Below are 71,613 nucleotides of genomic sequence, written 5' to 3' on the forward strand. Positions count from 1 at the left end.
GTCCCAGCTACACAGGCGGCTGAGGTGGGAGGATCACGTGGGTCTGGGAGGTGGAGGCTGCAGTGAGCCGTGATTGTACAACTGCACTGCAGCCTGGGCAACACTACTGGACCCTGTTAAAACAACAACCAACACACACACACACACACACAGACACACACACACACACATAGGCATCTTATTTTTTAGGGGGGAAAAGAGACTACTAAAAGAGCAATTTCATAAGCCTAAATATAAAAGCTAAAATACAAAGCTTTTAGAAGAAAATATAGGAGGCCGGGCACGGTGGCTCACACCTGTAATGTCAGCACTTTGGGATGCCAAGGTGGGCAGATTGCTTAAGCTCAGGAGTTGAAGACCAGCCTGAGCAATATGGTGAAACCCTGTGTCTATTTAAAACAAAAGAAAAAGAAAAGAAAAAAATAGGAGAATCTCTCGACTTCAAGAAAAGCAAAGGTTTCTTAGGACACAGAAAGCAATAATCATAAAAGAAAACTTAGATAAATTGTCATCAAAATTAAAAACTTCTCATCAAAAAGTAACAGCTGGGTGCAATGACACATTCCTCTAGTGCCAGCTACTCAGGAGGCTGAGGCAGGATTGCTTGAGTCCAGGAGTTTGAGACCAGCCTGGGCAACAGAGCAATCAAGACTCTATCTTTAAAAAAAAAAAAAAAAAAAGGCCGTGTGCGGTGGCTCACGCCTGTAATCCCAGCACTTTGGGAGGCCGAGGCAGGCAGATCACAAGGTCAGGAAATCGAGACCATCCTGGCTAACATGGTGAAACCCCCGTCTCTACTAAAAATACAAAAAAAAGTTAGCCGGGTGTGGTGGCGGGCGCCTGTAGTCCCAGCTACTCGGGAGGCTGAGGCAGGAGAATGGCGTGAACCTGGGAGACGGAGCTTGCAGTGAGCCGAGATCACGCCACTGCACTCCAGCCTGGGCAACAGAGCTAGACTCTGTCTCAAAAAAAAAAAAAAAAAAAAAGAAGCCAGGCATGGTGGCTCACACCTGTACTCCCAGCACTTTGGGAGGCTCACGTGGGTGGATCACCCGAGGTCAGGAGTTTGAAACCAGCCTGACCAACATGGTGAAACCCCATATCTACTAAAAATACAAAAAATTAGCCGGGTGTGGTGGCGGGCGCCTGTAATCCCAGCTACACGGGAGGCTGAGGCAGAAGAATCGCTTGAACCTGGGAGGCAGGGGTTACAGGGAGCTGAGATTGTGCCACTGTACTCCAGCCTGGGCAACAAGAGTGAAACTCCATCTCAAAAAAGGCTTTTTTGTTGTTGTTGCTGCTATATGATTCATGTATATAATATTCTTGAAATGACAAAATTAAAAAGATGGATTTTAACTGTCAATTATACCTCAATTAAGATGGAGGGGGAGAGGCCGGGCGTGGGGGCTCATGCCTGTAATCCCAGCACTTTGGAAGGCTGAGGCAGGCACATCATGAGGTCAAGAGATCGAGACCATCCTGGCTAACATGGTGAAACCCCGTCTCTACTGAAAATACAAAAATTAGCTGGGCATGGTGGTGCGCACCTGTAGTCCCAGCTACTCGGGAAGCTAAGGCAGGAGAATTGCTTGAACCTGGGAGGCAGAGGTTGCCGTGAGCCAAGATCACACCATTGCACTCCAGCCTGGTGACAGAGCAAGACTCCATCTCAAAAAAAAAAGATGGAGGGGGGAAAAAAGGAGATGGAGACCAGATGAGTGGTTTCATGGGGGTTGATAGTGGTGAGGGTAGAAAGTGAGGTGGTTTGGCTGTAGAAGAGTAGCATGAGGAATTCCTGTGATGGAACTACTCTATATCTTGACTGTAGTGCTCAGAGGAATTGACACAGGTAATAATATTGCATAGAACTAAATCACACATGGCCGGGCACAGTGGCTCACGCCTGTAATCCTAGCACTTTGGGAGGCCAAGGCGGGCGGATCATGAGGTCAGGAGATCAAGGACCATCCTGGCTAACACGGTGAAACCCCGTCTCTACTAAAAATACAAAAAGTTAGCTGGCGTGGTGGCAGGCGCCTGTAGTCCCAGCTACTCAGGAGGCTGAGGAAGGAGAATGGCGTGAACCCGGGAGGTGGAGTTTGCAGTGAGCCGAGATTGCGCCACTGCACGCCAGCCTGGGTGATAGAGCGAGACGCTGTCTCAAAAAATAAAAAATAAATAAATAAATAAAAAAAACTAAATCACACACACAAATGAGTATCTGTAACTGGTAAAATCTGAATGAAGTCACTGGATTGTGTCAATATATATTTCCTGTTTATGATATTATACTATCCTTATGCACAATTTTAACATCGGGGGAAATGGTAAAGGATTTATGCAATCTCCATGGACCTCTTATAACAACATGTGAATTTACAATTATCTCATAAAATGTTTAAAAAAGCATACAGTGTGAACAAAGCCTTATCCAAAGAGTACATTTTGTATAATTTACAGAAGTCCTAGAAGAGGCAAAATTAACCTGTGGTGGAAAAAAATTAGATAAATGCTTGCTCTCTGTGCAATGCTTTGTTTTTTGTTTTGAGACATGGTCCCTCTCTGTCGCCCAGGCTGGAGTGCAGTGTCACAAACACAGCTTACTGCAGCCTCCACCTCCTGGGCTCAAGTGATCCTCCTGCCTCAGCCTCTGGAGTAGCTGTGACCACAGGTGCATGCCACCACACCCAGCTAATTAAAAAATGTGTTTTTTTGTAGAGATGGGGTCTCACCATGTTGTCCAGGCTGGTCTCAAACTCCTGGGCACCTCACCCTCCCAAAGTGCTGGGATTACAGGCATGAGCCACCATGGTCAGTCAATGCTTTGTATCTTGCTTGGGATTTAGGTTGCACTGGGTATGCATACATTGGAATTCAAGGAATAGTATGCTCATGATGTGTCCATTTCATTGTGTTTAATGATATGCATGATGAAGTATGTATATCATATGAAGTATGTGAAGGAAACCAGAAGTTGCCACCCCAAAATATGCCTCTTTGAGATAAAAATTATTTTTTGGCCAAAGGCAATTAAGGAGCAGAAAACAGGCCGGGTGTGGCTGCTCACACCTGTAATCCCAGCACTTTGGGAGGCCGAGGTGGGCAGATCATGAGGTCAAGAGATTGAGACCATCCTGGCCAACATGGTGAAACCCTCTACTAAAAATACAAAAATTAGCTGGGTGTGGTGGCATGTGCCTGTAGTCCCAGCTACTCGGGAGGGTGAGGCAGGAGAATTGCTTAAACCCGAGAGGCAGAAGCTGCAGTGAGCCAAGATGGTGCCATTGTACTCCAGTCTGGCCACACAGCGAGACTCCATCTCAAAAAAAAAAAGCAGAAAACAGAGAAAAAGCTCTCCCTATCCTCTCACTTTTCTGCCTAAAGACAGGACATATGTTCTCCTTTACTCGAGGCTCAAGTAAAGGAGTAACAGCTCAAGACTGTTAACCAGCCCCAAGTGGCACCAGAGGAATCTACAAACAAAACTTATCCCATTAGTTTCCTTGCATATACGGTAGTTACCTTCCCACAGCCTCCCACCTTCTGAAGCCTAAAACCACCTTCCTTTGCCCTGTCATTTCCCCCCAAATTCATTGTTCTTTGTTAAACTCTGATAAGACAGAATTCTAAGCCATTGCTTTCAGTTACTTTTCAGTGAGACTTCTCCTGTCTAATGCACACAGTACGCGTTAATAAACTTGTTTTCTTCTTGTTAAACCGTCTTTTATTATACGAGTCCCAGCTAAGACCTAAGATGGGGAGAGGTGATCTTTAGCCTCTTCTACATATATACTTGTGACATAGTTAATGATATACATGTTGAAGTATTTCGGGGAAAGTCTGCTAATGTTTGCAACTTTGAAAGGCATCAAAAACTAGGATTGATGAAAGGATGCAGGGATTGATAGGTATGTTATCAAATAAGGAGAATAAAATGTGAGTAAAAATAGTTTCAACTGTTGGTCTGAAAATTTTTATAATAAAATATTGAAAAAAAAATTGATTTTTTTTGAGACAGAGTCTCGCTCTGTTGCCCAGGCTGGAGTGCAGTGGCGTGATCTCGGCTCACTGCAAGCTCTGCCTCCCGGGTTCACACCATTCTCCTGCCTCAGCCTCCCAAGTAGCTGGGACTACAGGCGCCCGCCACCACGCCCAGCTAATTTTTTTGTGTTTTTAGTAGAGCCAGGGTTTCACTGTGTTAGCCAGGATGGTCTCGATCTCCTGACCTCGTGATCTGCCCGCCTTGGCCTACCAAAGTGCTGGGATTACAGGAGTGAGCCACTGCACCCAGCCAATAATTGATTTTTTAAATGCAAAAATTATATAATAGTTGGGCGTGGTGGGAGGATTGCTTGAGCCCAGGAGTTTAAGGCCAGCCTGGAGAACATGGTAAGACCTTCATCTCTCTAAAAAAAAAATAAAAATTGTGATCTGAGAGACTAAAATAGACAACTATTTACCCCTTTATCAAATAAGATGGACCCTAAGGTTAAAGAAACAAAAAGTCAGCTACTTGTTGAGGGTTTAGGACACAGCTGGCATGGCAATTTTCTAAATTCCTACAAGAAAAAAACACATATGGTCAGGTGCCGTGGCTCATGCCTGTAATCCCAACACTTTGGGAGGCCAACGCTAGAGAATCACTTGAGACCAGGAGTTCAAGATCAGCCTGGACAATATAGTAAGACCCCATCTCCTGGAAAAAAAAAAAAAAGAAAGAAAAGAAAAAATAAAAATTAGCCTGTCATGGTGGCATGTGTTTGTAGTCCCAGATACTCAGGAGGATGAGGTGGGATGATCGCTTGAGCCCAGGGGTTCCAGGTTGCAGTGAGCTATGCTTGTGCCACTGCACTCCAGCCTGGGTGACAGAGTGAGACCCTGTCTCAAAAAAAAAAAAAAAAAAACCACCACCCATACACACAAGATTTTTTGGTGAGAATGGAGACACCTGTAACTTACAGCTTAACAATCACCACTAAGAACTAAGAGCTCTAAATCAACCTGATTTTACTGTTCCAGGAAATTCTTACTCACAAAGATAGGCTATAGATCAATCCATACCTTCTTTCTGAGCTTTAGGAACTTCCCATTTATCTGGTCTCTAAGTTGCTCATCTGGCTGCAAAGCTTCCTTCTCAGGCACTGAGAAGTTGAGTTGATCACTGAATTGGGCAAATCGCCTTCCTTGTCAAAAAAGAGGCAAAATCTAACTCCAATTTCTTCACCATGTTAGGTGTACCATCTCAAACTATTCTACCATGAACGATGCCCAATCCCAGTGAAATCCCCATATTGAAAAGACCACCTTAAACCACTCTAACTAGACTACAGAACCCTATGAAAACCACCCTCTGGAAGGCCGAGGCTGGCAGATTGCTCAAGAACAGGAGTTCAAGACCAGCCTGAGCAACACGGTGAAACCCTGTCTATAGAAAAAATAATTAGCCAGGCATGGTGACATGTGCCTGCAGTCCCAGCTACTCTGGAGGCTGAGGCAGGAGGATTGCTTGACTCTGAGTGGTCAAGGCTACAGTGGGCTGTGATTGTGCCACTGAACTCCAGCCTGTGTGACAGAGTGAGACCCTGTCTCATAAACAAATAAAAATCACCCTTGACGTCCCCTCTGAGACACGACTAAGATTATGTCAATGTTCTTTTTTTTGAAACCAAGTCTCACTCTATTGCCCAGGCTGGAGTACAGTGGCATGATCTCGCTGCAACCTCCACCTCCTGGGTTCATGTGATTCTGGTACCTCAGCCTCCCGAGGAGCTGTTACTACAGGTGTGAGCCACCATGCCCAGCTAATTTTTGTATATTTCGTACAGACAGGGTTTCACTATGTTGGCCAGGATGGTCACAAACTCGACCTCAGGTGATCCACCCGCATCGGCTTCCCAAAGTGCTGGGATTACAGGCGTGAGCCACTGTGCCCAGCCACAATGTTCTTTTCTAATGCAGTAAGAAACTCAAATTTACTTAGTGACAGGTTATTCTGGTGGTCTTTGGTGGGGAGAGCTAGCAGTTGCAGTGAAGAGAGTTCACAAACAACAAAGTTTGGGAAATGCTGGCTTCCCATATGTTAAGACAAGGTAAATCTGGAATGGTTAGGAACTGCCTTTTGTAGTCCAGACAGAGATTCAATGGCGCCATCAACAGATTAAATTAGGTAATATGGAAGGCCAGGGAGGAAGAAAAAATAAAGGAGATAGGTGGTTAAGAACTGTAGAACTTCCTTTCCTGTCTTCCTCCTTATGCATGATGAACACAAGATACAGACAACTATGGGAACATCTGAACTAGTCAAAATAATTAATTATTTTATGGTATGTCATGCTGTAATTTATATTACCTCACCCTACTGATCTTGAGATTGTGCCCTAATATTTTGCACCTTTGCTTGGAGGATAAAGTTCTTAGCCTATATACAAAGGAAAGCCTCTGCGGCCCTAGCAACAATCTACCTCTAAAAGCCTTCATTCAGCTTTATTTTATGTTTAGAGACAGGGTCTCGCTATATCGCCCAGGCTAGAGTACACTGGAATGATCTCAGCTCACTGCAGACTTGACCTCCTGGGCTCAAGCGATTCTCCCACCTCAGCCTCTTGAGTAGCTGGGACCACAGGTTACGCCACCACGCGCAGCTAATTTTTTTTTTTTTTTTTTAGACAGGTTTAGCTATGTTGCCCAGAGGGGTCTCGAACTCCTGAGCTGAAGCAATCTGCCTCCCTCGGCCTCCCAAAGTGCTGAGAATACAGGCGTGAGCCACCGCGCCCGGCCTCAAGCTCTAAACTGCAGCAATAATCACTGGTAGTTCCTTTGCACTCAGTTTCCTAAACTTGAAATCCCATCCTTCCCGGGCATCCTTGCCCAGATTCCTAACCTTTGAACACAACGTAGGAGTGACTTCCTTTTGCAAGCCTTCCACAAGCCTTCCGGGTCTGGTTCTGCAACACCCTGCATATATCTCTGTCATAGCACTCAGGCACTGCATTGTATTTATTTGCTTACAGGGCTATCTTTCCCAGTTTTTTTTTTTCTTCTCCATAGAACCACAAAGTTGGATAAGCTGAGTTTCTTGAGGACAAATTCAGTAACTTGTAAATATTTGAATCTCCAAGAGTTGTAGAGTACCAAACTGTGGAGCTCAGGAAATTTCAGATGAACTAAACTGAATAGTCAGGTGGGATGCTAGATGGATGGGTCAGGAAAAAGAATTTTCTTTTCTCTCACAAAGTGCTGGGATTACAGGCGTGAGCCACCGCGCCCGGCCAGGAAATATAATTTCTTTTTTTTTTTTTTTTTTTTTTGAGACGGAGTCTCATTCTGTCGTCCAGGCTGGAGTGCAGTGGTGCAAACTCGGCTCAAAGCAACCTCCGCATGCACGTTCAAGCAATTCTCCTGCCTCAGCCTCCTGAATAGCTGGAATTACAGGCGACCGCCACCACGCCTGGCTAATTTTTGTATTTTTAGTAGAGACGGGGTTTCACCATATTTGCCAGGCTGGTCTCGAACTCCTGACCTTGTGTTCCGCCCGCCTCGGCCTCCCAAAGTGCTGAGATTACAGGCGTGAGCCACCGCGCCTGGCCAGGAAAGATGATTTCCAAGTACGAAATGTTGTAGATTGGGAGGACCTCAGTAGCTTGGGAGAAGTGCACAGTGGTGAGTTACAGCATGGCAATTAAGTCATAAAACTATGAAGTCAAGGTTAACAATAACGCGTGCTGGCAAAACTGACAAGGGGCGGAACAAGGGGTAGCGGGTCTCCAGGACCTGGCATTAGGACGTGCGTGTTGGGGGGCAGGTATTTGGAGCCAGACCCCACTTTCGAGTTGTCTTTCCGCAGGAACCAGACCGCGGACGGGGCCAGGAACCAAGAACCGTTAGGGAGATAAGGGAGGTGCTATAGCCCACATTCATCCTCTACGGCCACAAGGCCAGAGGGGGCCAGGCTGCCTCCTAACAGCATCAGCTTTTTCTTCGGCTTCATTTCCCTCTGGAAAGCGCTTTCTCACAGACGCTACAAAGACCGAAGGGGCAGCCCCTGCCCTGCTACCCTCCAAGGAGCCACCACTCTAGAGCCCAGGCTCCTCTGGACGTCATGTGACTTGGAGGACGACTTGCCTTTCTTCTGAAACACGGCTACAGACTATAAATTAAAAACACGGGGCTTAGCTGCCCCTCAATAACGACGCAGCCGTCGTTATTGACGACGTTATTTACCCTCTCCCAGCCGGCCCGCCGCAAGAATTCCACTCCCTCCCCGGAAAACGCGGCCGAAAGGGGCGGGCTTTCCGCCTGGACCAGGCGCTTCCGCCACCATGGCTTCACGTGGGGTTGTTGGCATTTTCTTCCTCTCTGCTGTCCCCCTTGTGTGTCTGGAGCTGCGGCGTGGGATCCCGGATATAGGTAAGTGTTGTCTTTTTCCCTTCGACAGTCACAGCTGGGTAATTTTCACAGGAATGTTGCATAGAACGACCGCCTCTTCGGCTGCGTAGCTTCGGAGCAGCTTTGACTACAACTCCCAGACTGCATCGCCCCTGCCGCCCCACTTCCGGAGTCGACTTCACTTCGAGGAAGCTTTTCCCTCCAGGTGTGATGGTTTTACGTGTAAGAGGGTAGAGGCAAAGAGCACAGGGGCAGTCATAGACAGTGCTTTCGCATCCTGGTGAACACTCAAAAGGAAATAAACAGGTTGATAAGATGAAGGCCTTGTGAGAATTTAGGCTGAGAAGTTTTTTGTTTTGTTTTTAGAGACAGTGTCTCACTATGTTGCCCAGGCTCGAACTCCTGGGTTCAAGAGATCCTCCTGCCTCGGCCTCTCAAAGTGCTAGGATTACAGGCCTGCGCCACTGCGCCCGGCCCTGAGGTTTAAATAAGGGGCCACGCCCATGAAAAGCCAGTGGGGGGCAGGGAAGGGATGGGGGAGGGGAGAAGTATTCTAGGCAAAAAGATTATGACATGTTGAAGGAAAAGGTGAAGGCCATTGTGGCTGAATCAAGGAGAGTTGGGAGGAGGAGGAGGAATTGGCTCAGGATAATGACGTTTATTGAACACCTATTATAAGCCAAACACCAGGTGCTGGTTATTAGCTCATTTAATCTGCACTGCAATCAGGAGGGTAGGCACTATTATAATCCCCATTTTACAGTTGAGGGAACTGAAATTTAGGGAGGTTAAGTGACTTCCCTAAGGTTTTAAAAAGGTCACTCGATTCTGTATGGAGAATGCTTTGGACAGAAGCTATGGTGGAAGCAGTGAGGCACATCAGGCTTTGGAAGTTGACAAGTGGTGATGATGGCCTGGACTAGAACAGTAACAGAGGAGATGAAATGTAGACAGATTTGGGATATTGACGGAGTAGGATCAACCAACAGGCTTTGTTTATGGGTTGATGTTTGGGGCAAGGGAAAGGAAGGATTCAAGGACGACTGCCTCATGGGGGACTGAGCAGACCTAGGTATTTGGTAGTGCTACTAGTAAAGGGAAAATGGAAAGAAAAACAGTGGAGATGCTGAGAATCGTGACTTGATTTTTGGACGTTTCAGTGATGAGTTTACATGTCTGTTTCCCTTTTTAAGGTCAATTCTGAAGTTAGAGATCATAATGAAACTTGGCTTTGTGTACTCCCTTTCTCCACCTTTTCTCCCTGCTCACACGGAGTCACATGCCTAGAAATGTTGCGTGCAATAAGAAATGAAAATAAAATGCTTTAAAAAAACGTACAAAGACTCTTCTGAAGCTTTTCACTCACTCAAGCTGTATTGGAATATAACAAGACCTTTATCCAAAGGATCAGAAATGTTGAATTCACACTCACCATTTCCACAATTCACCTGTTCCCTTGTATTTTCAACATCCACCCCTACTCTGCTCATTTATTATTTTTTTGAGACAAGGTCTTGCTCAGTCACCCAGGCTGCAGTGCAGTGGCACAGTCATGGCTTACTGCAGCCTGGACTTCCTGGCTCAAGTGATCCTCCTACCTCAGCCTTCTGAGTAGCTAGGAATGCAGGCACCGCACCACCATGCCGAGCTAATTTTTTGTATTTTTTGCAGAGATGTGGTTTTGCCATGTTGCCCAGGCTGGTCTGGAACTCCTAGGCTCAAGCAATCTGCCCACTTTGGCCACCCAGAGTGCTGGGATTATAGGTGTGAGCCACCGTGCCCAGCCAGAAATATGCTTCTTGAAGGCAGAGACCAAATGGAATTTATTTTTGTATTCCCAGCACTTACCAGTATCTAGTTTAATAGAACTAGGGACAAGGGTTCTAGCAATTGCACCTGGGCTCCTGGCAGCATCTTTATCGAGTTCTTGAAATTTTCATGGAATTAGCTTCTTTCTCAGAATTCTGAACGAATGATTGTTTCCTTTGGATTGTTTCCCCTTTTTAGTTTTCTTTTTTTAATATATATTTTTTCCCTTTTTTTCTGCTACCTTTGGATTCTTGATAGTGAGCTTCCAATAATTATTTCTTAACAGCATTTAAGTCTGTTTTACACATCATACTTTATACCAGCAGCAGGGCTGGTTATGCCTATACTAATATTCAGACATATATTGCAAAACTAGCCTTGTCTTTTTCTACTGTGTAAAAACCTTTATTGTCAATACATTTTACTTGTACTTAAGCTAAATTTTTTTTTTTTTTTTTTGAGACGGAGTCTCGCTCTGTCACCCAGGCTGGAGTGCAGTGGTGCAGTCTCAGCTCACTGCAACTTCCGCCTTCTGGGTTCAAGCGATTCTCCTGCCTCAGCCTCCTGAGTAGCTGGGACTACAGGCATGCACCACCATGCCCAAGAAAGGAGGCCAAGAAAGGAGGATCATTTGGAAAAAAAATAATAATATTATCTGATGGCCCACATCTGTGGTCCCAGCTACTTGGGAGGCTGACATGGGATGACTGCTTGAGCCCTGGAGGTAGTGGCTGCAGTGACCTGTGATCAACTGCTGCACTCCAGCCTGGGCAAGAGAGTGAGATTCCATCTGAAAGAAAAAAAAAAAAAAAGGCAAGAATATACATCTGTTTTCAGTTTAAAATAAAACATTTAAGTCTATATATGTTTTTTTCACTCTGTCGCCCAGGCTGGAGTGCAATGGCATGATCTCTGCTCACTGCATCCTCCACCTCCCGGGTTCAAGCATTTCTCCTGCCTCAACCTCCCAAGTGTCTAGTATTACAGGCACCCACCATCATGCCTGCCTAATTTTTGTGTTTTGGTAGAGATGGAGGTTTCACCATGTTGGCCAGGTTGGTCTTGAAGTCCTGACCTCAGGTGATCCACCCACCTTGGCCTCCCAAAGTGCTGGGATTACAGGCATGAGCCATCTCGCCCAGCCTGTATATGTGTTTTTCTGATTCCTTCTTTAAGTTTTAGTTAATTGACTAATTACCAGCCTTGATCACATTGGATTCCTCTGTATCTCTGCCATTTATCTTTTGAAAATTAAAAACACAAGAGTAAAAATTCCGGGAGGATGGAAATCATTTTTAACCGAGCTTTGTTTCCTGACCCTCAGCATTTGCCAAATTGTATTATGCAAAGTAGGTAGTTAGATTTTTGCTCAAATAGTTTTCACTTTGGTTCTTAATATAAGACCAAATACTGGCTGGGTGCGGTGGTTCATGCCTGTAATCCCAGCACTTTGGGAGGCTGAGGCCGGCGGATCACCTGAGGTCAGGAGTTCGAGACCAGCCTGTCCAACGTGGTGAAACCCCGTCTCTACTGAAAATACAAAACTAGCCAGGCATGGTGGTGCATGCCTGTAGTCCCAGCTACCCAGGAGGCTGAGGCAGGAGAATAGCTGGCACCCAGGAGGCAGAGGTTGCAGTGAGCCAAGATTGCGCCACTGCACTCTAGCCTGGGCGACAGAATGAGGCTCCGTCTCAAAATAAATAAATAAACAAAAAGACCAAATACTATATTTTTACTTTTTCCTCCACAAGCATGTAAATCGTAATTTTACTTACAAGTGACTAAATGTCAAGAAATAAAGAAGCACACAATTGCACAATTTAATTTGAGAAATAAGAATTTGGTGTTTCAGTGAGATTGTTTATCATAGAACTAGAATTTGACAAGATATTTTCTTTTTTTCTTTTTTTTTTTTTTTTGAGGCAGAGTCTCTCTCTGTCGCCCAGGCTGTAGTGCTGTGGCACAATCTTGGCTCACTGCAAGCTCTGCCTCACGGGTTCGTGACATTTTCCTGCCTCAGCCTCCCGAGTAGCTGGGATTACAGGTACCCGCCACCACACCTGGCTAATTTTTTGTATTTTTAGTGGAGACGGGGTTTCACCGTGTTAGCCAGGATGGTCTCGATCTCCTGACCTCTGATCTGCCTGCCTCACACTCCCAAAGTGCTGGGATTACAGGCGTGAGCCACCGCGCCCGACCAACACAATGATATTTTCAGTTTTATTTTTAGTTATGTAATTTTCTCTATATGGGAAACTACAACTTATACATCACTGATATTCATAATATAGTGTAGCTGATCACTCTAATTATAACTGTATTCCTAAGATAGTGTTTATTCTAGAATTATGCTCTGTACATTTGTTCTGGAAATGACAACCGTCATGAGTTTTTCAATGCCCAAAGGAGAATACAGTAAGCCTGCTGTATCCCTGAGTTCCACATCCGAGGATTTAAGCGCCTGTGGATTGAGACTATTCAGAAAGGGCTGGGTGCGGTGGCTCACGCCTACCATCCCAGGACCTTGGGAGGTCGAGGCGAGCAGATTGCCTGAGTTCAGGAGTTCAAGACCAGCCTGGACCACATGGCGAGACCCCATCTCTACAAAAATACAGAAATTAGCTGAGTGTGGTGGTGCATGCCTGTAGTCCCAGCTACTGGGGGGTGCTAAGGCGGGAGGATCGCTTGAGCCCCAGGAAGTTGAGGCTGCAGTGAGCCGTGTTCTCACCACTGCACTCCAGCAGCCTGGGTGGCAGAGCAAGACCAAGAAGAGCAACACCCTGTCAGCTGGGCACGGTGGCTTATGCCTGTAATCCCAGCACTTTGGAAGGCCGAGGTGGGTGGATCACGAGGTCAGGAGATCGAGACCATCCTGGCTAACATGCCACTGCACTCCAGCGTGGGCGACAGAGTGAGACTCCGTCTCAAAAATAAATAAATAAATAAATAAAAAGAAGAGCAACACCCTGTCTCTTAAAAAAAAGAAGGAAAGAAAAGAAAATATTCAGAAAAAAAATGGATAAATGGATGTTTGTCTGTTTGTCCTGAACATCTACAGACTTTTTTCCCCGTCGTTAGTCCATAAACAAAGTATAGCAACTATTTATAGAGTCTTTACGTTGTATTGGGTAGTATATGGGTCATCTATAGATGATTTAAAGTATGTGGGAGCATAGACTATATGCAAACACTGTACCATTTTATATCAGGGACTTGAGCATCCGTGGATTTTGGTATACTCAGGAGTCCTGGAACCAATACCCCATGAATACTGAGGGATAACTATATATGAACAAAATCATGAAACAGTTGTATAACTTCTACTATACTTTTTCAGTACAAATAATCTTCTAATGTGTTATAATTAGGAGTATCAAGAAAAATGTTTTGGGTTGGGCATGTTGGCTCACGCCTATAATCCTAGCACTTTGGGAGGCCAAGGCAGGAAGATCACGTGAGCTCAGGTGTTCGAGACCAGCCTAGTTAACATAGTGAGACCTCGTCTCTTAAAACAAAAAAAAAGTTTTGAATTTTAATTTTAGTTTTTTTCCTTTATCAGGAATCAAGGATTTTCTTTTGCTTTGTGGCCGAATTTTCTTACTGCTTGCTCTTCTTACTTTAATTATTTCTGTGACTACCTCATGGCTTAACTCATTTAAATCTTCCCAAGTTTATCTGAAGGGTAAGTTTATTATTTATGCTACCCTTTTATACCATTCTACTCAAATTTATTTATTCTAGAACTTTGTACAGTAAGAGCCATTTTACTATTAATCTGTGATGTGTAGTTTCAGGGAGAGTAATCATTACAACTCTAGTCATGCTTTCTTGTGTTGCTTTTTAAAAATTAGTGATGATTGTTTTGCATGGACTATAGCCCAACATTTTTATGAGAAATCGCACATTTTTCTTATATATGTGTTTTTAAGCTATATCATTTCTAAGTTGTTATACGGTAAATTCCCCAATTTTAAATTGTGTGTTTGTGCTGCTTAACTGCCATTTGATACCTACAGTTTATGAGCTGTTCTACAGAGTGAATGTATCTACCATTAATCTTTTTTTTCTTTTTTTGAGACGGAGTCTCTATCACCAGCTGGAGTGCAGTGGCACGATCCTGGCTCACTGCAACCTCCGCCTCCTGGGTTCAGGCGATTCTCCTGCCTCAGCCTCCCGAGTAGCTGGGACTACAGGCGTGCACCACCATGCCAGCTAATTTTTGTATTTTTAGTAGAGACAGGGTTTCACCACGTTTACCAGGATGGTCTCGATCTCTTGACCTCGTGATCCGCCCACCTTGGCCTCCCGAAGCTTTGGGATCATAGGCGTGAGACACCACACCCGGCTAATCTACCATTAATCTTGAAAGGCTTTTCATCCTAATGTTTTATTCCATTCCAGCAGTTTTTACTTAGGCACCTTTGTCTTTTATATGTCAATGTTTTTAATTTTAGGAAATCATGTTTGTTTTTAGTTTTTTAATTTGAGACAGAGTCTCGCTCTGTCACCCAGGCTGGAATGCAGTGGCATGCTTGGCTCACTGCAACCTCCTCCTCCCAGGCTCAAGTGATCCTCTTGCCTCAGCTTCCCAAGTAGTCGGGACTACAGGTGTGTACTACTGCACCTGGCTAATTTTTGTAGTTTTTGTAGAGGTGGGATTTCACCATGTTGCGCAGGCTGGTCTCTAGCTCCTGAGCTCAAGTGATCCACCTGCCTCAGTCGCCCAAAATGCTGAGATTACAGGCTTGACCCACTTCACCCAGCCTGCTTCATTTTTGATAAGCAAAAGTTTGTGAGTCCTAGAAGCCTTTTAAAATAATATTGTACTTAGCCTCAGAATAGGCGAATCTTAAAACCAAAAACTACATATTTTCTATGCTACTAGGAAGAAGCTCGTCATTAGTGAATTTGGTACATTCTGTTTTGTTTCACTGTTTATTTAAATGTAAGTAAATAAAAGGAAAGTGGCCAGTATTTAATATATAGCCCTTTCAAATTAACTATGACTAAAACCATGATCCTAAAAGGTTATACTGTTCAACCCAAACATAAATGACAATGTGATGTGTTAGGGTCTCCCAACCATAGACTTTAGATTTTTTTCTTTCTTTTGATACATGATTTGATTGGTTATACTTCAAATGAGATACTTGGGAAGTAAAAAGCACTTTTATTTTTTGATGTCCTAGAAGAAGAAAAGAATGAGAAAAGACAAAAACTTGTGAGAAAAAAACAACAAGAAGCACAAGGAGAGAAGGTAAGGCAGAATTTTTAGAGACTTTATGCGTAGAGAAATACAAAAATCTCTGAGGCAATTAAAATTAAGGTCTGTTGCTTCTGTCTTTGTGCTAAGATTTAAAAAAATATATAATGAGGTCAAATTCACGTGACATAAAATTGACCATTTTATTTTACTTATTTATTTTCGAAATGGAGTCTTGCTCTGTCACCTAGGCTGGAGTGCAGTGGCAAAATCTCAGCTCACTGCAATCTCTGCCTCCCAGGTTCAAGTGATTCTCCTGCCTCTGCCTCCCAAGTAGCTGGGATTACAGGCGCACACCACCACACCCAGCTAATTTTTGTATTTTTAGTAGAGATATGGTTTTGCTGTGTTGGCCAGGCTGGTCTTAAACTCCTGACTTCAGGTGATCCGCCTGCCTCGGCCTCCCAAAATGCTGGGATTACAGGCATGAGCCACCATGCCCAGCCAAAATTGACCACGCTGTTCAGTGACATTTAGTACATTCACAGGGTTGTACAACTACCACCTCTGTTCCATCTCCCGTAAAGAAAACCGTATACTCTTTAAACAGTCACTCCCCACTCTGCCCTCATCCCATCCTCTGGAAACCACCAATCTGCTTTCTGTTGGTACGGATTTACCTATTGTGGATGAATAATATTCCACTGAATAGATATACCACTGTGTTTTTTTTTTTGAGACTGGGCCTCTCTCTGTTGCCAGGCTGGGGTGGAGTGGTACAACCATACCTTGCTGTCACCTCAAATTCCTGGGTTCATGGGATCTTCCTGCCTCAGCTTCCCGGGTAGCTGGAACTACAGGCACACACACACCACCACGCTCAGCTAATTTTAAAAAAATTTTGGGCCAGGCGCAGTGGCGCATGCCTGTAATCCCAGCACTTTGGGAGGCTGAGACGGGTGGATCACAAGGTCAAGAGATCGAGACAATCTTGGCCAACAAGGTGAAACCCCGTCTCTACTAAAAATACAAAAATTAGCTGGGCGTGTTGGCGGGCACCTGTAGTCCCAGCTACTTGGGAGATTGAGGCAGGAGAATCACTTGAACCCAGGAGCCAGAGGTTGCAGTGAGTGGAGACTGCACCACTGCACTCCATCCTGGGTGACAGAGTGAGACTCCATCTCAAAATAAAAACAAAAACAAAAGATGTTGGCTTCCCTTTCCAGATTTAAGACCTGAAATTCTGAAGATGGCACTTGGTTGCCCATTTGTGGCAAATCCTTGGAGTTGCCATACCGGCATTCAATTTGAATCAGGATAGGAGAAGTAGATCCTTTCATTCTGTCAGGAAATGGGATTGTTCCCAGCATGAAAACGACAACCTGGTTGATACTTTCATAATCAGGCAGGTCAAAAACAAATGCTTGTCCAGCTTGCTGTCCAGCTGTCGGCACGAGCCTCCCCGCAACCAAGCAGCCAAACAGGGTGGCAGTGGCTCTGTTCAGCCAGCAGGGCTCTTACTTGGTTCTTATTAACAACTTTATAGACAGCGTACATTTTTAGGAACATTAATGTATAGTAACAACACCTAATTTGTTGTTTTGAACAGGCCGGCAGATACATCAAGAACGTTTTAAAACCTCACCAGGAAATGAAATTGAGAAAACTGGAGGAGCGCTTTTATCAAATGACGGGTGAAGCCTGGAAATTAAGCAGTGGTCACAAACTTAGGGTTGGAAAATATTCTTATTTTATATTTTGAATCCTCTATGTTTCCTATTACATGATTGATTTTTAATTGAAAATGATATTGGTCTGCTTTTAGGAGTTTTTATTGATAATGATTGTGTATCAGTTTTTGTTCAGCATACTTGCTTATCACATGGTTAAGGGGTTGGTCTTTTTTTTTTTTTTTTTTTTTGAGATGGAGTCTTGCTCTGTTCCCCTAGGCTGGAGTTCAGTGGCACAATCTCGGCTCCACTGCAAGCTCCGCCTCCCGGGTTCATGCCATTCTCCTGCCTCAGCCTCCCGAGTAGCTGGGACTACAGGTGCCTGCCACCATGCCCAGCTAATTTTTTGTATTTTTAGTAGAGACGGGATTTCACTGTGTTAGCCAGGATGGTCTCAATCTCCTGACCTCATGATCCGCCCACCTCAGCCTCCCAAAGTGCTGGGATTACAGGTGTGAGCCACCGCACCCAGCTGGTCTTTGTTTTTAAAAGACAGTCTCTCTTTGTTGCCCTGGCTGGGGTGCAGTGGCACGATCAGAGCTCACTGCAGCCTCAAATTCCAGGGCTCAAGGGATCCTCCTGCCTCAGCTTCTTCAGTAGCTGGGACTACAGGTGCACCCTACCATGGACTGCACCTGGCTGGTTAAGTGGTTTTTGGTGCCTAAAGAGCATATAACTTGGTTACTTAAAAAGCTGTTGTGGTGGCTCATGCCTGTAATCCCAGCAATTTGGGAGGATGAGGCAGGCAGATTGCTTGAGACCAGGAGTTTGAGACCAGCCTGGGCAACATAGGAAGACCCTGTCTCTACCAAAAAAAAATTAAAATTAGCCAGATATGGTAGTGTGTGGCTGTAGTCTCAGCTACTTGGGAGGTTGAGGCAGGAGGATCAATTGAGCCCAGGAGGTCAAGAGGCTGCAGTGAGCCATGATTGCACCACTGCACTCTAGCCTGGGAGACAGAGCAAGACCCTTTCTCCAAAAAAAAAAAAACAAAAAAACAAAAAAACAAGAAAGACTGACTGTGACATAAGATAGTCTTTAAAACTGTCAAATAAATTGCTATTGTCTTATATGAGGACAAGAACATTCTGATCTTTCCTCAGGTCAAGATCTCCAAGGTATTAAGCTCATGTTATATATGTTATTATATATTATATATTCTGATTTTTAAGTCAAATTAAACTTTGGTTATGTTTTCCATCAGCATTGAATATGAATTTTGTCAGTTTCTATAGAAGTTTACGATTTTAAGTTTTCTTTTTTTTTTTTTTTTTTTTTTGAGGCTGAGTCTCACTCTGTTGCCCAAGCTGGAGTGCAGTGGCACCATCTCAGCTCACTGCAACCTCTGCCTCTCAGGTTCAAGCAATTCTTCTGCCTCAGCTAATTTTTGTTTTTGAGACAGTCTCTCTCCATCGCCCAGGCTGGAGTGCAGTGGTGCGATCTCAGCTTACTGCAACCTCTGCCTCAGTCTCCCGAGTAGCTGGGATTACAGGTACCTGCCACTGCGCCTGGCTAATTTTTGTATTTTTTTAAGTAGAGATGGGATTTCACCATGTTGGCCAGGCTGGTCTTAAACTCCTGACCTCCAGTGATCTGCCCATCTCGGCGTTCCAAAATGCTGGGATTACAGGCGTGAGCCACTGTACCTAGCCAATTTTTGCATTTTTTTAGTACAGATTGGGTTTCACTGTGTTAGCAGGCTGGTCTTGAACTCCTGACTTCAGGTGATCTGCCCTCCTCAGTTTCCCAACGTGCTGGGATTACAGGTGTGAGCCACAGCACCCGGCTCAAGCCTCATGTTTTCTTGTCCACGGAGATAATGCTTTAATTTTTTGGGTCTCATAATGGCTTGCTAATATTTTTCTATTGATATGCCATCAGGGTAAAAAAAGGAAAAAGGAAAAACAATTGTGAATAGAATAAAGTTGATAGAAAACATCTCTTTAGAAATTGTCTGTTGTGTTTGACCAGGGTGATGAAGGTACAAGTCAGACATCTTTGGAAATACCAAACAGAGAAGCAGCAAAGAGCCAGAACTTGCTTAAACCTTTAATTGAATTTCCATCTCCTGCTGAACAGCCCACGTGCAAGGAGGTAAAGTACTTCATGCCTCTCATTGAATTGTGTCTGTGTGCAGCAGGAGTATTGAACTCTGGGTGAGGTGGTGTATTGGGTGAAGATCAGGACTGGCCTTTCATCCAGATGGTGTTTTCCCACTGCCTTACAAAGCGATCACCCAAGAATAGGCCGGGCGCGGTGGCTGACACCTGTAATCCCAACACTTTGGGAGGCTGAGGCCGATGGAGGTTGAGACCAGGAGTTTGAGACCAGCCTGGCCAACATGGTGAAACCCCATCTCTATTTAAAAAAAAAAAAAAAAAAAAGAATAATTTTCCCTGTTCAATATTAATAATGTTCTGAATCCAACTTGGAAGCAATAAAGACAAATGACAATAGGTTTAGAAAATACTCAATTCTTAGCCAGGCATGGTGGCTCACTCCTGTCATCCCAGCACTTTGGGACACCAAGGCAGGCAGATCATCTGAGGTCAGGAGTTCAAGACCAGCCTGGCCAACATAGTGAAACCCCATCTCTACTAAAAATACAAAAAAATTAGCTGGGTGTGGTGGCAGGCACCTGTAATCCCAGCTACTGAGGAGGCTGAGACAGGAGAATCGTTTGAACCTGGGAGGTGGAGGTTGCAGTGAGCCAAGATTGCACCATTGCACTCCAGCCTGGACAACAATAGTGAAACTCCATCTCAAAAAAAAAAAACAAAAAACAAAAAGGGCTGGGCGTGGTGGCTCATGCCTGTAATCCCAGCAGTTTGGGAGGCCGAGGTGGGTGGATCATGAGGTCATGAGTTCAAGACCAGCCTGGCTAAGATGGTAAAACCCCATCTCTACTAAAAATACGAAAATTAGCTGGGTGCAGTGGCAGGCGCCTGTAATCCCAGCTACTGAGGAGGCTGAAGGAGGAGAATCTCTTGAACCCAGCAGGGTGGATGTTGCAGTGAGCCTAGATTGTGCCACTGCACTCCAGCCTGGGTGACAGAGTGAGACTCTGTCACCCAGACTGGAGTACAGTGGCGAAATCTCAGCTCACTACAGGCTCCGCCTCCTGGGTTCACACCATTCTCACCATTCTCCTGCCTCAGCCTCCTGCATAGCTGGGACTATAGGCGCCCGCCACCACGCCCGGCTAATTTTTTGTATATTTAGTAGAGACGAGGTTTCACCATGTTAGCCAGGATGGTCTCGATCTCCTGACCACGTGATCCGCCCACCTCGGCCTCCCAAAGTGCTGGGATTACAGGCGTGAGCCACTGTGCGTGGCTGAAAATACTCAATTCTTTTTAAGGAATTTGATTATGTAAAAATGAAAAATATAATGCTTACAAAGGGAAGCATTCCTATTAACTTAAAAACGTTATCAAGCCCTATCTTGTGAGTGGCTAATAGCTGTTATTAACATGAGTGTATAATTTTCCTTACTGGCCCTTCTAGGGAATATATTAGCAATCAGTCACTTTGGATTAGTGCCCAGGTTTATTATACATGTTGTTCATTCAAATCTTCAATCCCTAACTTAATTCCAATTGGAGCTGGAAAAGATTAGAAATAAGAAATCCATTTTTTTTTTTTTTTTTGGAGATGGAGTCTCACTCTGTTGCCCAGGCTGGAGTGCAGTGGTGCAATCTCGGCTCACTGCAAGCTGCGCCTCCCGGGTTCACTCCATTCTCCTGCCTCAGCCTCTCCGAGTAGCTGGGACTACAGGTGCCCGCCACCACGCCCTGCTAATTTTTTTGTATTTTTTAGTAGAGACGGGGTTTCACTGTGTTAGCCAGGATGGCCTCGATCTCCTAACCTCGTGATCCGCCCGCCTCGGCCTCCCAAAGTGCTGGGATTACAAGCGTGAGCCACCGCGCCCGGCCTAAGAAATCCATTTTTACCGGGCCCTTAGGGAAAGCTGGGAGGCTGTCTATTCCCTGAAAATAGTTTCTAAGATATTGCTTCTCAATCTGAGATTTCCTGGTCCCATAGTGGAGATTGAGCAGGGGAATCAGATTATTGAACTATCACTGACCTTTGAAAAAGATTGATATGAACTAAATGGACTGATTAAAAATTCACGTTTGTGTTTTGTTAATGACACTATCTTATGCTGATGGCAGATTTTACTTGACAGTCACATATGCTTTTGATACCAAAGGAAAACAAATGAGTTATTTAGTAAATACAAGTAAGGTTAGATTAAATGTTATAAAATATAGTCTATGGTATTAATAGAGTTCCTGGAGATGAAGTCGTTGGTAACAAATGTTTTAATGAAAGAAAATGGTCTAAATATCTGGATTATTTTATTTTTATTTTTTTGAGACAGAGCCTCACTCTGTCACCCAGGCTGGAGTGCAGTGGCACAGTCATGGCTCACTGCAATCTCTGCCTCCTGGGTTCAAGAGATTCTCATGCCTCAACCTCCTGAGTAGCAGGATTACAGGTGTGCGCCACCACGCCTGGCTCATTTTTGTATTTTTAGTAGAGATGGGGTATCACCATGTTGGCCAGGCTGGTCTCAAACTCCCGACCTCAGGTGATCTGCCTGCCTCAGCCCCCGAAAGTGCTGGGATTACCCACGTGAGCCACCGCACCCAGCCCAATATCTGGATTCTTAATAGATTAATGGAAATAGGGAAACATGAGTAAATGACAAAAGCAACCAAAGTGAATGGTTTCTGGCAGTCACCTGGGAGTGTGAGTGACAAAAAGTTCATATTCATGTTAAAATGTGTATATGAGCCGGCGTGGTGGCTCTCGCCTGTAACCTCAGCACTTTGGGAGGCTGAGGCGGGCAGATCACAAGGTCAGGAGGTCGAGACCATCCTGGCTGACACGGTGAAACCCCATCTCTACTAAAAAATACAAAAAATTAGCCGGGCATGGTGGCGGGCGCCTGTAGTCCCAGCTACTCGGGAGGCTGAGACAGGAGAATGGCGTGAACCCAGGAGGCAGAGCTTGCAGTGAGCCGAGATTGTGCCACTGCACTCCAGCCTGGGCGACAGAGTGAGACTCTGTCTCAGAAAAATAAATAAATTTAAAAAATAAAATAAAATGTGTATATGTTTGAAGCAAAATAATTCTGGGGTCTTATTGAGTTTTTTTGTTTTGTTTTTTTTTTTTAAGACAGAGGCTTGCTCTGTCACCCAGGCCAGAGTGCAGTGGCACAACCTCAGCTCACTGCAACCTCTGCTTCGTGGGTCCCAAGCGATTTTCCTGCCTCAGCCTCCCGAGTAGCTGGGATTATGGGCACCCACCATCATGCCTGTATAATTTTTGTGTTTTTGTAGGAACGAGGTTTCACCACGTTAGCCGCGCTGATCACGAACTCTTGACCTCCAGTGATCCACCTGCCTCGGCCTCCCAGTGTGTTGGGATTACAGGCATGAGCCACTGTGCCCAGCTGATTCATGTTAATATGTATCCTGTTTTTATGTATATGTCTGTGAATATGCATACACAATCATATATATGTTTTTTTTTTTTTTTTTAAGTGACAGGGTCTTGCTTTGTTGCAATGGTTGGCCTTGAACTTCTGAGCTCAAGTGATCCTCCTGCCTCAGCCTCCTGAGTTGCTGGGATTACGGACAGGAGCCACTGCATCTGGCTTGCCTTTTTACATAGTACATTTTTATATATTAGTAATATTTTGGAACATAATAGAAGCAAAATCCTTTAAGTATGTATAGATTGGGAGCTATTATCTCAAATCCTATTTTTATGATTTTTAGCACACTTGCCCAAAAATGTTTATTAATTGAGCTATTTTCTTTTTTTTTTTTTTTTTTTTTTTTTTGAGACAGAGTCTCGCTCTGTCGCCCAGGCTGGAGTACAGTGGCACAATCTCGGCCCACTGCAAGCTCCGCCTCCCGGGTTCACGCCATTCTCCTGCCTCAGCCTCCCGAGTAGCTGGGACTACAGGCGCCCGCCAACACGCCCGGCTAATTTTTTGTATTTTTAGTAGAGACGGGGTTTCACCGTGTTACCCAGGATGGTCTCGATCTCCTGACCTCGTGATCCGCCCGCCGCGGCCTCCCAAAGTGCTGGGATTACAGGCTTGAGCCACCGCGCCCGGCGCATTATAAACTCTTTATAGATGTATAAAGAAAAGATTTAAGCAAGCTTAGACGTGTGTCTAAACTCTGTATGGAGAGGAACTCTTCTCATTGACACTTTTGTTTGCTTCTTGAAAATGTTTACATTCCTCTTAGCAGTGCTTTTCTTTAGATTCCTGATTCACCTGAAGAACCTTCTCAAACAGCAGAAGAAGTAAGTCTATTTTTCTCTTCGAAAATTAAACTTATTTTCTATTTTCTTTGCTTGACATCCATTAAATATGTCTTATCTAAACTTGGGTTTAGAAAGAAATGATAGCATAAGTGTTGATGTGATTATACTGTAACTAGGTCTTTTTTAGAACATAGAGACAGGGTCTCACTATGTTGCCTAGGCTGGCCTTGAACTCCTGGGCTCAAGTGATCCACCCACCTCAGCCTCCTGGGTAGCTGGGTCTTATTTGGAATGTAGTGTAGTATCAAATTCCTCAACATGAGTCCTATTTTGCAAGGCTGCTGTCTGCTGAGTTGTCTTTTTTATTTTTTGGGATGAAGTCTCACTCTTGTCACCCAGGCTGGAGTGCAATGGCATGATCTCAGCTCACTGCAATCTCCATCTCCTGAGTTCAAGTGATTCTCCTGTCTCAGTCTCCCAAGTAGCCGGGATTACAGGCACCTGCCACCACATCGGGCTAGTTTTTGTATTTTTAGTAGAGACGGGGTTTCGCTGTGTTGGCCAGGCTGGCCTGGAACTCCTGACCTCAGGTGATCTGCCTGTCTTGACCTCCCAAAGTGCTGGGATTACACCCACCCACTGCCTCAGGCATAGGATATATGTGGGCTTTTCCAGAACTTTAGGTCAGCAAATGCGTTTCGTACTAAAACAGAATCCAAATAGGCATATGTCCCAGCACTTTGGGAGGCTGAGAGGGGAGGATTACTTCAGCTTAGGAATTCAAGACCAGCCTGGGCAACGTAGTGAGACCCTGTCACTACAAAAAGGAAAAAAAAAAAGGAAAAAAAACTAGGCAAATGACTTCAAATTGCAGTTCTCCTTTTCAAAGGAGAAAATGAAGAGGGCAACTACTTTGTAGATGTTTTAATTTAGGGGTTGTTTGCTGTTGGGGACTGGGCTGGGACTGATCCCCAGCTCTGTGTCAAGCTGCCTTCTTCCCGGTTGCTGGGTCATAGTCCATGGTGCCTTCCTGTCCCTGGCCACCCTACTTACAGACACTTCCTAATGTATGGGGAGCACACACGTGTCTTGAAAGCCATTAAGTCATTTGGGCAATAAATCCAGAAGGAGAACCTACTTCTTGGGGCTTGGCAACAGTTATACTCCTTAGAAACCTTTTTTTTTTTTTTTTTTTTTTTTTTTTTTTTTTTTAAAGAGACGGGCTTTTGCTCGGTCTCATAGGCTGGAGTGCCTTGGCACGATCATAGCTGTCTGCATCTTCAACCTCTCAGGCTCAAGTGATCCTCCTACCTTAGTGTCCCAAGTAACTAGGACTGCAGGCACATGCCACCAGCCCTAATTTTTAAATTAAAAAAAAAAATTATTTTTGGTAAAGAGTGGGTCTCACTGTGTTGCTCAGGCTGGTCCGACTCCTGGTCTCAAGTGATCCTCTCACCTTGGCCTCCCCAAGTGGTGGGATTATAGGTGTGAGTCACTGTGCCTGATGGGAAAGTGTTTTGTTTTTGTTTTTTTTTTTTTTGAGACCGAGTCTCACCGTGTTGCTCAAGCTGGAGTGCAATGGCAGGATCTCAGCTCTCTGAAACCTCTGCTTCCAGGTTCAAGCCATTTTCCTGCCTCAGCCTCCTGAGTAGCTAGGACCACAGGTGTGCACCACAACGCCTGGCTAATATTTGTATTTTTAGTAGAGATGGGGTTTCACCATGTTGGCCAGGCTGGTCTTGAATTCCTGACCTCGAGTGATCCGCCCACCTCCGCCTCCCAAAGTGCTGGGATTACAGGCCTGAGCCACTGTACCTGGCCTGATTGGAAATATTTTCTAACATAGCTTTCCTGAGAGGGAGGGGTGCTGCTCTAAAAGCACCACTTATGCGTAATATGATACCCACATAACTCCCAGCACAGTTAATGACCATGGTAGTCATAAAGGGTTTCTTGACAGGTGAAAAATAAACACTAATTTGTCATCTTCTCATTTTATAATGTCTTTTTTTTTTTTTTAAACAGAGTCTTGCTCTGTCATCCAGGCTGGGGTGCAGTGGCGTGATCACAGCTTACTGCTGCCTCAGATTCCCTGGGCTCAGGCTATTCTCCCACTTCAACCTCCCAAGTAGCTGGGACTAGAGGCGTGCACCACTACATCTAGCTAATTTTTCTATTTTTTGTGGCGGGGGGTGTCTCAAACTCCTGGCCTCAAGTGGTCTGCCTGTCTCAGCCTCCCAAAGTCCTGGGATTACAGGCATGAGCCACCACCATGCCCTACCTATGTCTTTTAATAATTAGCAAAGCAGCATCTAAGTCCTTTTTAGCTGCTTAGCTGTTTTATGGCATGAAAGGAATTGCAAAGAGCAATGGATCGGAGTTCTTACGTGAATCTTTCTTCCTTAGGTAGTTACTGTTGCTCTCCGATGTCCCAGTGGGAATGTCCTGAGGAGAAGGTTTTTGAAGTCCCACAGCTCACAGGTAAGTGAAGGAATTCACATTTTGAGAAATATCTTTGTTGAATTTGGCAGTAGTTTATTCACATGCCGTGGGGAAGGTGTGATCACACTGTCATCTGCACCTCCCATCAGGTATGGATAAAGGACATTTCCAGGTACTCCATATTGCAGAAATTTGGCTAACTAGGCATGCCTGCTGGATGTCTCTGAATTATGATCTCTGCATTCACATTTTACTCATTCTTTCCCTTTGGTGTATTTTTCCTTTGTTGTTTGCTTTCATTACATTTTCATAATTTGATGGGCAAGATGCTTTTAAATCCTTAGGAAGTAGCCACTATTAACTTTAGACTTTTTTTTCTTTTAAAAACAATACTGTGGGCTGGGTGCAGTGGCTCACGTCTGTAATCCCAACACTTTGGGAGGCCAAGGCGGGCAGATCACTTGAGGTCGGGAGTTCGAGACCAGCCTGGCCAACGTGGTTAAACCCCATCTCTACTAAAAATAAGAAAATTAGCCAGGCATGGTGGCGGATGCCTGTAATCCCACCTACTCGGGAGGCTGAGGTGGGAGAATCACTTGAACCTGGGAGGTGGAGGTTGCAATGAGCTGAGATCGTGCCACCGCACTCCAGCCTGCATGACAGAGCACGATTCTGTCTCAAAAATAATAAATAATAAAAACAATACTGTGGTTGTTAGTGATAATTTGGAAAATGTGGAAAAGTAGAGAGAGAAAAAAATTTGATCTGTAGTCTCATGCCAAAACCAGTTACTAACATTTCGGTATATTTCCATCTCTTAAGTACATTTAAACATATAATTACGTGTGCATTAAAAATATATGTAAATAATTTTCTGTCCTGTTTGTTGTATTTAACCTTCAATGACAAGAATGCTATAAACCATAATGGAAAATACTGGATTTGACTACATAAAAATTCCGACCAGGTGCAGTGGCTCATTCCTGTAATCCCAGCACTTTGGGAGGCCGAGGTGGGTGGATCATAAGGTCAGGAGATCGAGACCATCCTAACATGGTGAAACCTGTCTCTACTAAAAATACATAAAAATTAGCCAGGCATGGTGGCGGGTGCCTGTAGTCCCAGCTACTCGGGAGGCTGAGGCAGGAGAATGGTGTGAACCCAGGAGGCGGAGCTTGTAATGAGCTGAGATCATGCCACTGCACTCCAGCCTGGGGGACAGAGTGAGACTTCGTCTCAAAAAAAAAAAAAAAAAATTAAAAATTCCATAAAGAAACTGTTCATAAAGTTTAGAATTTTTTTTTTTTTTTTTGAGACAGAATCTTGTTCTGTCACCCAGGTTGGAATGGAGTGGTGTGATCTCTGCTCACTGCCACTTCCATCTCCTGGTCTCAAGCATTTCTTGTGCCTCAGCCTCCTGAGTAGCTGGGACCAGAGGCACGCACCACCGTTCCTGGCTAATTTTTTATTTTTAGTAGAGATGGGGTTTTGACATGTTGGCCAGGCTGGTCTCAAACTCCTGGGCTCAAGTGATCCGCCCATCTTGGCCTACCCGAGTGTTGGGATTACAGGCGTGACCCACCACGACCAGCCCATTTTAGTATTTATGTATGATAGTTATTTTTTATAAGGAACTTAAGGAAGAGATAAACACCTCAGTAGACTGGCAGGGAAAGAAACATATGAATATCACGATTTCCTAAAGAAGACTCAGTGAGAGATAAATATATGAAAAAAATGTTTTGCCTCACATAGAATCAATGAAGTACAAATAAAATGAAACAGTATTTTCTACTTAACTAGACTGTCAAAGATTAAAAAGAAATAGTACCCAGATTTGGCAAATGTGTTAGGAAAACAGGGATTCTTAAAACTTTAATAGTTTTTTGGCTGGGTACCATGGCTCACACCTGTAATCCCAGCACTTCGGGAGGCTGAGGAAAGCGGATCACGAGGTCAAGAGATCGAGACCATCCTGGCCAACATGGTGAAACCTCGTGTCTACTGAAAATACAAAAATTAGCTGGACGTGATGGTGCGTGCCTGTAGTCCCAGCTACTCGGGAGGCTGAGGCAGGAGAATTGCTTGAACCCAGGAGGCAGAGGTTGCAGTGAGCCAAGATCGTGCTACTGCTCTCCAGTCTGGGAGACAGCAAGACTCCATCACAAAAAAAACAAAACAAAACCTTTAACATTTTTTATTTTTTAAAAATAGAACAGGTCTCACTATGCTGACCAGGCCAATCTTGAACTCCTGGGCTCAAATGATTCTCCTGCCTCATCCTTCCAAAGTGCTGGGATTACAGGTGTGAGCCACTGTGCCCGGTCAACATCATAACTTGTTAATGGGAATGTAAATAGGATCAGTGTTCCTGACAGATAATTTACTATTATTTTTATTTATTTTTGTGAGATTGGTTCTCACTCTGTCACCAAGGCTGAAGCACAGTGGTACAATCACAGCTCACCGAAACCTTGACCTCCCCGGACTCAGGTGATCCTTGCACTTCAGCCTCCTGAGTAGCTGGGATTACAGGCATGCACCACCAGGCCTGGCTAATTTTTGTATTCTGTGTAGAGACTGGGTTTCCCAGTGTTACCCAGGCTGGTCTCAAACTTCTGTGCCATTATATGTTTGGGGAAAAAAATTATATATATATATACATATACATATATATGTATATATATATATATATACATATACATATATATGTATATATATATATACATATACATATATATGTGTGTGTGTGTGTGTATATGTGTGTGTATATATATAGTTTTGAGACCGAGTCTTGCTCTGTCACCCAGGCTGGAGTGCGGTGGTGGGATCTTGGTTCACTGCAGCCTCCACCTCATGGGTTCAAATTATTCCCCCTCCTCAGCCTCCTGAGGGCTTGGGATTACAGGTGCCTGCCACCATGCCTGGCTAATTTTTGGCTGGGCGCAGTGGCTCACGGCCATAATCCCAGCACTTCGGGAGGCCCAGGCAGGCAGATCACTTGAGGTCAGAAGTTGAAGACCAGCCTGGCCAACATGGTGGAACCCCGTCTCTACTAAAAATACAAAAATTAGCCGGGCGTGGTAGTGGGCACCTGTATAATCCAAGCTACTCTTGAGGCTGAGGCAGGAGAATCGCTTAAACCCAGGTGGTAGAGGTTCAGTGAGTTGAGATCATGCCATCGCACTCCAGCTTGGGTGACACAGCGAGACTCCCATCTCAAAAAAAAAAAAAAAAAAAAGAATATTCCTATCTCTAAACTCATGGCAAACTATTTTCGTTTAAGTTCTAGAAAGTTTCTTTGAAAGGTATGAAAATTCCGTCTCATTACTCCTAGGGATATGATTTTACATTGACAAAATTATAAAATGTTATGGTGGTCTAAAGGGACACGGTGTGTAAAGTATTTGATAATGACTAAGCCAAGCTTTTTATCTTCTAGGTCTTATTTGACTGGATGACAAGAATTGGGTACCACACATCTCTATACAGCCTTTCTACTTCCTTTCCCAGACGGCCTCTGGCAGTGGAGGGAGGCCAGTCGCTGGAGGACATAGGAATAACTGTGGACACTGTACTCATCCTGGAGGAGAAGGAGCAGACCAACTAGGAAGGAAGGGAGAGCTCCCTGTTTGCATGAAGTCACTTATGCCATGACCTTCTGGCACAATAAAGGCTTCACTTTCAGATCACACCATACCTTGATTGAGCTCGTGGCAGTAAACTTCGAACATTGATATCCATGGGACTAGGATTAGAAAAGGATTGCTTTCTGCACATAATAATCTGTGGACTGTGCCATTTTACAATGTAACAAATGAGAATGAGGTAGAAATGTATGCAGTAAGGCACTCAGTAATTGGTATTTTTTTCCCAGCTGACGTGATTTCTCAGTGTTAGAAAACAAACCCGTAGAACTTTGCTTTCTGCCTCTTCAGTCCATCTTACCACACAATATTTCGTGATTCAAATTCTTCAAAGTCTTATAAGCAGGAATCTTTATTCTGCTGTATTTCTGTGCAATTAAAAACTTGGAAGAAGCGTCAAAGCTCTTGGAGGCTTTAAAGTTCTTTCTGTTGGGTATGCATTACAGTTTACTTAACTGATGTTTGTGATTTATATAATTTTCCCTTGTATTAAATGTTACAAAGTTCCAAATGAATCAGTATTTTAAAAAATAAAACTATGAAAGCATTAAAATATAGGTGAATTTTTAAAGCTGTATCTGATCATTTCCCCCTCCTGCTTATAAGCCTATAATGATAAAGTCATGCACTGTAACACTAAGTTCAGACTCCAAGTGTGGTTATAAAAGGCTTTTAACTTTGTTCTACTCACTCCTTTTTTTTCTCATGCTCTGTTTTAAGTCTGCTCAGGCCAGGTGTGGTGGCTCATGCCTGTAATCCCAGCACTTTTGAGAGGCCGAGGCGGGTGGATCATGAGGTGAAAAAATTGAGACCAGGCAGGGCACAGTGGCTCACCCCCGTTATCCCAGCACTTTGGGAGGCCAAGGCGGGTGGGCCATGAGGTCAGGAGTTCAACACCAGCCTGGCCAAGATGGTGAAACCCCATCTCTACTAAAAATACAAAAATTAGCCAGGTGCCGTAGCAGGCGCCTATAATTCCCAACTACTCAGGAGACTGAGGCAGGAGAATCCCTTGAACCCGGCCAGCAGAGGTTTCAGTGAGCTTAGATCATGCCACTGCACTCCAGACGGCGACAGAGTGAGACTGTGTCTCAAAAAAAAAAAAAAAAAAAGTTCAAGACCAGCCTGACCAACATGGTGAAACCCCATCTCTACTAAAAATACAAAAATTGGCCGGGCACAGTGGCTCACGCTTGTAATCCCAGCACTTTGGGAGGCCAAAGTGGGCAGATCACGAGGTCAGGAGATTGAGACCATCCTGGCTAACACAGTGAAACCCCCGTCTCTACTAAAAATACAAAAAATTAGCTGGGCGTGGTGGCGGGCGCCTGTAGTCCCAGCTACTCGTGAGGCTGAGGCAGGAGAATGGCATGAACCTGGGAGGTGGAGCTTGCAGTGAGCCGAGATCGCACCACTGCACTCCAGCCTGGGCGACAGAGCGAGACTCCATCTCAAAAAAAAAAAAAAAAAAAGTAAATACAAAAATTAGCTGGGAGTGGCGGCGTGCACCTGTAATCCCAACTACTCAGGACGCTGAGGCAGGAAAATCACTTAAACCCAGGAGGCGGAGGTTGCTTGCATTGAGCCTAGATCGTGCCACTGCACTCCAGCCTGGCAACAGAGCAAGACTCCATCTCAAAAAAAAAAAAAAAAAAATTCTGCTCATCTGGCTCTCCTGGGCATCCCCTGTATACCCTTCTGTAGAATTTATCACACTGTATTATAGCTATGTCTTGTTTTCTCAATAGGCAATTCCTTAAAGGCAGGGACTGTCTTTTTTTGACCCCGGAAGTACCTACTGTATGTTAGATACTTAATACTTATTTGAAAATAAACAGTAAGTTGTCTCGACCTTAAATTAGGGGTGGGAGGGCAGGTTGGTTCTAGAATATCTCATTGAAAAAAATGAGGCCAGGCGCGGTGGCTCATGCCTGTAACCCCAGCACTTTGGGAGGGCAAGATGGGCAGATTGCTTGAGCCCAGGAGTTCAAGACCAGCCTGGGCAACTTGGTGAAACCCTGTCTCTACAAAGAATACAAAATACAAAAATTACAGAATACAAAAATTAGCCAGGCATGGTGGCATGTGCCTGTAGTCCCAGCTACTAGGGAGGCTAAGGTGGGAGGATCACTTGAGTCTCAAAAAAAAGTGGTAGTACATCCCTTCTGAGATTAGGTTATAATAGACCATGGCTGTCCTGGTGGTCTCTCTTGGGTCCCTTGCTCTGGGGGAAGAAGTCCCGTTAGTGGCCCCATGGAGAGGCCCACACAGCAAGGAACTGAAGCTTTCTGCCCACAGCAATGAGAGAAAGCTTAGAGGTAGCCCTCAGGTCCCAGCCAAGTCTTCAGAGCCGGCCACTCTGGCCAACAGTTTGAGTACAACTGCACGCAAGCCTCAAGCCGGAACCACTGGGCTAGGATGCTCCCAGATTCTGAGCTGAGGATTTGTGAGGTAATTTGTGAGGCAGCCAAGTTTTGAGTTCATTTGTAATGGAGCAATATATAACACAGATTTGTGTATCTGTTAGCAAGGTGCTGCCATAACAAAACCCTCCAATGCAGGAGTGGCTTTGGAATCCGGCAGTGGGCTTTGAGGAGAGTGCTGCTGAAAGCCCACAGTGCTTTGAAACTGTGGATAAAAGCTTCACAGTTGGAAGCGGGCATGGTGGTCCACATCTGTAGTCCCAGCTACTCAGGAGGCTAATGCAGGAGGATTGTTTGGGTCCAGGAATTTGAGGACAGACTGGGCAACATAGCAACACCCCTATCTCTAAAAAAGATTCTTTTTGTTTAGGCATGGTGGCTCATGCCTGTAATCTCAGCACTTCGGGAGGCCAAGGCGGACGGATCACCTGAGGCCAGAAGTTCAAGACCAGTCTGGCCAACATGGCAAAACCCCATCTCTACTAAAAATACAAAAATTAGCTGGGTGTGGTGGCAGGTTCCTGTAGTCCTAGCTACTTCGGAGGCTGAGGCATGAGAATTACTTGAACCTGAGAGTATTCCCGGGAGCTGGAGAAAGGGAAGTCCTGGTGAGAGGCAGTAAGTTCAGCAACGCTGTCACCCACAGTTGTGTGGAAAGTGGAAAATACAGCTAGCTAATGAATGAGTGATCTAGCTAAGTCTGTTTCCAACTAGAGTGAAAATGCCATTGGTTTCTTCTTGCCACTTTAATAAAATAAGGAATGAAATAAGCTAAGGAAAGAACTGTTAGAAAAGAAACCAGGGCTCGCTGGTTTAGAAGATGTACAGCTTCTCCAGGTGGTAAATGATTACACTAACATTTAGAAGTGACTTCAAAGATTAAATTCAGAACACTCAGGAAAATATGGTTTAAAGATTAAAGTGAGAGTGTAACTATAAAATCCTTTGTTAAAACCGGAGAAAAGACAAAGGTGGGCCAGGCACAGTGGCTCACGCCTGTAATCCTAACACTTTGTGAGGCCGAAGTGGGAGGATCGCTTGAGTGCAGGAGTTCGAGACCGGCATGGGCAAGATGGTAAGACCCCATTTCTGCAAAAAATAATTAGTCCGGCACAATGGCATGTGCCTGTAGTCCCAGCTGCTTGGGAAGCTAAGGTAGGAGTTTTGCTGGGGCCCCGAGATTGAGGCTGCAGTGAGCCAAGACCATGCCACTGCACTCCAGCCTGGGCAGCAGAACAAGACCTTGTCTGTAAAAGAAAAAAGAAAAATCAAAGATGATGCCTCAGTACGACTCACAGAAGACAAAGTTTAAAAAATAATTACATCAGCAGTAACCTGGTCAACTTGAACTGAAAGAGACAAAGTAAAAAAAAAAAAGAGGACTTGAGATTTCTAAGATTCTACAGGCAGGAAACAAGGTGAGAAAAATGGTTTGCTGTAAATCCACACCACCTTTCATGTAAAAGTATGACTCATAAGATGAAATCAAGTCCTCCCAGGGCAGAGTCAACAGTCTGGAAAGTCATTTCCTGGTAGGAGTATCAGTGGGTTCCAGCGCTTACCCAGTTGGATTTCAGAACTGCTTATGGACCAGCAGTGTGTGTGCCTTTCATTTGCAGCCTTTCTGTACAGGAGCATCTGGGCATCATGTAACTGTCCCATGCATGCTGGGTGTTTGGAGGGTGATAACTTATCTAGCTCTCAGCCTTGCAGATCAGGAAGAACTGTCTTAGAGCTGTACCTGAGAACCACACCCTAGGGTCGTCATCTGCCCCTGGACCTAACATACATAAGATGAACTCTCAGCTGATGCTGTGAGCTGATGGGACTGTCTTGCTCCTTGGGAGGGGGTGAATGTACTTACATGTGGGAGGACTGTGGATTTTCGGGGGGGATAGAGAGCAGAGTGGGAGCCAGCCTCCAAGATAGACCTCAACGATCCCTCTCTCCTGATATTCAGACCTTGTGCCGTCATTCGTTCCCACAGTGTGCCATGGTTGATCTATAAGACCAATAGAATTGGCCAGGCATGGTGGCTCACGCCTGTAATCCCAGCACTTTGGGAGGCCAAGGTGGGCGGATCACTAGGTCAAGATATCAAGACCATCCTGGCCAACAAGGTGAAACCCCGTCTCTACTAAAAATACAAAAATTAGCTGGGTGTGGTGGTGCACACCTGTAGTCTCAGCTACTTGGGAGGCTGAGGCAGAATTACTTGAACCTAGGAGTCAGAGGTTGCAGTGAGCCAAGATCGCAACACTGCACTCCAGCCTGGCTACAGAGCAAGACTCCGTCTCAAAAAAAAAAAAAAAAACCCAAACCAAACCAAACCAAAAAACACCAACAGAATTAACCAGAAGTCATGGTATGTCTCTTCCTAGGTTAGATGATAAAGGACTGCACTTCTTTTGGTTCTCTATCCCTGTCTTCTGTCTTGCTCTGGCTGAAACCATGTTAGTGCACTGGGGAGGACCACGTGCCAAGGAACTGGAGCCTCATTGCCAGTAGCTCCACGAGCAAGCTGGGAGTGAATCCTGCAGCCTCATGACAGACCTCGAGCCAGAACCATTCAGCTGAGCTGCTCCTGGAGCCCAGACCCACAGAAACTAGGGGAGGTAATGAATGCTGTTTTGTAATTGCCCAGTGGCTTTCTCCTGCTGTCAGCGCAAACAAAAATCAATTCACTGAGGCCATAGCATTGCAGCAAAGGGAGTGTAACTGATGTGAGGTGGACCACGCAGAAGAGGTAGTACTCAAGGATAGTTTGGTGGGCAGAGGGCTAGGAAATAGGGAATGTTGATCGGTTGGGGATGGACTCATAGAGGTGTGGAAAACTGTCCTGGGGGCTGAGTCCCCCTCTGGGTGGGGCCACAGGGCCTGTTGAGTCACAAGTTGCAAGCCCAGGTGTGGTCAGTCAGTTGCCCGAATGCAAAAATCTGCTAAAACATCTCAAAAGACCAATCTTAGGTTCTACAATAGTGATGTTAATTACAGGGGCAACTGTGGAGGTTGCAAATCTTGTGATCTCAGAACAATGGCTGGTTACCATTTAATAACCCCATATTAGCAGAATTCAGGCCACTCTCAGAATCCTAACCTCGTGGCCTTTCATTAGTTTTACGAAGGCAGTTTAGTTTTGGGAAGGGCTAGTATCACCCTTGCTTAAATAAACTAAACTCCTCCCAAGATTAACTTGGCCTATGCCAGGAATGACCAAGGACAGCTTGGAGGTTACAAGCAAGATGAAGTCAACTATGTCTGATTTCTCTTACTGTCTTAATTTTGCAAAGGCAGTTTCTCTTTAAGCTGTTATGTTTTGGGAACATGTGTTATGTGGCAATAGATAACTATTATAGGAAGTATTCAGGGCATTTTCCCCAACAATATGAAAAGGCCCTTAGGAATGACATTTACTTTTCTGGGTAGATGGTTTCGTTTCTCTAGCTGTTGATATCTCTTAATATCTTTTTTTTTTGGTTTTTCTGTTTTTTTGTTTTTTTGTTTGGAGACAGGGTCCCACTCTGTCACCTTGGCTGAAGTGCAGTGGCACAATCATGGCTCACCACAGCCTTGGCCTCCTGGGCTCAAACGATCCTCCTGCCTTAGCCTCCGGAGTAGCTGGGACTGCAAGCACATGCCACCTTGCCCAGCTAAGTTTTTAAATTTTTTTGTGGAGACAAGGTTTCACCATCTTGCCCTGGCTGCTATCAAACTGCCTGTCTTGACCCTCCCAAAGTGCTGGGATCACAGGTGTGAGCCACTGCACCCGGCCCACAGACTTCCATAGGCTGTATTTTTTTTCCTTACAGATGTATTTGTCTCTCTCTCTTCATATATATATTTATTTATTTCAATAGTTTGTGGTGCTTGATTACATGAATAAGTTTTTTTTGTTTGTTTGAGACAGAGTTTTGCTCTTGTTGCCCAGGCTGGAGCGCAATGGCGCGATCTCAGCTCACTGCTACCTCACCTCCTGGGTTCAAGTGGTTTTCCTGCCTCAGCCTCCTGAGTAGCTGGGATTACTGGCATACGCCACCACGCCCGGCTAGTTTTTGTATTTTTAGTAGAGGCAGGGTTTCTCCATGTTGGTCAGGCTGGTCTCCAACTCCTGACCCTAGGTGATCTGCCCACCTTGGCCTCCCAAAGTGCTGGGATTACAGGCATGAGCCACCACGCCTGGCCTCAGGTTTTTTTTTTGAGATGGAGTCTTCATCTGTCACCAGGCTAGAGTGCAGTTACACAATCTTAGCTCACTGCAACCTCTACTTCCTGAGTTCAAGCAATTCTCCTGTCTTAGCCTCCCAAGTAGGTGGGATTACAGGTGCTCACCACCACGCCTGGCTAATTTTTCTATTTTTAGTAGAGATGGGGTTTCACCATATTGGTCAGGCTGGTCTTGAACTCCTGACCTCAGGTGATCCGCTTGCCTTGGCCTCCTAAAGTGCTGGGATTACAGGTGTGAGCCACCATGCCTGGCCGAATAAGTTCTTTAGTGGTGATTTCTGAGATTTTGGTGTACGCATCACCTGAGCAGTGTACACTGTACCCAATGTGTAGTCTTTTGTGCCTCAACCCCCCTCCCACCCTTTCCCTGGAGACCCCAAAGTCCATTGTATCATTCGTATGATAGGCTCTATTTTCCATTGTCCCTCCACATCCGTTTTCAAGGATTTTGAGTACAGAAAATGTTTATCACCTAAAAAGTGGTCTTTTATACAACAAAAATTTCAGTAAATAATTCATAACATTTGTGGAATGGTTTTCCTCTGCCCCTTCTCCCCAGTTCCTAACATAAAAATCATTAGAGACATTTCTTGGCATGGTAATGCAGATACTTTTCTTCAACAGAAAGGACAAACATCAGTTGCATGTATAACTAAAGGGCTGAAAATAGAGATGCTTAATTGTTTCCTTAGTGAGAAAAGCAGCATTCTTCCACTGGATTTAGGGAAAGGAACTACTGATGCTTTAAGTCTTTAGGTTCTTGGTTAATTATACTTTTTTTGTGTGTGTGTGCTGTAGCCCTCCTGCAATGAGACGGAAAAATTAGAAACATATGATTAAGGTCAGACATGGTGGCTCACACCTGTGATCCCAACACTTTAGGAGGCTGAGGCAGAAGGATTGCTTGAGCCAGAAGATTGAGACCAGTCTGGGATACTGTATTAGTCCATTTTCATACTGCTATAAAGATACTACCCGAGGCTGGGTAATTTATAAAAAGGTTTAATTGACTCACAGTTCCGCAGGGCTGGGGAGGCCTCAGGAAACTTACAATCATGGCGGAAGGGGCAGCAAACATGTTGTTCTTCACAGGAGGCAGGAGAGAGAAAATTGAGAAGGGGAAAGAGCCCCTTATAGAACCATCAGATCTTATGAGAATTCACTATCACAAGAACAGCATGGGGAAACTGCCCCCATAATTCAATCACCCACCTTCCTCCACATATGGGGATTACAGGTCCCTCCCTCTACACACAGGGATTACAATTCAAGATGAGATTTGGGTGGGGACACAGCCAAACCATATTAGCAACAAGGTGAGACCCCATCTCTACAATTTTTTTTTTTTTTTTTTAATTAGCCAGGAGTGGTTGCCTGCACCTGTAGTCTCAGCTACTCTGGAGACTGAGGTGGGAGGATCACTGGAGCCCAACAGGCTGAGGTTGCAGTGAGCCATGATCTCACCTCTGTGCTCCAGCCTGGGTGACAGAGTGAGATCCTGTCTCAATCATCATCATCATCATCTGGGGCAGCATGTGCAGATACGGATGAGTAAATATTAAAGCTAAGGGATTACCTGGGTGTAGTAGCTCACATCTGTATTCCCAACACTCTGGGAGGCCGAGGCGGACGGATCACCTGAGGTCAGGAGTTCCAGACCAGCCTGGTTGTTTGGAACCGCCAACTTGGTGGTTTCACCAACGTGGTGAAACCCCATCTCTACTAAAGCACAAAAATTAGCTGGGCGTGGTGGCGGGCACCTGTAATCCCAGCTACTTGGGAGGCTGAGGCAGGAGAATCGGTTGAACTTGGGAGGCGGAGGTTGCAGTGAGCCGAGATCACGCCATTGCACTCCAGCCTGGAAGACAAGAGTAAGACTCCATCTCAAAAAATCTAAGGGACAGGTACATGAGGATATTTTATACTTTTCTACTTCTGTATAATATTTAATGATTAAATGTTAAAAAGTATCAGCAGGCTGAAGACTAGAAAGAGGCTGACTTGTAAATTTGTCAAGTGCTCTATGAGAAAGCTGTGACTTTAAAAAGCTTTAGTTTTTGTTGTTTTTTTTTTGAGACAGTGCCTGTCACCTGGGCTGAAGCGCAGTGGCACAATCACAGCTCACTGCAGCTTCAACCTCCCCAGGCTCAAGCCATCCTCCCACCTCAGCCTCCCGAGTAGCTGGGACTTTTACCTGACAGAGTTGTCAAGGTTCTTGGCGTGTTGAACAGAGAATTGAACAAAATGCACAAAGTAACAAAAGAACGAAACAAGGGAAGACAAAGCAACAGAACAACAGAATACGGAAAACAGACTTATTGAAGACAATTCACAGAGGGAGAGTGAGCTTGAACAAGCGGTTCAAGAGCCGCCTTAATAAGGATTTTTATCAAGCCCAAGGAACCTGGCAACACCCCTCGGTGCCCTAGAGGGGCCTCCAATTGGCTACACCCCATGAAGGACTGGCCTGCAACCCAGCAGAGGCTGAAGCGCCTTGTTATCATGGGAGGGAGGATGTGGCCTATATGCTGCACCTGCCGCTCTCCTGCTTACAGGAGCTGGCTGCACCTGCTGTTCTTTTGCTTATGAGAACTGGCTGCACCTGCCGAACCCCCGTTATCCTAATTCTCTATTCGCCTGCCACAGGACCACAGGTGTGTGCCATCACGCCTCGCTATTTATTTATTTATTTATTTTCAGATGGCGTCTCACCCTGTGGCCCAGGCTGTAGTGCAATGGCACGATCTCAGCTCACTGCACCATCTGCCTCCCGGGTTCAAGTGATTCTCCTGCCTCAGCCTCCACAACATAGTTGATTTCTCTCATGTAAAAGCTTACAGGAGCTGGGCGGTGACTCACGCCTGTAATCCCAGCACTTTGGTAGGCTGAGGTGGACAGATCACTCGAGGTTGGGAGTTCGAGACCAGGCTGGTTAACATGGTGAAAACCCATCTCTGCTAGAAAAAAAATACGAACACAAACAGCCGGGCATAGTGGCTTGCGCCTGTAATCCCAGCTACTTGGGAGGCTGAGATACCAGAATCGCTTGAACTCGGGAGATGGAGGTTGCGGTAAGCTGACATCGCGCCACTGCACTCCAGCCTGGGTGACAGAGTGAGACTCCATCTCAAAACAAACAAACAAAAAAACAAACAAAAAGCTGATAAGGATGTTATCTCAGTTCATGGCTTTCATCTTCAAGGTCACCTGTATTTAAAACTGGATGCTAGGATTCCAGCTATCCTGTCCACCCTCCAAGAAGCAGAGAAGAGGAGGCCTTTTTAGAGAGCTTTGGGAGCTTCCACTCACATCTTGTTGCCAAGCTTCGTTCCGTGGCCAGCTGTCATCTTTGAAGGGGGCATATTGCTATTCCTTGCAAAATAGGCCTTGTACCTTGATCTTAGTTAACTGGCCTCGGTTCAGACCTTGTTTCCAACACGACAAAATCCGACGACCCAGGAGAGGTGGAGGAGGCTGAGACCAGGAGGGGAAGGGCCTTGGGACCATGCTCCCAATGACGTTACCGGCAACCCCAGTGCCCCCGCGACGTGCAGCCCTCAGGAGTACCCCACACTGATGCAGGCTGCACCACCCAGGACCCTCCACTGCTGCTGATCTGCCTCCCATGCCTGGCTAATTTTTATTTTATTTATTTTTCATTTTTTATCTTTAGCTTTTTTTCATTACAAAACCTCAGGGTACCAATGCCCAACTAATTTTTAAGTATTTTTGTAGAGACAGGGTCTCACTATGTTGCCCAGGCTGGAATACAGTGGGCCGATCTCGGCTCACTGGAGCCTCGACTTCCTGGGCTCAATCGATCCTCCTGCTTCAGCCTCCTGAGTAGCTGAGGACTGACCACAGGTGCGTGCTACCATGCCCAGCTAATTATTTTTTATTTTTGTAGAGATCAGGTTGCCCAGGCTGGTCTCTAACTCCTGGACTCAAGTGATCCTCCCGCCTCGGCCTCCCAAAGTGCTGAGATAACAGGCGTGAGACACCACACTTGGCCCTACGTGGTCTTATTTAGAGAATTTCCCCTCATTTTATTACTCTTCATCTCTGTATTTCACTTTGTAAACGCTCTTCCTCACTATCATGGATTGATATGGGAGCTCTGCTCATTTGAGCTTAATTATACAGTAGCTATTATCAAAAGACAATATAAAGTCATTCTAGGTTGTTCCATTGTGACAGTGACACTAAGGGATGTTTTGTTGTGGGGATAAAAGAAAATAAAGTGACATTTCTCTGAAGGAAATATTTAAATTAAAAAGTGTGGGCCAGGCGCAGTGGCTCACGCTTGTAATCCCAGCACTTTGGGAGGCCGAGGCGGGCGGATCACGAGGTCAGGAGATCGAGACCACGGTGAAACCCCGTCTCTACTAAAAATACAAAAAAAAAATTAGCCGGGCGTGGTGGTGGGCGCCTGTAGTCCCAGTTACTTGGAGAGGCTGAGGCAGGAGAATGGCGTGAACCCAGGAGGCAGAGCTTGCAGTGAGCCGAGATTGCGCCACTGCACTCCAGCCTGGGTGACAGAGCAAGACTCCGTCTCAAAAAAAAAAAAAAAAAAAAAAAAGTGTGAAATTTCCCTTTAAAGGGAGGGAAAAAGCTTTAGTCAGGTAATTGCTCTGCTAGCTGAAATTGAGATTCTAAAAATAACAAGCTCTAAATCATACGGCTTATTTAGACTTCCACTTAGGACATAGAGATCTGTAAAGAATGCTGCTCTCACCCTAGCAACAACAAACAGCTGGATCTAGCTGGGTGCATGGTGCATGCCTGTGGTCCCAGCTACTTGGGAGGCTGAGGCGGGGGACCACTGAGCCTAGGAGTTCAAGACTAGCCTTGGCAATATACTGAGACCTTGTCTCAAGAAAAAAAAGAAAAGAAAAAGAAACAGCTGGATGATACACAAAATCATAACATTTTTGAGCCCACAGTGAGCTGAGGCTGCAAAGCAATTATGTAAACTGAATTCCAAAAAGAGATAACCCTCTCCAAGGAGAGATGGGACACAGAAACTGTCTTCCCTTTGGCAAAACATGGGAGAAAAGGCAGCTGCCATACAAGCTAAGATTTTGATGTTTGTAAAGGTCACTCATGGGCTACTGCATCAGTTTGGAACCAGATGGGCTATTTAATTTGTGGGCCTTAGTGCAAAATGAAAATGTGGGAACCCTTACTCCAAAGTGAAGAAGTTCAAGATGGCGATAGGCGACAGCAATGCAGTAAACCAAACCTGAAGCCCTTCTAAGTGTGGGGCGCTGCACAGGTCCCATGCCATGAAGCCAGTCCTGGCTGGGGGCTTCAGACACAAACGGAGTGCCTATTCTCTAGAAAGTTCTTCCTCCTCACCCTTCACTAGGTGTTCAGGAGGAGTGAGACAGGGCAGGAGACCAGAGAAAGCCAACCTCAGAGCAAACAATGAGTGACTGGCAGCTGTAGGGGAACAAGCGCAAAGCTCCACTGGCTTCCCCAGACCCTTCTCTCCTACCAAGCCAAGGTCTTAACCTGCTGGGGAAAGTACAGCAAGTACTATGGCCTGCCAGGCACTGGCAGATCTATTGTCTCTGGAGAAGGAACAGAGGCAGACAAAACAAAACCAAAACAAAACCCATCTGCTTCTCCCAGGACTCAGGCAAAGATTATTGCTGCTGGCAGAAGGTCGAGGCAAAAATTCTCTACCTTGGAGGGAAGGGTGGATACAGATATCAAACAGATGTCTATTCTTGCTAGGAATGGGACCGAAAACTCCCACCCTACACCAACCATGGCCACAAGGAGAAGTTTGGCGGCCACAGGTAGAAGGAGCAAGAATGCTCAGAAAACCTCACCTTGAAAACCAAAGCACAGGCTGGGTGCAGTGGCTCACGCCTGTAATCACGGCACTTTGGGAGGTTGAGGCAGGCGGATCACCTGAGGTCAGGAGTTCGTGACCAGCCTGGCTAACATGGTGAAACCCCGTCTCTACTAAAAACACAAAAATTAGTTAGGCATGGTGGTGCGCGCCTGTAATCCCAGCGACTCGGAAGGCTGAGGCTGAGAATCGCTTGAACTCAGGAGGTGGAGGTTGCAGTGAGCTGAGATTGCGCCACTACACTCCAGCCTGAGTGACAGAGCAAGACTCCATCTCAAAAGAGAAAAAAAAAAAAAAAAAACCACAAAAAAAGCATAAACAGCCAGCCCAAGATTGAGGCTGAATTGGGACAACAGAGAACCTCACCTGCTCCTACCATGAGCCCCGCACTGAATGATAGACAGCAGCAGTCTCCAACTGGGGAAGGGGTGAGAGCATGGAGAAGGACCTCCCTCAGATGCAGGCATGCAAGGATTGCTGAATGGGGAGCAGGAGCGCCCGAGAAAAACCCAGCACCTAAGCACAAGGTGACAGCAGTCAAACTTAAATTAGTGGAATTGCAAGCTAATGGGCTGAGATTCCATGGGTTATGATAGAATTCTATATCTAGTAAAATAATCTTTAAAAAAAATTTTTTTTTTTTTTGAGTCAGAGTTGCCCAGGCTGGGGTGCAGTGGTGTGATCTCAGCTCACTGCAACCTCCGCCCCCTGGGTTCAAGTGATTCTTGTGCCTCAGCCTCCCAGCAGCTGGGATTAGCAGGCCACCATGCCCGGCTAATTTTTATATTTTTAGTAGAGACAGGTTTTCACCATGTTGGCCCGGCTGGTCTTGAACTCCTGGCCTCAAGTGATCCGCCTGCCTCTGCCTCCCAAGATGTTTGGATTACAGGTATAAGCCACTGCACTCGGTCTATACCTAGTAGTAAAATGATCTTTCCCACATGAACATGAAAGAAATACTTTTAAAGACATACAAAAGCTGAAAAAACTCATCACCATCAAACTTGCACTACAAAAAATGCTAGTCTTAAGGCAGAAGAAAAATTATACCAGATGGAAATACAAAACTACATAAAGCAATGAATGAAGAACACTAGAAATAACACAGACTTATATGAGTAAATAAACTTTTTTCTTATTACTAAATCTCTTTAAGTGATATTTTAGTGATGATAATATAATAGCAATGTTGCATGGGGCTTATAATACATATAAAACCAAAGTTTATGACAATAGCACAGTTATGGATGTATATTACAAGGTTCTGATACTATATGTGAAGTGGTGTAATGCCACTTGATGGTAGATGGAACAAAGTTAAAGATGTATACTACAAATCCTAAAGCAACCACTAAAGGAACAAAACAAAAAGGTACAGCTAATAAGCCACACAAAAGAGCTACACAGAATAAAAAATATTCAATTAATCCAAAAGAATTCAGAAAAAGAGGAAATAAATGGGACAAATAGAAAACAAATAGCAAGATGACAGACTTAAACCTAACAATTCCAATAATCGTATTAAATGTAAACAGTCTAAATATCCCCAAATGAAAAGTAGAGAGTATTAGCCGGGTGCAGCGGCTCACGCCTATAATCCCAGCACTTTGGGAGGCGTGCAGATCACTTGAGGTCAGGAGTTCAAGATCAGCCTGGCCAACATGGCGAAACCCCGTCTCTACAAAAAACAAAACAAAACAAAACAAAACAAAAAAAACAAAAATTAGCCAGGTTTGGTGGTGCACAACTGTAATCCTAGCTATGCAGGAGGCTGAGGCATGAGTCACTTGAGCCTGGGAGGCAGAGGTTGGTTACAGTGAGCCGAGATCGCGCCCACTGCACTCCAGCCTGGGTGACAGAGCATGTCTCAAAAACAACAACAAAAAAGTAGAGAATATTAGATTAGAATTAAAACAACAACAATAAAAAATGCTGCCTACAAGAAACAGTGGTAAGGAATAAATACCTCCAAAAACCCCTACTCACTAACATGAAATACTAGTTGTCCTAATCAAAGCAATATGAAACATATACAAAAAGTCATAGAGATTAGAAAAGAAGAAAAAAGCTTTGTATTCACTATGTGACTTTGTAATTTAAAAAAATCCAAAGTAATTGCTGATAAATACAGGTTGAGCATCCCTAATCCAAAAATCTGAAATACAAAATGCTCCAAAATCCAAAACTTTTTGAGCAGGTACTTGATGCTCAAAGGAAATGCTCATTGGAGCATTTCAGATTTGTGGAATAGGGATGTTCAACCAGGTATCTATATGCAAATATTCTAAAATCAGAAAAAATCCTAAATCTGAAACACTTCTGGTCCCATGCATTTTGAATAAGGGATACTCAACTTATATAAGAACTAAGTGCATTTAGCATAGCTACTGGATAGAAGAAAATATTTTGGCCAGGTGCAGCGGCTCACGCCTGTAATCCCAACACTTTGGGAGGGAGAGGTGAGTGAATCACCTTAGGTCAGGAATTCGAGATCAGCCTGACCAAGATGGTGAAACCCCATCTCTACTAAAAATACAAAAATTAGCTGGGCGTGGTGGTAGGTGCCTGTAATCCCGGCTACTCCAGAGGAGAATCTCTTGAACCTGGGAAGTAGAGGTTGCAGTGAGCAGAGATTGCACCATTGCCCTCTAGCATTGGCAACAGCAAGACTCCGTCTCAAAAAAAAAAAGGGAGGTTGCAGTGAGCAGAGATCACGCCATTGCACTCCAGCCTGGGCGACAGAGTGAGACTCTATCTCAAAAAAAAAAAAAAAAAAAGAAGATATTTTAAAAGATCACTTTTATTGCAATTTATCATCATTAAACAATCAGAAAATAGAAAGATATTACCCACGACAGCATTTTAAAATCAAATGTTGCCAGGCGCAGTGGCTCACGCCTGTAATCCCAGCACTTTGGGAGGCTGAGGCGGGCGGATCACGAGGTCAGGAGATCGAGACCATCCTGGCTAACATGGTGAAACCCGCTCTCTACTAAAAATACAAAAAAAAAAAAAAATTAGCCGGGTGTGGTGGTGGGCGCCTGTAGTCCCAGCTACTTGGGAGGCTGAGGCAGGAGAATGGCATGAACCCGGGAGGCGGAGCTTGCAGTGAGCTGAGATCACGCCACTGCACTACAGCCTGGGCGGCAGAGCGAGACTCCGTCTCAAAAAAAAAAAAAAAAAAAAATCAAATGTTACGGTTAGATGGCAAGACATTTATACCAAATATTATAATACATTGTTGAGAGAAATTGAGGACTTGATGAAAGAGGTATTTTATACCATCTCCATGGACTAGAAGGCTCAGTAATATAAAATGACCTATTCTTCCTAAACTGATAGAGGTTCAGTATAATCCTCAAATCCCAGCAGAATTTTTTATCCCTGTGTGTGTAAATATAACAAGCTGATTCTAAATTGTGTGTTTTTTTTTTTTTGGAGACAGAGTCTTGCTCTGTCGCCCAGGGTGGAGTGCAATGGCGCGATCTTGGCTCACTGCAACCTCCGCCTCTCAGGTTCAAGCTATTCTCCTGCCTCAGCCTCCCAAGTAGCTGGGATTACAGGCATGTGCCACTACGCCCGGCTAATTTTTGTATTTTTAGTAGAGACAGGGTTTCACCATGTTGGCTGGGCTGGTCTTGAACTCCTGACCTCAGGTGATCCACCCACCTCAGCCTCCAAAAGTGCTAGGATTACAGGCGTGAACCACTGCACCCAGCCCTAAACTGTTTATTGTGGTACTATATATATGACATAAAATTTAATCATTTTAAAATACACAATTCAGTGCCATTAAGTGTACTCATGTTGTGTGATCTTCACCACCATTCATTTCCAGAACTTTCTAATCATCTGAAACTTTATAGCCATTAAAGTAACTCCTCAATCCTTTCTCCTTCCAGCCCCTGGCAATCTCTATTCTACTTTTTGTGTCTATGAATTTGCCTATATTCTGGGTACCCTCACATAAGCGAAAACATACAATTGTGTTTTTGTGTCTTGCTCATTTCACTAAGCATGTTCTGAAGGTGCTCCGTGTTGCAGCATGTGTCAGAATTTGATTCCTTTCCAATGGCTGAACAATATTCCATTGAATGGATAGACCACACTTTTTTTTTTTTTTTGAGACAGAGTCTCTCTTTGTCACTCAGGCTGGAGTACAGTGGCGTGATCTCTGCTCACTGCAACCTCCACCTCCTGGGTTCAAGTGATTCTCCTATCTCAGCCTCCTGAGTAGCTGGGATTACAGGCGTGTGCCACCACACCTGGCTAATTTTTGTCTTTTTAGTAGAGATGGAGTTTCGCCATGTTCGCCAGGCTGGCTGGTCTCGAACTCCTGATCTCAAGTGATCCACCCATTGGTCTCCCAAAGTGCTGGAATTACAAGTGTGAGCCACCGCACCTCACCCACACTTGGTTTATCCATTAATCTGTTGATGGAATTTGGCTCGTTTCCACCTTTTTTGGCTATAGAATGCTGCTATAAACTTTGGTACCTAGTGTATTCTTTATGAGACGTAAATGCGTGATTCAATTTATTTAGTATTAGTGACAGAATTAGACTATATTTGAGTGAGTTCCATAAATTTTCTAGTAATTTACTTCTGTAATTTCTTGTTTTCAAATGTACTGGCAAATGCTATTCATAGTATCCTCAACTTTTTTGTTGTTTTTGAGACAGGGTCTCACTCTCACCTCGGCTGGAGTGCAGTGGCAAGACCATGGCTCACTGCAGCCTTGACCTCCACAGGCTTAGGTGATTCTCCCCTTAACCTCCCGAGTAGCTGGGCCTGCAGGTATGTGCCACCACGCCTGGCTAATTTTTTGGTATTTTTTGAGATGAGGTTTTGCCATGTTGCCCCAGGCTGGCCTTGAACTTTGGGACTCAAGTCATCCTCTTGCCTCAGCCTCCCAAAGCGTGGGATTACAGACATGACCCACTGTGCCCAGCCTATCCTCAATTTTTTATCTTTTGTTACCTTTTATTTTGCAAATTCACGCTTTTATTTGTGCCTTCTGTATGTTTGTGGTTTTTTTGTAATGTTTGTTTTATTGGTCTTTTCAAGTAAGTTTGCGGTTCTGTTGATCTTTTGATTTTTGCTCTTAATCTGTTAACTTTTACGTAATAAACACCTAGCTCATTACTTTTCAGCTTTTGTTCTGTTACAAGCATTTAGTTATAAATTTTCCTCTAAAGACTGCTCTGGTGGTATTGCACAAGTCTTTTTTGAGGGTCTTGCTCTGTTGCCCAGGCCGGAGTGCAGTGGCATGATCATAGCTCACTGTAGCCTCAAATCCCTAGTAGTTGGGACCACAGGCGTGTGCCACCACACCCAACTAACTTTATTATTTTTTTTTGAGATGAGGTCTCGCTATGCAGCCCATACTGGTCTCAAACTCCTGGGGTCAAGTGATCCTCTTGCCTTGGCCACCCAAAATGCTAGGATTACAGGCATGAGCCAGCATGCCCAGCCCGTCTCTTTCTTTTTAAAGACAGCTTCATTGAGGTGTATTTTACAAATCATAAAATTTTCCCATTTCAAGGGTACAATTTAAAGATTCTTAGTAAATTTACCAAATTGAGCAACCATGACAATAATTACTTTAATAACTAAAAATTGGAAATAGCCTAAATGTTTCAAATGGACACATCAACTGATGAATGCATAGACAGAAATGTGTTATATTCACACCATGGCAAGCTGCTTAGGAATAAAAGAATGAACTGTTAAATACGACATGGAGGAACTTCAGGACATGCTAGTGAAAAACCTGCACCAAAACTATTTATGTGATTCCACTGATATGAGCTGTCCACAAGAAGTAAATCTGCAGACAGAAGTAGATTAGTGGTTGCCTGGGGCTGGTTGGTAGCAATGAAAATCAACACAGGTCAAGAGAGAGACTGAAATCATGAAAATATTCTAAAACTGATTTATTGTCAAGGCTGCAGTGAGTTGTGATTGGGCCATTGCACTCCAGCCTGGGCAACCCAAAGTGAGACCCTGTCTCATAAAAAATATATATATATATATATTTTAGTTTTTGAAAGTTTCTTCCCAGTTATATTCTAGTTTTAGTATATAATCCATAGCTGTACTTAAAAATGTGACATTAATATAAATTACCTAATAAAATTTTTAGAATGGCTTTTTTAATGGTCTAAAAGTTATCAGCTATTTGAATTTCTTCTGAAAGTAAGTCCTGTAAAAAAGAATATTACAATCAAATTTCCTCAACACAAATGTTTATTTCAAGTTGAGAGATTTATTTATTAAAAAAATATTTTTTTAAAAATACAGAGATGGAGTCTATGTTGCCCAGGCAGGTCTCAACCTCCTGAGCTCAAGCAATCCTCTTATCTCGGCCTCCCAAAGCAATGGGATTACAGGCATGAGCCACCATGCCCAGCCTATTTTTTATTTTTTAGAGATGACATCTTGCTATGTTGCCCAGGCTGCCCTCAAGCTCTTGGGTTCAAGCTATTGTTCCACCTCAGCCTCCTGAGTAGCTGAGACTATAGCTATGTCCCACTGCCCTGCTTTGAAAGATTTTATGTCGTTTCAAGATAGTGGGCCAGGTGTGATGGCACACGTCTGTAATCTCAAGAATTTGGCAGGGCCACTTGAGGCCAGGAGTTCAAGACCAGCCTGGGCAACATAGCAAGATCCCATCTCTACAAAAATATTTTAAAAATTAGCTGGGTGTGGTGGTATGTTAACTGTAGTCCCAGCTACTCAGGAGGCTGAGGGAGGAGGATGGCTTGGGCTCAGGAGTTCAAGGCTGAAGTGAGCTATGACTGTGCCACTGTACTCCAGCCTGGATGACAGAGCAAGACCTGGTTTAAAAAAAAAAACAACACAGTTTTCATTTAATGCACAACACAATAAATAACTGTTTTTGTTTAAAATGAAAAGTTTATTTGCTGAGTACACCAAATAGGATGCAAGCACTGTCATGACAAATATACAGAAATATGCAGATCAACATAAAACAGTAATTTAGTTTAAATGAAGGGAACTCTCTTTAAATGTTATGACAACATACTCCCAAGAAGAACCTTTTCTTCAGTTAAGTTAATTATACATTTCAATAAAATAAAGGATAATGGATTAGTGGAAGTTAGCTTGTGAATTTTTCTTAAAAATAAAACTCCAACTCTATTAATCCATGCCAGTTAAACACTATAACTAAAATTTCCAAATAAGCGCAAAAGGAGATGAAGCAGTTAGTTACCTTTTTTGCTTGAACAGTCCAGAGGAAAATGGTTACTATAAATACAGCAGGCAAACTGTTAGACTGACCTATCTAGAACATAGTGTAGTAAATTTCAGTCTCAAACTGTGCTAAATGCTCATCATTAGTATGGCACATTTGGTCCATGAAGTGGTTTAATGCCAAGACAGATCCCAATTTGTTACAGAAACACATAGATTACTGTTGCTTTTTGTTTTTAAATACATATATTTTAAAAAGCCAGGTATACTTCCACATACAAAGGCAGGTTTCCCAGGAGAAATTTATAGGAAGTAGTCTGGGGTGCGCCGTGTAACGTGAGGCTCGCCACGACGAGGCGCTGGGTCAAATTGAAGGCTGTAAATGGCAAAAAAGGAAGCAAATAAAGGATTTGACTTTGCAAAACAAACAAATGAATAAAGAACAAGACACTGTAGTAGAAACAGCAGTCTGCTTTCCCACTATGACTACATCACTTATGACTGGAATGTCCATGGGCAAATCACTGCAGATGCTCCCATCCCAACTAACTGCTTCATAGGGCAATGGTGAAAATTTTAAGAAGACAGAATGTCTGGTTTGGTGCCTGGCATAACAATTTCTAAATATTATTATTATTTAAAAGCTTAAATAATTAAAGATCAAATAATATTAAGTTTAAATAAACAATAATTGTTTAATATTATTTAATAATAGTATCACTTTTTTTTTTTTTTGGTGGAGTCTTGCTCTGTCGCCCAGGCTGGAGTGCAGTGGCACGATCTCGGCTCATTGTAAGCTCCGCCTCCTGGGTTCACACCATTCTCCTGCCTCAGCCTCCCGAGTAGCTGGGACTACAGGAGCCCACTACCATGCCCGGCTAATTTTGTTTTTATATTTTTTTTTTAGTAGAGACGGGGTTTCACCGTATTAGCCAGGATGGTCTTGATCTCCTCACCTCATGATCCACCTGCCTCGGCCTCCCAAAGTGCTGGGATTACAGGCGTGAGCTACCGCGCCAGGCCTAATATCACTATTTTCTTGAGTGTTTCTGGCTAGTGGATTTTTCAAATTATTTTTGTGCCTCTATTGAGATGATCATGTGTTTTTTAATCCCTTAATATTAATATGGTTTATTATATTGATTTTCATGTTTTGAACCAACTTAGCATTCCTGGGATAAATCCCACTTGCTCATGGTGTATAATCATTTTACATATTGCTAGATCCAGGTTGCTGGTATGTATGTTGAAAAATTTTGTATCTGTATTTGTAACAAATGCTGGTCTGTGTTTTTTTACCTTTGTCTACTTTTGGTATCAAGGATAATAATGCAGGTATGATAGAATGAATGGCATAGTCCTCCTCTTCTGTTTTTTGGAAGTGTTTGTGAAGGATTGGCATTAACTCCTTTTTATTTTTGAGACAGGGTCTCACTCTGTTGCCCAGGCTGGAGTGCAGTGGTGTGATCATGGCTCACTGCAGCCTCAACCTCCCTGGGCTCAGGTGATCCTCGCACTTCAGCTTCCTGAGTAGCTGAGACTATAGGCTGAGCCACCACACCAGGTTAATTTTTGTATTCTTTGTAGATATAGGGTTTTACCATGTTACCCAGGCTGATCTTGAATCCTGGGCTCAATCTGCCTGCCCTGGCTTCCCAAAGTGCTAGGATTACTGGTTAGAGCCACTGCACCTGGCCAATTCCTTTTTTTTTTTTTTTTTTGAGACGGAGTCTTGCTCTGTCACCCAGGCTGGAGTGCAGTGGCGCGATCTCGGCTCACTGCAAGCTCTGCCTCCTGGGTTCACGCCATTCTCCTGCCTCAGCCTCGCCGAGTAGCTGGGACTACAGGCGCCCGCCACCACGCCCGGCTAATTTTTTGTATTTTTAGTAGAGACAGGGTTTCACCGTGGTCTCGATCTCCTGACCTCGTGATCCGCCCGCCTCGGCCTCCCAAAGTGCTGGGATTACAAGCGTGAGCCACCGCGCCCGGCCTCCAATTCCTTTTTTTAAACATTTGGTGGACTTCATCAGTGAAGCCAATTGGGCCTGGCCTTTTATTTGTGGGGAGTTTTAACTTTTTCACTCATTTATTTATATTCTTTTAAATTAAACAGGGACAAGGTCCTGCTATGTTGTCCAGGCTGGTCTCAAACTCCTAGTCTCAAGCAATCCTCTCAGCTTGGCCTCTCAAAGCTGGGATTTACAGGTGTGAGCCACCATGCTGGCTCAATATTTTCACATTTGAAAGGTCATTCAGATTTCATATTTCTTTTTTTTTTTTTTTTTTTTTTTTGAGACGGAGTCTCGCTCTGTCGCCCAGGCTGGAGTGCAGTGGCGCGATCTCGGCTCACTGCAAGCTCCGCCTCCCGGGTTCACGCCATTCTCCTGCCTCAGCCTCTCCGAGTAGCTGGGACTACAGGCGCCCGCCACCACGCCCGGCTAATTTTTTGTATTTTTAGTAGAGACGGGGTTTCACTGTGGTCTCGATCTCCTGACCTCATGATCCGCCTGCCTCGGCCTCCCAAAGTGCTGGGATTACAAGCGTGAGCCACCACGCCCGGCCCAGATTTCATATTTCTTGAGTCAGTTTCAGTAGTTTCTTTTTAGGAATTAGTACATTTTATCAAAGTTACTGAATTTGCTGGCATATAGTTATTTATTGTATTCCCTTATAATCCTTTTTATTTCAGTAAGGTCTCTAGTGATTTGGTAACGTTGAGTCTTTACTCCTTTTTTTCTTGGCCAGTCTAGTTAAGGCTTTTCAAAGCATCAACTTTGGGTTTTGTTGATTTTTCTCTAATGATTTTCTACTGTTTATTTCTACTCTAAAACTCGTTTCATAAGCTTATATCAGGTTTAGTTTACTCTGCTTTTTCTAGGTCCTCAAGTATAAAGATAGGTTACTCAATAAAGATAGGTTACTGATTTCAAATTCTCTTGTTTTTTTGTTTTTTTCTTTCTGAGACAGGGTCTTGCTCTGTTGCCCAGGCTGTGGTGTAGTGCTGTGATCACAGCTCATTGCAGCCTTGATCAACTGGGCTCAAGTGATCCTCCACCTCAGCCTCCCATACAGCTGAGACTACAGGTGCTTGGCACCATACCTGGCTAATTTTTAAATTTTTTTGCAAAGACGGGGTCTCCCTATGTTGCCCAGGCTGGCCTCAAGTGATCCTCCTACTTTGGCTTCCCAAAGTGTTGGGATTACTTGCGTGAGCCACAGCATCCAGCCATGTTAATGATTTCTAATTTCATTTCCTTGTGTTGGAGAATATACTTTGTAAGAATCCAATCTTCTTAAATTGCCTGAGGCATGTTTTATAGTCTAGCATATGACTATGTTTCACGTTTACTTGAGAGGAATGTATTCTGCTGTTGTTGGGTGTTGTTTTATAGACATGAAGTATAGAGTCAGTTTACAGTGTTGCTCAAGTGTTCTACTGCCTTCATCTCCTGCCTAGTTGTTCTATCCAAGAGAAACGGTTTCTGTTGCTTAGTTTTTTCTTGTGTAGAGGTCACACTTCCTTGTTCTTTCCATGTCTTATAATCTGTGGTTGAAAAATTGGACATTATAGATAACATATTGCAGTAACTCTGGAATTCATGTCCTTGGGGACTGATCTTGTCTTTTTGGTGGTTTATTATTTTTGTTTAGTGACTTAGCTGAACTAACTGTAAAGTTGGCTTCCCCCATAGTGTGCAGCCCCTGTGGCCCTGCTCAGATGTTTTCACTTTTTTTTTTTTTTTGAGTTTCGCTTTTGTTGCCCAGGCTGGAGTGCAATGGCGTGATCTCCGCCGCCTCCCAGGTTCAAGCGATTCTCCTGCCTCAGCCTCCCGAGTAGCTGGGATTACAGGCATGCGCCACCACGCCCAGCTAATTTTGTATTTTTAATAGAGACTGGGTTTCTCCATGTTAGTCAGGCTGGTCTTGAACTCCCAACCTCAGGTGATCCGCCCACCTCGGCCTCCCAAAGTGCCGGGATTATAGGCATGTGCCTGGCCGTTTTTACTTCTTTTAATCTTTCACAGCCTGGCTACTGAGGGGCTGTCTCTGGGTAGGCATAAGCCACTTACTGATCAAAGATTGTACTTAAGTCCCCTTGGCCGGTTAGATCTTAAAGCTCACCCTAATGACCACAGGAAATGTTATGTGACTTGCAGATTGCTATCAAAGCTGAAGGAGTTTATATTTTGGCTTCCCATTCAGCCAGGGACTAATAGTTGGATCTTCATTCTGCACTCAGTCCAGAGAGGGTATAACCTTGGGCACGCACACATTCTGCCACACTGTCAGGGATGAGTGTGATTTTATTTTAAAGCCTGACTTCCTAGGAGGTGTTCCTCGGTCAGAGTAATTCAATGTTCAGTCAATGATCAGAGGTTGTGTTTAAGACTCACGTACTTCCTGGCTAACAGAGTGAAACCCTGTCTCTACTAAAAATACAAAAAATTAGCCGGGCATGGTGGCGGGCGCCTGTAGTCCCAGCTACTCGGGAGGCTGAGGCAGGAGCATGGCATGAACCCGGGAGGCGGAGCTTGCAGTGAGCCGAGATTGCGCCACTGCATTCCAGCCTGGGCAACAGAGCGAGACTCCATCTCAAAAAAACAAAACAAAACAAAACAAAACAAAACAAAACAAGCCTCACGTACCAGTGACGGTTACACCATTTGTTGATCAATCTACTTATCCGTTTCCTGGGGCTGCCGTAGCAAATTACCCAACTGCACAGCTTATACAACAGGGATTTATCGTCTCAGAGTTCTGGAGGCTACAAGTCTGAAACCAAGATGCTGGGAGGACCACGCTCTCTTTGAAGGCTCTAGGAAAAATCCTTCCTAGCCTCTCCCTAGCTTCTGATGGCTCTGGCAATCCTTGGCTGGTAGATGCATCATTCGAATCTCTGGCTTCACACATCATTCTCCCCTGTGTGTGTTGCTTTTCCTCTTTACTAAAATCCCATTCGAATTGGATTTAGGCCCACCTAATCCAGTACAATCTCATCCTTAATAATTATATCTGCAAAGATCCTATTTCCAAATAACATCACATTTTGAGGTTCTGGGTGGACATGAATTTTGTGGGGGGGGGGGACACTATTCAACTCAGTACAATCTACGTGTGGCTTGAAAATATTATCTGAATACCCCACATCCTACTCTGACTGCTCTTGAGTGGGTATGGCTAGTGCATGTGCACAGCCTTTTTGTCCCCCCAGGGCTGACTATGATCCCAGAAGGGCTTTTCTTGGCTTTTTCCCTGGTGCTATTTGTTGAACAACATGTTGCTCTACTCTTTGGTATGTTGCTCCTAGTATCATGGGAGCTATTACAGCCCTCTTAATTAGTCTCCACCATGACATCCACTGCTTTCCACAAAGCACTCAGATTTGGAATTCTCCATCACTTAAGTAAGAGAAGTCCTCGGAGGCAGAGCTGAGGAACTTCTGTGACCTGCCTTTCCTCCTGAGCAGAACTTCTATGCCAGTGCGGGCTTGGTGATACCACCTAGTTTATGAGCAGGTGCTGGGGTAACAGCATTGGGAAACCTAGCATTCTCATCTGCCATGCATGCCTGGAGCAGAGCTCCTGCCCCAGGAGCTGAGGCAGGGAAGGGGGCCTCTGACTGCTTGACTGCGTCTACCAGGAGTAGAGCTTCTGTAACTCCAGACTAGGAGAGGTGAGATATGCTGGCATCTGATCTCTGGGAGTGAAACCACAGCCCCAACCCTGGGAGCTGGTGAAGAGGGGGAATCCCTTAGCCTCCTGACTATACCAACCCAGAGTAGAGCGCCTGTAGTCGTTTCTCTGAGAGGGATCTGGGAGGAGTTGAAGGGGGCAAGTCATAGCTCAAATGCCACAGACTACGGCTATTATTACTGAGATTTAGTAGGTTTTCTTGAATTAACTGTTTCTCCACCTGCTGTATGGTCTTAGGAAAATTTCCAAAAGCTTTGAAAAATTATTTTTTAAAAATAATGTTCTCCAGCTAATGGTTGTTTTTGCTGGGGAGGGGCTTTGCTATACTCCTCATCCAATTTCAGAAACAGTAATCTTCTACTTCTATTTTTAACATTTCAAATTTTCCTTCTGAAAGTAAGTATATACAATTAAAATTTACAGTTACTCACAAGGAATATTTTAAAGTGTCATCTAATTCCATGATAGCAGCCTGGTTCCCACAACGATAACAGTAATTGGGTGCACTGAAAATGGTAACCACATTCCGATCATGACACCAATTGTATCCCTGCAGGATAAAAACAAATTCATTATTTCATTATAATATTATGATTTTGACACAGACACATTTAAAAAAAACTAAACTCAAAAACTACAGGTACTCTCTGTGGAAATGTAGTCGTCTGTATTACTATATAAGGTCTCCATCTTTAATAGTTTGTGTACCTGTACAGAATACTGTGCAATTCGTGGGCCTAGGATTCTGTTAAATGCAGCTCGCTAATTGTTGTTTTGCCTTATCTATGCTTGAAATCTTGGCAAGGATGTGTACTGAATTTCTCCCACAATCATAATTAATTTCTCAATTTTCCCTCATGAATTATGCCAATTTTTCTTTATATATTTTGAAGATATTACTAGGTAAATACAAATTTAGAATACTTTCTTCCTAGAGAACTGGGCCAGTTTTCATCAATAATCTCTTTATTTCTAACAATACCTTTTATTAGAGCCTATCTCATTCATATTAGCTATAGTTGTTGCCCAGGCTGGAGTGCAGTGGTGCAATCTAGACTCACTGCAACCTCCAACTCCTGGGTTCAAGCAATTCTCCTGCCTCATCCCCCTGAGTAGCTGGGACTACAGGCGCGTGCCACCACACCAGGTTAATTTTTTGTATTTTAGTAGAGACAGGAGCTCACCATGTTGTCCAGGCTGGTCTCCAATTCCTGAGCTCCAACAATCCGCTTGCCTCAGCCTCCCAAAGTGCTGGGAATACAGGCACAAGCCACTGCGCCAGCTTATTAGCTATATTTTTGATATTTTGATTAACTACTTGATATACCAATATACCATTTTCCAACTTTTACCTGTAGTTTGTGGTGTCTTTTTTTTTTTTTCCTCTTTTTTTTGAGACAAGGTCTCGCTCTTTTGCCCAGGCTGGAGTGCAGTGGTACGATCATAGCTCACTGTAGCCTCAACCTCCTGGCCTCAAGTGACCCTCTCACCTCAGCCTCCTGAGTAGCTGAGACAACAGACATATGCCACCATGCCCAGCTAACTTTCTGACTTTTTTTTTTTTTTTTTTTTTTTTTTATAGAGATGAGGTCTCACTATGTTGCCCAGGCTGGTCTGAAACTCCAGGACTCAAGAGATCCTCCCACCTCGGCCTCCCAACGTGCTGGGATTATAGGCATGAGCCACTTTGTCTAGCCGGTCATTTATGTTTTAGGTACATCCCAAGTAACAGCTAAATTTTGATTATTTATCCAATCAAAGAGTCTCTTTCAGGCTAAAATTTTAGTCTATTTCTTATAATCACTGATACAATTAAATTTATTTTTACTATATAAATTTGTGTTTTTTATCATGCTCCCTTGTTTCTACTGGGCTGGTGAAGTTTTCTCTAACATCTTGAAGCCACTTCCTACTGGTCTGGAGGGATTATGTTGTTTATAGTCCCTTAGTAGTTGTAAAACAGTTAATATTATAGTGGAGAAATCTGGCAGACATCATCTTAGTTGCCACCACCAGCATTGAGACAAGCAGATTTTAGGACCACTTGATACAATGCACGGAGGAGGACACACCATCTTTCTATGGCAAGACTGCTAAAAATGCATACGTTGAAACCCTAACTGCAAGGAAAACATCAGTCAAACCCCAACTGAGGGATATTTCTGTAAGATAAAATGCTCCTACTCTTCCAAAATGTCAAGAATGTGGAAAACAATGAAAATTGGAGGATTTCCACATCAAAGTAGAATGAACACAACCTAATCTTTGGATTAGATTATGCACATACAGTAAGAAAAAAAAATTAAATTTTGCTATAAAAGACATTAGTGAGACAATTAGCAAAATTTGAATAAAGTGTTCATATTAAATAATAGTACTATATGAACACAAATTTCCCAACTGTGATAACTATACGGTGGTTATGTGACAGTGTGTCCTTAATTTTACAAAATACACATAGAAAGTTGGTAGTAAAGGAGTATCTGTCTGCAACAGATATTCAAATGGTTCAGAAGAAAGTGTGGGGGGTGAAGAGGAAGAGAGACACAAAATGATAAAGTAAATATAGTAAAACATTTACAGTCAGGAATTTGAATGAAGCATACAGGGAATTTTGGGGTACTATTTTTGTAACTGTTTTCTAAGTCTCAATTTCAAAAATGAGTTATAATTCTGCTCTGGTCTACTAGTGCTTTCCCTACTTGCTAAAACCAGCAAGTTTTTCCTCTTTTCACCTAGGTAATAAACGGTGAGGAATGTTTCTTAGTTAAGTCATAATGCCTTATTACAGAAGTATATACTAATCTGAAATAAAGATCATTCTGTCAGGAAGGTACATACCTCCATTACAAGCTGGTGGGCACGAGAAACCAGTGTGAGACCATTGGCATGGTTAAAGGTTTCAGAAATGTCTTGTCCAAATGTGTAGCCAGCACCACGTGGTGAAATACCCCATCCACCACGATCATCTGGATCTGACCATAACAGATCACACATTGGGCCCTAGCCAAGAAAAGTAAGTACATGTTACAAATTATTATCAGTCATACTTTATCGTCCTCAAAATACGGTTATATTTTCTTTTCCTGTCTTCTTCTTTTTTAAATTAAGTTTACCTCATGTGGAACTTCCTGTAAACGATCCAGGGCTCTTATATGATCCAGTGTGTCTATGGATGGAGAGAGGCCACCATGGAGGCAGAATATCTGTTTATGAATTAACAAAAGAGAATGTATTTGTTTTACTAACTGCTAACAGTTAACAAAGAGTAAATAATGGTTAAAAGTGTCAGTTCAAATAGTGCCAACATTTAAACATATTTTGTCCACCTTTTTTTCTTCTTTACCCCTTCTCTGGTCAATGGTATCCCCATCCTTGGGGACCTACCATTAAATTTCTTTTTTTTTTTTTCCCTCCCTCCCTCCCTTCCTTTTCTCTGGTCAATGGTATCCCCATCCTTGGGACCTACCATTAAATTTCTTTCTTTTTTTTCTCCCTCCCCCCTTCCCTCCTTTCTTTTCTTTCTGTAGAGATGGAGTCTTGCTGTGCTACTGAGGATGGAGTGCACAGTGGCTATTCACAGGCATGATCACTGTGCAATGCAGCCATGAACTCCTGGGCCCAAGCAATCCTCCCGCCTCAGCCTCCTGAGAAGCTAGGATTATAGGTGCATGCCACTGTACCCAGCTGTCATTACAGCTTCTGTTGGCTATTGCTGATATATACAATTTTTTGTTTCTCTTACCGCAAACACTCTAATTCCTGTTACCGGCTACAATAAATTTTCAGTTCCTTTCATATTTTCTAAGAACATAATCAAGTCATTTGCAAAAATATTTTTGTTTTTTCTTCTCCATGTTTATACCTTTTAATTCTTTTTATTGCTTAGTGCATTGGCCAGGACTTCTAAAATAAAATGGAATAATACAAATGTTTTCTGTTTTATTTTTTGTAAGCTACCTAGTTTCAAGTCAATGCTCTAGGTATTCTGAATCAGAGAGAATAATACAAGTTTTAACAAGCATTTTCTTTCTGATTTTGATTTTTTTTTTTTTGAGACGGAGTTTCGCTCTTGTTGCCCAGTGCAATGGTGTGATCTCAGCTCACCGCAACCTCCGCCTTCCAAGTTGAAGCAATTCTCCTGCCTGAGCCTCCTGACTAGCTGGGTTTACAGGCATGTGCCACCATGCCTGGCTAATTTTGTATTTTTAGTAGAGACGGCGTTTCTCCATGTTGGCCAGGCTGGTCTTGAACTCCCAACCTCAGGTGATCCGCCCACCTTGGCCTCCCAAAGTGCTGGGATTACAGGCACGAGCCACCTCACCCGGCCTGATGAGAAGGTTTCTAATGTTTAGCTGATAGTATAACCAGCGTTTCTTTATCCACTTAATATTATTATTTTATAAAATAACTGAGTTTTGAATCATAAATATAGGAATTTTTTTTCCAAATGATTTTGGTCTGATTTTATTTTTCTGTGCGTGCCACGTCTGGTTTGGCATTGAGGTTATACTAGGCATACAGTGTGAGTTTTGAACTCTCCATCTTTTCCCAAGTTCTAGAACACAAATTATATGTTCCTTAAGGGTTTGGTAGAATTAGCCTATAAAACTATTTATATCTGGTTGCTATTGGTAGTTTACTTATATTGGACGAATTTCTGCAAGCCAATTTTAATAACTGGTATTTTACTATAGTAAGCTTCATTCAGCTTTTCAAATTTAGTGCACTAAAGCTGCACCTGTTCTTGTGATACATGAGCTCCTGCATAGTTATAATTATGCCTTATTTCACTCCTAGTGTTTTATGTGCCTTCCACCTTTTCTTCTAGATCACTTTTGTTCACTATTATTTCTTTCCTAGTAACTTTTCAGAAAGAGAGGAAGGAAGGAGGAAGGGAAAAATATAAAAAAGCTCTACTAACACACCTATTTTAAAAACTAGATACTTCATTAAAACTGATAGGCTGTCTTTTGAAAATCATTCTGTCCAGCAATTTTATTATTAACGAAGACTATGTTGCTTCAAAACAATTAAAAACAATCTTAATTAAAATTTAACATCTTTTAAATTCACATTTTCTTTTAGCAAGTCCAGGCAAAGTATTGTCCTTTCAAATTAATCATGGCAGTGTCCAAAATCATGGCTGGGAAAAAAGACTGTCAGGATTACACAGAGAAAGTTATAACCAAATTATACTCCCACAAGCAGTATAAGAGAGAATTTATTACATTCTTGACAACTCTGGGCTTTTATAATTTAAGAATTATGCAGCTTTATTGTATATTTTATATTTATTTATTTTTTGAGATGGAGTCTCACTTTGTCACCCAAGCTGGAGTGCCGTGATACAATCTTGGCTCACTGCAACCTCTGTCTCTCTCAGGTTCAAGTGATTCTCCTGCCTCAGCCTCTCAAGTAGCTGGGACTACAGGCATGCACTGCCATCTCCGGCTAATTTTTGTATTTTTAGTAGAGATGGGGTTTCACCATGTTGGCCAGGCTCGTCTCGAACTCCCTACCTCAGGTGATCCACCCACCTCAGCCTCCCAAAGTGCTGGGATTACAGGTATAAGCCACCTTGCCTGGCCTTTGTTTTATATTTAAATTTAAATCAGTTCATGCTTACAGTGATTATCTCCAGAAATTGAAATAGGAAATTTGCATAATTTCTTCTTATACTTTTGAATGTTTCATGACATGTCTGCACTACTTGTTACAGCAAATGCAGAAATAGCATTTGCTTCTATTTTCTTTTTTTGTTCTTCGAGATGGGGTTTTGCTGTTGCCCAGGCTGGAGCACAGTGCTGTGATCACAGCTCACTGCAGCCTTAACTTCCTGGGCTGAAGAGATCCTCTCACCTCTAGCTTCCTGACTAGCTAGACCACAAGCATGCGCCACTGTGCCTAGCTAATTTTTAAATTTTTTTGTAGAGACAGGGTCTCACTACATTGCCCAGGCTGGTCTTGAACCCCGGAACTCAAGCAGTCCTCTTGCCTTGGCCTCCCAAAGTACTAGCCACTGTGCCCAGCCAAGCATTCACTTCTCAGGGAAGGTGCAATACACAATATAACATTTGCAATTACCATGAAAATAGAAATGAAAAGTTATTAATGGTAACCAGCAGACACTGTGTCTATACGCAGAGACAGTTTTAAATAACATCTTGCTTTACTAGTACTATACATCAGTGTCTTAAACATTTATTTATAATGTTTATCAATATCTTAAAAAGCATAGCATATTCTTTGGTCAAAAGATTTACATACATATCTAAGAACAACAGGAAAATTTGCTGGTCCAAATGTACGTGAAACTTACCCATTTCCCTGCTTTGAAATCTTAAGTATAAGGGAAGGAGGAGGAAAAGGCCAAGGAGATGCAGAAACACAGGTCATATGAATCTAGACCCTAGCTTACCAATAGTCAATCTTTGCCTTCATTTACCTCCTCCCAAGATGTAAGCACACGCATACATACCTGTCCATCTACTAAAGCTGTAAGTGGAAGATAATCAAAGAGATCTGTAAAATATTTCCAAACGTTGGCATTCCCATACTTTCGCAGACATTCATCATAAAAGCCATATACTTGGGTAATTTGTCGGCTTTCATGATTTCCTCTCAATATTGTAATGCGTTCTGGATAACGCACCTGGAAGAAAAGGAGTAAAACCCATAGTAAAATCACATTTTTACTAGTGTCACATGAAGTACATTAGTCTCTGACCCATTTTTATACATGGCGCTTTTGGCCACCAGTATATTAAATGTTAATTTCATTTTCAAAATAAAAAACTTGCTTATTCATAACCAGGTCTTACTGGTTAACATTTGACATGTTTATTATAATTATCCTTTTTCATCATGTTTTGACCACCCTCATCAGAACCTTTAACTAATACTTAAATTACTATAATAAACTTGTATCTAATACTTTGCTTCTATTATGTTCTTCATCATCAAATTATTATTACTTTTCTAAATCTTTCTAGAACACTATAACTTCTTACTGCTGAATGAGTAGTGAAAATCACAGGTTTGAAGCTGAGACGAACTCCTCTACAGATTAACTTCTTCCCTTTTCAATTTTTATTTCCCACAGGAAGATTGGATTTGCCAACAATAACACAAAAACAGGCCCCTGACAAAACTGGGCAAGATTTCAAATGTATTATTAGTTTCCTTTCTATTACAAAACAAAAACATAAGCGACTATTTAGTTAGGAATGTGTCTGATAAGAAATATGAAAAAGCATTGGATTCTGCAAATTAAGCAAAAAGCTGCAAGTATGTACTTCAATTCATACATAATAAGCATCCATTACGTGTCTAATGTAAGTTTGGTGCTATAAAGCCAGATGCCAGGTCTACACAAGTACAGCCATGTGCTGGGCAGCGTTTTTGTTAACAGATTACATGTACGATGTTGGCTGGAGCAAGAGACTATACCATATAGCCTTCGTGTACAGTAGGCTATACCACCTAGGTTTGTGTAAGTTCTAAAGATGACAAAATCACCTAATGGCACATTTCTCAGAATGTATGACTGTAGTGAAGTGACCCATTACTATGTAATATATTGCTTCTGCTGTTGAGGGACTAACCTCACTAAAGAGATACGTAAAATAAGTAATAGAAGGCAATAAGCCACTTTTGCAGCATAAATAAGGGCTGGGAGAATAAGTTTCCTCATAGTAATTTAGAGCAGAAGGAATAAGGCTAAAATGGTTGAAGGTTACATGGAAGAAGTGAGACCTGAGCTGAGTCTTGGCAGAAAGGTAAGAAATCAGGGACAGAGTAACCTCGTGGGGGAAATCGAACATGGAAATAAAGAGTCCAGAGCACTGAATAAGAAGAAACTTTGATTTGAGCCAGAGTTTATGCTACCAACCGCTGGCAGGCAAAAATTCAGACTAGACTATAGAAGGCCAGGCAAGGAGTTTGAGTTTGATTCTATAGGCAACAGGCAATCAACAGGAAGTAACAATATAAAGGTGTTAAATAAGAGATTTCATCGGCCAGCGTATGCCAGGTGGATTTAGGGGTGATCAGATCTTGGAGGCAGAAATATTAGTTACTAAGCTATTGCAACAATCGAATTGTGAAGTGATAAACTGTGTGAAAATAGAGAGACAGGAACAACAGACTTTTCAAAGCAAGGATTTAAAAAGACTTGTCTATTGGCTCAATATAACAGATAAGTGATAAAGTCAAATATGATTCCAAGACTTCAGCTATGGACTACTCGAGAGAATGATAAATTTACCGGGAATACACAGAAGTTATCCTTTTCACCTCTCCTTTAAAAAGATGTAAAACCAATTATTATTTTAAGGGGCTATAAACTGAACAGACCGTAAAACAGATGATATGCAATACTGTCATTCTTGCCTTTTGCCTGATTTAAATCTTGAAAAAAAAAATTGAATTTCAATAATCATACCTTTAATGCTACAAGAAGAGTCACAGTCTCCACTGAATAATATCCTCTGTCTACATAGTCACCCATGAATAAGTAGTTTGTATCTGGTGATTTTCCACCAATTCTAAAGAGTTCCATAAGATCATGAAATTGACCATGCACATCTCCACAAACAGTAACAGGGCAACGAACCTCTTGCACATTTGATTCTTTTGTTAAAATTTCCTTTGCCTGTTAGAAAAGTGAAATCAACAATTACAAAGTTAAAACTATCATTTCTTATCTATTAAAAGAAAATTTGGGGAAAAAAACACTTGAAATGTGCCTTATAAAAGCATATGTGAAAACCAAACCACGAGATAACACTTCACTAGAAAGGCTATAATAAAACAAAGTTAATAAGTGTTGCAAACATGTGGATAAGTTGGAACCCTCATACACTGCTGGTGGAAATGCAAAATGGTGCAGCTGCTGTGGAAAACTGTCTGGCAGTTCCTCCAAAGTTAAACCTAAAATTACCATATAATCCAGCAGTTCCACTCCTAGGTATATACTCAAGAGAAATGAAATCTGGTTTATACATGTTCATGGCAGCATTATAACAGCCAAAAAGTAGAAAACACCAGATATTGATCAACCGATGAATGGACATAATATATTCATACAATGGAATAGTTATTCAGCCATGAAGAAATGAAGTACTGATACATGCTACAACTTTGAAGACATTATGGTAAGTGCAAGAAGTCAGTCACGAATGATCACATAATGTACAATTCCATTTACATGAAATGTCCAGAATAGGCAAATCTTCAAGGCAGAAGGTCTGTGTTTTAAAAAGAATCATCTTATTACTCACAAGTTTAAAAAGGTCAATGAAAGAAAAAAGTCACAAATTATGCAAATACTTGCGTAAACAAACATTCTTACACCAATTCATAGGCCAACCTTGAATTTCTTTATTCCAATTATTCTGAATTTATAGAATTAAGTTAGAATATACCATTAGGTGGCCCTGAAGTACAGAATTTATGCTTAAACACTGGCAAATGAAATGTTCTGACTAAATCGAAGTTCACTAATGGCTCATCGATCTGGCCCCTCTGCCTAATAGCAAAAGACCCCAGAATCAGGAAGAAAAATTTAAAAGCCTCTGAAGTAACAAAACAGACATCATAAAAATGTACCTAACCCACCAGAAGAGTCTCTCAGGCCTTATTCTGGGCCTACTGTTATCTACAAAATTCCAACAAGCTATTTACTGAGTTTCCAGGTCCATGACAAATTAGAAACAGAAAACCACGAAAGGTAAGAGATGAGAACTGGGACTAATACAGAATGCGAACCGAGAGGAAGAAACAACCGGATGGCTAGCATAGCTAAAACACAGGGCAGCTGGGCGCGGTGGCTCATGCCTGTAATCCCAGCACTTTGGGAGGCCGACGGGGGAGGATCGCTTGAATACAGGAGTTTGAGACCAGGCTGGGAAACACAGTGAAACTTCTGGTCTCTATAAAAAATTTAAAAAATAGCTGGGCATGGTGGTGTGTGCCTATAGTCCCAGCTACTTAGGAGGGTGGGGTGGGGTGGGAAGACTGCTTGAGCTGGGGAGTTCAAGGCTGCAGTGAGCCATGGTCGCACCACGTTGCAGTTAACCCTGGGTGAGAGTGAGACAAAAGAAAAAAAAGGCAACAACACAGCACAATAAAAGTCAAACAGGGCCGGGCGCGGTGGCTCATGCCTGTAATCCCAGCACTTTGGGAGGCCGAGGCAGGTGGATCACGAGGTCAGGAGATCGAGACCATCCTGGCTAACACAGTGAAACCCCATCTCTACTAAAAATACAAAAAATTAGCCCAGTGTGGTGGCGGGCACCTGTAGCCCCAGCTACTCGGGATGCTGAAGCAGGAGAATATGACATGAACCCGGGAGGCGAGCTTGCAGTGGGCCAAGATCGCGCCACTGCACTCCAGCCTGGGCGACAGAGCAAAACTCAGTCACAGAAAAAAAAAAAAAAGTCAAACAGGATGAAGCTTAAAGTAAAAGCAGATGACGGCTTAGACTGGTGGGAGAGAGCACGATTTTAGGGACAGACAATTCTCTGTCTCTTCAGTGATTTGATAATCTGAAGAGTATTTAAAAACATGGATTTTGAGTTTCACTGTTATGTTCCTGCTACTCTGCATTTTTGTCAACAGACTTTAACACTGAGTTGAGGGATACTCAACCTGCAGCGATTTTCAAAACACACTAGTTTGTACACACACTATGAATCACAAAGTTACTCTAGCCCCAGATTACTTTATGCCAACCAGATGCACCCAGCCCAGACTCTTAATTTGAAGCAACTCTAAAGAGCAGGGACAATGGCAAGTTTTATTCTAACAGAAGTGTTCTCTCCAGTGTTCTAAAACATTTCTAAGGTATGATTCTGACTGCACCTCTAACCTCCCTTAATTTCTGCAAAATGCTCATGCTTGGTTCTCCAGCTTTTCTTTTGATTCTAGGCTACCATGTATTCTTCTACAAATGCCTTTTCTGCTTATAGCCTGGTAGGATTCCCAAGAGTTATGGACAACGTAGCCCATACTTTCTTCTCCTTGCCTGTAATTAATTAGAATGAGATTATATGCACTGAAGTCTTCCAGAAAACATGGGTTCTCTTCACAGTTTTAATCTAATTGTGTAATCTTAAGGCCTTTATACCCTTCAGTTTCTTTTCCTGAGATCACAAATTAAATAGTAATTTTACCAGAAGCCAAGTTTATTCCACAAAACAGCTCCCAATACACCACAAACATTCTGCACACCACATATTTTTTGCATATGAAGAACATGGCTGAGGATATTATATACAGAAACATAATGGTTGTCTGGGAGGTAGGAGGGCAGTGGACAGGGATGGTGGGTAGAGTGCATTTGCTTTCCTTCCTACCTTTCTGAGGTGCTTGCACAAATTTTTTTTGAGACAGCGTCTCGCTCTGCTGCCCAGGCTGGAGTGCAGTGGTGTGAACATGGCTCACTGCAGCCTCAAACTCCTGGGCTCCAGCAGTCCTCCCACTTCAGCCTCCCAAAGTGCTGAGATTACAGGTCTGAGCCACCGTGACTGGCCGATGCTCGAAATTTTAAAAAACAAATTCTGTATTACTTTTTCAAACGGAAAAAACCGGGCTTCTTAAACTTCAAAACAAATTCCCAATGGCAGTAATTAAAAAAACCACTACAGTGTTATATCCACACAATGGAATTTTATTCAGCCATAAAAAGGAACGAAGTCCAGATACATGCTACGATATGGAGGAATCTTGGAAATATTATGCTAAAAGAGAGAGGCCAAACACACAAGACATAACCCTGGAAATGAAATTCAAATCAAAAGTACACAGAAGAACCGACTGTGGGAATGCTGACAATGCTGCTGTTGGAGAGACTCCAAATATGCAGCCAGGAACTTAGCAACACGGAGAAACTTGGTGATATAAAGAAGTGAAAATGCAAACTTATTGCATAAATGAGGAAAATGGTTTTGGAAGAAGCGATGCTAGCAAAAATCTCTTTCTGTATTTGTCAGGAAAGATTACTTTTACTTCGGCTCCTAAATAAATCAGACGAACAGTTCCTAGGACTTTATAGGTATATTTAAGATTATCTCTTGTATCTTACTAGCTTTTTTTTTTTTTTAAGACACGGTCTTAATCTTCTTGACAAATACAGGTATTTCATGACACTGAAAGCACAAAGGAAGCCGGGGGCAGTGGCTCACACCTGTAATTCCAGCACTTTGGAAGGCCAAGGCAGAAGGATCACTTGAGTCGAGGAGTTCAAGATCACCTTGGACAACATGAGGAGACCCTGTCTCTACAAAAAAATGAGAAAAAATAGCCAGGTGTGGTGGTGTATTCCTGTAGTCTCAGCTACTCAGGAGACTGAGGCGTGAAGATAGCTTGAGTCCGGGAGTACAAGGCTGCAGTGAGCTATGATCATGTTACTGTACTCCAGCCTAGGCGACAGTAAGATCCTGCCTTAAAAAAAAAAAAAAAAGCAGCTTTCTGGACCTGCCCAAGACATAGTCAATCAGTCTCTGGAATGGAGTCAAGGAACCTGAATTTCTTATTTCTTTCCCAAGTGATTCTTATGTGCACTTAAAGTTTAAGGAAAAGATGGACAATGAGACTATATAAAAATGTTAAAACTTGCACAGTAAAAATTATACACACATATCACAAAGTAGAAAATAATATCTTAAACATTTTTAAATGGCTAACTTTTAATTTCAAAGAATTTATACAACCAAGAAAAGACAAAATACATTTTTTTTTGTTTGTTTTTTGAGACGGAGTCCTGCTCTGTCGCCCAGGCTGGAGTGCAGTGGCGGGATCTCCATCTCAGCTCACTGCAACCTCCACCTCCTGGATTCAAGTGATTCTCCTGCCTTAGCCTCCTGAGTAGCTGGGATTACAGGCGCGTGCCACCACACCCGGCTAATTTCTGTATTTTTAGTAGAGATGGGGTTTCACCATGTTGGCCAGACTGGTCTCAAAGCCCTGACCTCATGATCCGCCCGCCTCGGCCTCCTAAAGTGCTGAGATTACAGGCATAAGCTACTGTGCCCAGCTGACAAAATACAAACTTAAAACAAAAAAAGAATATGCCAACTCAACTGGAAAAATCCCTCACATTGCACACACTCCACAATTCTGATAAATCTAGCCTTGTTTTCTTCATGTATTTTGGTATTGCCATTTATTTTTAACAAGGTTCTCGTCCCTCAGAATTTGCTATGGAATAAAAATCCGTATAGTGAAGAATTAACCTCATGCGAGGAGAGGTCTGACCTTTGCCCCTGGAATTTCCTGCTTGGTAAAGAGTATTTCTGCCTGGGGGCTCTGACCTGCCGACCGTTAACAATGTGACTTATGATGCGGGCTTTGGGTGATCCCATTATCAGTTTGGTCTCTGGAGGACTGGACACTACAGATGTCAGCTCCTCTTGTACTCTGCCCTTATGAGTCTTTTCCCTTGGCTTACTTTAAATTGTATTCATTCCCTGTAATAAACCATAATCATGAGTATAACAGCTTTAAGTGAGTTCTGTGAGTCATTCCTGTGAATCACTGAACCTAAGAGTGGTTTTCAGAACCCACTGCACTTGTAATTGGTGCCAAAGGTGAGGCAGTCCTGGGGAGTGTTCCCTGTAATTTATAGTTCACTAAACTTTATTTTTTATTTGTCTGCTGTTCTGAAGGTACATCATGACTAAACTTTTGAAGATGGTGCCAGAGGTGAGAACAGTGTTAGGGACTGTGCCTTCTAACTCTTGCAAAATCCTTTTTAATTACAAAAGTAAACCACATTATAAGGAATTTGGAAGGTTTTCTATGACCACCCTATTAAAAAAAAAAAAGAGTCTCTTGAATTCAAGCCCATCACTGTCCCCATCTTCTGCTTTTTCTTGCCAGCAAGAATCACTGCCTGGTGTTCATTAATTGTGTCCCCTCTTCACAGCTGAATTTCTAGCACTTTGAACGGTCTGGTACATAGTGGTTCAACTAAAATCTGTTGAATGTACAGGATAAATACACAGTGGCAGCATTCTGTCAACCAATCCTCTCCTTTCTTCTTCACTGCCCACAGGAACAAGCGCCTCTTTTGCTACTCAAGCCAAGTCGAGAATACACTGAACCAATTCTGAGTGCTCATCATCCAGGACATAAATATCATGTGGAACTCTTTTAAAGGAAGATGAAACTTAATTATTTCCCTCTCTATAAAATGGGATTTTTGAGCTGGGCGCGGTGGCTCACGCCTGCAATCCCAGCACTTTGGGAGGCTGAGGCGGACAGGTCACGAGGTCAGGAGATCAAGACCATCCTGGCTCACATGGTGAAACTCCATCTCTATTAAAAACACAAAAAATTAGCCGGGCGTGGTGGCGGGCGCCTGTAGTCCCAGCTACTTGGGAGGCTGGGGCAGGACAATGGTGTGAACCCGGGAGGCGGAGCTTGCAGTGAACCGAGATGGCACCACTGCACTCCAGCTTGGATGACAGAGAGACTCCAACTCAAAAAAAAAAAAAGGAATTTTGAGCAAAATTAAACTACAGCCTACACACTGTATCCTGCATATTAAAAAAAAATCCAATTATGCTAAAAAGTTAATTCAAATAAGCTTTTTTCTAAGATTGAATAGGTGAGAACACTTAAATTCACCACTGTATCCCAGTCTCAAAATAAAAACGATTGTCTTTGTATAAAATATTCACTTAATAGATCTCCAATGGAGTCTTGCACATTTTTGGTGTAACACGATGCTATTATAATGCAAGTCAGGAATCTCAGGTTGTACCTCAGGACTGCCTTTTAATTCATTTGATCACAAAAGTATCTCAGTCAAAAAACAGTTTACAAGGAATGATGATAAATATTTCTAAATTACAAAGGACACAACAGCAAGCCAGTTCTAAGCTTGAGCGCTTGAGCTCTCCCATTCTCTGGAAAGGAAACGGAATCTGTAATACACAGAACTCCTTCCCAGGGTTAATACGATTTTTTTTTTTTTTTTTTTTTTTTGAGATGGAGTCTCCCTCTGTCGCCCACGCTGGAATGCAGTGGTGCGATCTCGGCTCACCGCAAGCTCCGCCTCCTGGGTTCACACCATCCTCCTGCCTCAGCCTCCCAAGTAGCTGGGCCTGCAGGCACCTGCCACCACGCCTGGCTAATTTTTTTTTTGTATTTTTAGTGGAGACGGGGTTTCACCGTGTTAGCCAGGATGGTCTGGATCTCCTGACCTCATGATCCGCCCACCTCGGCCTCCCAAAGTGATGGGATTACAGGCGGGAACCACCACGCCCGGCTGTTAATATGATTATTAATGAAATTTGGAGTTGAAAAGTAACGTACAGGAACTATTAGATCACATTTGGTCATTAAGGAAGAAAAGATGTCTTCATACAAGTTTCTTTAAACAATCTGGATTAGGTTTACATTTCATTACATTTACTTGAAGGAAATCAGTTCAAAACAATAAAAAATTTCTATTTAACACAGACTCAGATTTCTCATACAGATTACCTCTGTAATTTTTAATATCTTCTTCTTAGAAAAAACTACGTTCAGAAAACAATCTAGGAAAATAAATTAAGCATTAATTCCATCTTCAATTTCTGGCATTTTCGTTTCCTTTTACCAAGGAAGGGTTTCATTCACCAAGTCTTTTATAACATTTGTACTGAAGAAAAAAGACTGAAGAAAAAATTTCTGCAAGATCTTCAAATAATAAAAGGCACACATGGCAAATAAAAGTAGGGAATGAAAAGAAATTTTACATTGCAAATATCTTCACTTTATCTACTTAGGTATACAATTTGACACGTCATATATAAAGTAGAGAAATGTAACAAAGTCCACTTTCCCGCCATAGCAATAGTTCATGCTAGTCTAGTTTGGTTTAATTTCTTTACCTGTCCACTAAGAGGCTTGCTTAGCAAGGAAAACAATGATTTGTTCAGTCACTAGAATTGGGTCTTGACCCTCTATTTCACTGTAATCATGCCATTCTTCGTTATAGTAAGAAAGGAGCTATTTTATCACTGCATTTTAGATTTTATCAATGGACCATCAAAGCTGGCACTAATTTTTGCTCGAGGGAAATTAAAAATGGAAGTACCGGTTAGGCATTTTGCCTGTCAAGACCACTATTTTTATTTTTTAAGCTGTAATCAATCACAGAAAGTAATTTAAAAAAAATTTTCTCAATTCACAAAAATCACTCATTTTTACCAGGATCTAATCTTCATTAAAATGGTTTTGGGCCGGGCGCGGTGGCTCACGCTTGTAATCCCAGCACTTTGGGAGGCCGAGGCAGGCGGATCACGAGGTCAAGAGATCGAGACGACGGTGAAACCCCGTCTCTAATAAAAATACAAAAAAATTAGCCGGGCGTGGTGGCGGGCGCCTGTAGTCCCAGCTACTCGGGGAGGCTGAGGCAGGAGAATGGCGTGAACCCGGGAGGCGGAGCTTGTAGTGAGCCGAGATTGCGCCACTGCACTCCAGCCTGGGCGACAGAGCGAGACTCTGTCTCAAAAAAAAAAAAAAAAAAAAAAAGGTTTTGGGCATTCAGGAACAAGCATACTATTTCACATTAGGAATGAAGTAATATCCTAAAGATATTTCTGCTTATCTCAAGGCTAATGCCAGGACTCAGAAACATTTCCATCAGTTCAATATAAAATTTACATATTTACACTTCTACACAAGCCTTGACAT

At 43.2% G+C, this 71,613-nt stretch overlaps 2 protein-coding genes across 5 annotated transcripts in view; one reads left to right on the forward strand and one right to left on the reverse strand.

Annotated features, from left to right (window-relative positions):
* The first annotated feature begins 6,673 nt into the window (after positions 1 to 6,673).
* Positions 6,674 to 30,198, forward strand: UBXN8 (UBX domain protein 8). 4 transcript variants are annotated; one of them, XM_055295897.2, is made up of 8 exons: positions 8,259 to 8,409; positions 13,757 to 13,879; positions 15,387 to 15,454; positions 17,010 to 17,132; positions 19,102 to 19,224; positions 23,416 to 23,457; positions 25,825 to 25,899; positions 29,303 to 30,198. In XM_055295897.2, exons 1-8 carry the CDS (start codon positions 8,322 to 8,324, stop codon positions 29,468 to 29,470), a joined length of 810 nt encoding a protein of 269 aa, XP_055151872.2. In that variant the 5' UTR covers positions 8,259 to 8,321; the 3' UTR covers positions 29,471 to 30,198. The 4 variants fall into 4 exon arrangements, with proteins under 4 accessions (XP_055151873.2, XP_055151872.2, XP_055151875.2 ...); XM_055295900.2 differs by having other exon boundaries at positions 8,260 to 8,409; positions 13,868 to 13,879; XM_055295898.2 differs by lacking the exon at positions 17,010 to 17,132 and having other exon boundaries at positions 6,674 to 8,409.
* Positions 30,199 to 48,911: 18,713 nt separating this feature from the next.
* Positions 48,912 to 71,613, reverse strand: part of PPP2CB (protein phosphatase 2 catalytic subunit beta) — a 28,564-nt gene continuing 5,862 nt past the window's right edge. The window contains exons 2-7 of the mRNA XM_055295903.2: positions 63,371 to 63,580; positions 61,406 to 61,579; positions 58,041 to 58,130; positions 57,766 to 57,927; positions 55,356 to 55,474; positions 48,912 to 49,607 (exon numbers count right to left, since the gene is read on the reverse strand). Of these exons, the coding sequence (XP_055151878.1) occupies positions 49,535 to 49,607; positions 55,356 to 55,474; positions 57,766 to 57,927; positions 58,041 to 58,130; positions 61,406 to 61,579; positions 63,371 to 63,580 (828 nt within the window). The 3' untranslated portion in view covers positions 48,912 to 49,534. The remainder of the gene's footprint in view (positions 49,608 to 55,355; positions 55,475 to 57,765; positions 57,928 to 58,040; positions 58,131 to 61,405; positions 61,580 to 63,370; positions 63,581 to 71,613) is intronic.

The sequence above is a fragment of the Symphalangus syndactylus genome, chromosome 10, assembly GCF_028878055.3.
Source record: "Symphalangus syndactylus isolate Jambi chromosome 10, NHGRI_mSymSyn1-v2.1_pri, whole genome shotgun sequence".
Taxonomy (NCBI): Eukaryota; Metazoa; Chordata; class Mammalia; order Primates; family Hylobatidae; genus Symphalangus; species Symphalangus syndactylus.

Excerpts from the sequence above, each read along its gene's own strand:
- UBXN8 (XM_055295897.2), top strand. The coding sequence starts at position 8,322 with ATGGCTTCACGTGGGGTTGTTGGCATTTTCTTCCTCTCTGCTGTCCCC. Across the intron at positions 17,133-19,101 it reads GCAGTGGTCACAAACTTAGG|GGTGATGAAGGTACAAGTCA; the intron begins GTTGGAAAATAT and ends GTGTTTGACCAG. Across the intron at positions 25,900-29,302 it reads TGAAGTCCCACAGCTCACAG|GTCTTATTTGACTGGATGAC; the intron begins GTAAGTGAAGGA and ends TTTATCTTCTAG.